This window comes from Scatophagus argus, chromosome 17 (genome assembly GCF_020382885.2).
Source record: "Scatophagus argus isolate fScaArg1 chromosome 17, fScaArg1.pri, whole genome shotgun sequence".
Classification (NCBI taxonomy): domain Eukaryota; kingdom Metazoa; phylum Chordata; class Actinopteri; family Scatophagidae; genus Scatophagus; species Scatophagus argus.
In genome coordinates this window covers 11,102,905-11,163,314 of record NC_058509.1, presented here as the reverse complement: position 1 = coordinate 11,163,314, position 60,410 = coordinate 11,102,905, and the positions used below count along the sequence as shown (strand labels likewise).

Genomic DNA, 60,410 nt, shown 5'->3' with positions numbered 1-60,410 from the left:
TTAACAATAGAGTCACGAGTTATTTGGCCGGAGACTGCTCAGCTCCTGTGAGATCAGACTGCATTCCTTATCCGACCTAAATCTTAAAAGGAAGAGAGGCAATTAGAGAAAATTAAGCAGGCAGAGAGAGATGCAGGGCACTCATGATGTCCCACTTTACACCAAGTAAGAAGTCTCATGTTCAACATGTGTCAGTATTAAACAGCTCAGAAGTATGACATTAAAGTGCTTCCCAACGTAGATGTGCAGAAAATAATTTTCTCCCCACATGCACCTAATGTGACTGCTAACGGCACAGTTGTGTGGTTAAGCTGCGGTAGTCAGAGCTACAAGTAAACATTAGTCAAACTGGAGCGCCCTTTCTTAATCGACTTAATCACCAAACAATAACTGCATTAATGAGTGCAGACTCATGCTCGGCTCTTTCTAATAAGAGCATCCAGGATTGTGAGAATGTTTGAGCTTAAGTCAAGCATGAAAAGGATTGTCTGGTGGTATTTTTCTTGGCCGGCTCGTCTGGTCAGATCAAGGCAACCTTGGCTAGATGAATTGGGGCTGACTGCCCTGGCTGCAGTCTGGACCTTGTGATTGGGCCACAACACCAGTTGGTCTCACCAAGTTAGGGACAATCCCATAACAGGAGTGGACGTTCACTAAGATGGGTTTGGGTTTGATCCTCTTTTCTCTCTTGCCGAGGTGTTGGGAGAGCTTCTTTTAATCACCATCAAACCCATAATGCAAGCTTTTCCCAGGTCCTGGCATTTCACTGTTGTATAAGAATAATGTGACAGTTCAATGATCCATGTAGTGAAAATCTCTTATCTTCCCTCATCAGGAGCTCAGAACGCAGGATTAGCAACAGTGAATTAAAAAGTCTAAAAAATATTACATTAATTTTGAAAACAGAAAACCTTAAATTTTATTAAAAACTCTAAAGCTTGTTTATAAAGTTTGATTCCAGTAAAAAAAAAAAAAAAAGAAAAAAGACTATTTGTTGAGAATGAGGATAGTGTCAGTTCTTATGATGAAGGGCACAAAGTGTGTATGTTTTAATTAATCTTAAAAACAAAACTAACTATTCTTTGCACAATGATTAACATATGCTCCCTTCTCCAAAACATAGTTTTAATTTATGAAGAAAAGTTTTTTTATATGTAAAGTTCCAATGTGTATGCTGTGGTGGCATCTAGTGGTGTGATTACACATTGCAAACAACTGAACACACCTCGTCTCTACGTTGGGCCCTAAAAATACAAAAGACATGACATGTTGGTCCTGTCAGTTTACTTTTTACTGGACTAAAGTGAGTCACCTGAAATTGTCTTACTGCACTCCTACTCATTCTTTTTATAGCTCAGAGTTGTATGGGTTAGGTTGTTTTTGCCTGACCTATGTGAGGTAGTGTTGACTCAGCAGTCCCCCCCAACCACCACCTCTCTAAATGGCTGTCAGTAACACACTCACTCACTGATGTAAAAGCACTAAGAGTGGTAGTAAGTCACAAAGCATCTTTTGACTGGTCATGAATGGGCCACTGACTGAAGTCTCAAACCAAACTGCTGTGATTTCCTGACTCAGTCGCTGGTTGCAGTGGTTGACGCTTATATATTCATGCTGCAGACTGTCAGGTTGGTTAGCACAGGAAAAGTGCCTCACGTCAGTTGACATTTGTACATTTGTTTGGCTACGTGGTGGTTGGAGTGTGTGCCTCAGCGGGGGGTTCTTACTCCAAACACAGCACCATTGTTGTTTCATCTTTCCAAAGACTGTAACCAGACTTAACACAACAATCTTAATCCAACACAACAGACAGTAAATCAACAATTCCTCTGACCCCCACCCCCCCTTCCCTCTGTTCCTTGTGATGTTTTCCATTGACAAAAATCTGGGTTAAAGAGGAGGAAACAGATAAATAGGAGCTGAGAAAAGAGATTAAATAAAGGCAAACAAGACTGCGGTCTGGGAAAGCCATTAAGTGGCGTAAGGAAACGTCCGAGTGTGCAGCGGAAATAGAAGGTTGGTGGGGGTCGGACGGGGCCAGTTTGCGCTGTACTATGTGTAGTGCGCAATTGCTGATGTGAGTATTTTTAAGTTCTCATAGATTCCCTGAGTGGCTGTCGACTCCCAGAGCTCAGCGGGCTCTGTGGGGCGTGAGTGAATGCGTGGAGTGAGGAGTGCAGTGGAAAAACAACACAGACAGAGCACAACAGACGCCTCCCAACACTGGGCCCCTGTAGTTTGCTCTGGGTCATTCCCAACTGTAATTCCACCCCGAGTGCCACCAAATCTGTGTATATTACCATGTAGGAGTCCTCTACTTATGGCCCCATTGGGCACATTTCAACCACCCGCCCGGCATTCGGATTTTACAGTCTTTGACCTTGCTCAGCTGTTGTGTGTTGTCACGGGGGCAGCCTTTATCCCAGAGGCCACGGTGGATACTCTGCCCAGTTCTAAGTGTTGATTGCTGGATGAGAACAACTCTAAAGCAGGGCCGGTACTCTTAGCCTATAGAAAGAAGGGGTGAAACTTTCATGTAAATCCCTAAGGGTACAAGCAGGCCTGGTGCATCTGTCATCACCTTCTTCCTTGGTCGCCTTGTTTGGACTGCTGAGAGACGAAGAGGAGGAGAGGAAACCAGGCTAACACAGAGAGGGGTTGTAGTGGGAGATTCCCTGTACAGGATGCCGCTGTGTTGATGTTTAGATAACACCTCCTCCTTTCATCATGGCTTGGTTAGACTCCACAAGACTGTACTGTTAGATGACCTTCTTCTCAAATTAGATCCCCTGTCCTTTATCTTTCTGTCATTTACGTCTACATTACTATTCTCAGAAGGCAGAAATATACACGCTTGCATGAAGGCCACGTATATCAGACCTAAATTCATGTACAAGTCAAGAATTTCATTTGTAAGCAATTTAGATTTTCCCAATGATTGAAGTCCAAAATATAAGCCTGTTTTACTCCTATATTTCCAAACACTATGGAAATAAACCTCTTAACAGCATCAGAAATTGAGTGAGGTGGATTTAGTTGTCTGGAACCAGAATCAACAATCAGCATGGGTGATAGCTGATTTGAATTTAGTTGAAAAATAATCAGAGATATGGGGAGCGATTCAGAGGTCTGGAACCATGATGAGGTCACCCTTTAGTTGACCTCTACGTCGATCACAGATTGTCCACTTCATACTCTGGACTCAGTGACCTTCCTGCAATAGCAGTCAAGTCTGGTAAGCTGAAATGTTTATTTGATTTATTGGCTAATTATCATAAAAAATACTGTAAGCAGCAACAACTTAGGCGATCAGTTAATCGTTTCAGTTGGTTTGAATTAATTTGATGAGTAGGTCCAACTTCTCAAATGTGACTCGCAGCTTCTCTGTTTTGTGTCCAAGTAAACTGAACATTTTATGTACTAAACGATTAGTCAGTTTAAGATGTCTTATGTAACATTTTTGCACTAAAAATGGCCAGATTTTGTTATGTTTTTGCTTGATTGTACACTCATCATGACACAAAATGTTTCCAGCAATGTTCAATCCCAGACAAATCTGTAGTTTATTTAACGGTAACAGTGCATTTCATGGCCTCACCCACTGCTGTCACTTTGAGGAGAGAGTCAGAGGGTGAGGAAGGAATTCTGTGAACATGGCAAAACATAGTTTGAATGAAAAACATTACCTTGTGCGTGAATATTTCTGCATGAGTCACATCATAGTCACATAGTGGTTGTTTAACAAGACAACAACTCCCATGATCCCTTCTTAACTACACCATCAAACTGTGTGGTGTTTGAAATGTTTTGATTGAGAGATATGAAATATTTTGTGTTTAATAGAAAATGTCATAGCCAAAATAATCAGTAATGAAAGTGAATGAAAAGAATGTCTTTTGTTGTTGCTTCTTAAAAAAAACCAAACAAACAGGTGACACGAAAACTTCCTGTGACATTTCAGACTGATTTGTCATGTTAACCAGCTTTCAGCCTCTATTAACACGTTGCTGTAAGAAGCACAGCTGTCAACAGTCGACTCCATTTCATAGCCAAGAGTAATTCTGTCCGTCTATATGTATGATGCTAAGTAAAGAGCTAAGGATTAGTTATGCTAAGTTACGTAATGGCAGTGGGCTCTGGGACTAACGTCTCGATTTGTGACTTGTGAGAGAGTCCAGCTGACTTCCCTCCCATCATTCCTCAGGTTTATAAGTGGAGTTCTGCATGTTCCATAAACTGCAGCGGCCACAATAGACAGGAACGCACATGAGTAACCTGCCCCTGCTGTTGTTATGGAACAATTAAACCTTGCATAATGCTGAATGCACGCCTATGGTAGATGGTCATTTTCTCTGTTTGACACAGTCGATAAGGTATATTTTTTTGGAGGAGTAACTTAAATGCATTATACTTAAATTTCTACAGTAGTCTTGTTGTTGAATGAGCCATGAAGGTGGGGGACCAGGGATGTGAGCGATGAGGTTCTGGAGAAAGAGAGCAGATTTCTTCCTCTTTGTTTCTCTTTTCCACTTGAGCATTTTTACATTTGCCCTATTAGCTAAACAGAGAAACTTGATCATTGTGAGTTAGCTTGGCATTTGTCACTTTTGGTGGCACAGTGTGTTCCAGCAGGAGTTTGGGGACCACCTCACAATGCATTCCCGCAGAGGCCCTTATGACAGGTGATCTCTCTGCAGGGTACTGTGCTCCATAACCCTAGCATTTGTGTCATAACCACAAGCCTCTGTGTGTGTCACAGTCATAGATTTAGAAAGCTCTGTCCACTGCCGAGGAGGCTGTACTCTGTGCCGCTCAGCACCTGTCTCTACTGTCCCAAACCCATCGGTTCAATCTCTCTCCCACGAGTGACATTTTCATGTCAGGGGAAAGCCAAATGAAACTTTTGTTCCTTCAGTCCCTGGCCGTGGTTTTGTCTTAGAGAATGGAACCTCTGCTCCATTTTATAACAGTGATGCAGCATTTAGGTCCATATGCACAAGCAGTAGTTCTTATCAAAGTTTTCAGCTCTTGTAGAAACTTCTCAGCCTTCGGGGAAAGCATCCTACCCAAGAAAATCATTGTCTCCTTCTCCTCGTCGCTGCACGCATCCCACGCTTGTACCCATCCCGCGGACGGAGTCCTCTCTCTGCTCTCACCAGAGTGTATGTGTGTGTGTGTGTGTGTGTGTGTGTGTGTGTGTGTGCGCGCGTGGGGGGTCTCCGAACTTTGTAAGCATTTACATATCAGATGCCAACATCGACAGGCGATTATTTGTCCTTTCTACTGAGTTTTACTATTGCTTGTAAGGGATTCTTGACATCACACTGATGGTCCTGCGCGCTCCACCCCGCCTGCCGGAACGGAGGAGCGCTGGACCAGAGAGGGAGACGCACAAGGAGGGGAGAGCAGGCGGATGATAGCGGCTGTGGCGAGTTACACTCTGCCTATCCAAACTGTAGAAACAGCTAAGATACGAACTTAGTGAAAGAATTCTGTTTGCTGTAGTTGGATCTAGTTGGTTTCACTGCGTTACAGTTGCGCTCGCATGATTCGTAGTTTAGTGATTTATAACTGCATGTTTTAAGTGTATTTATGCTCAAAGATCAGGTGATGGCAGGTCGTTAGCAGCTCAACTTGGTTTCTTTTATTACTTGTTTGCACCCCGCTGATTACTTGGCACATCAGACTTTTAACAATGATCGCTGAAGGTCACGTTTCAGCGCGACGCACTTGTCCCAGTGTTGTGCATCTTTTCTTCTGCGACCGTGACTTGATTTACAGATAACTTCTAAATCTTAATTAACCAATCCGAGGCTGAAAAACAGCAGCGATGGTGTTTTCCTGCGTGTTTTGATTTGTCTTTTAGACTTTAGCCCACTTTAAAGGCGAGACAAACCGGACTATGACTCGTTCAAAACTTTCCTGTGTGCCCCTGTGGATGACCCAGTGAAAAGAAGTGTCAGATCATATGTAGTTTAATTGTGCCAGTCTGAACATGTTAGGAAGTCCGTCAAACAACGGCGGCATCAGAATGCTGGCGCCTACGGCTCCGAACGACGACAGGCGGGTAGAGTTCGTGGCTCTTACCGCTGTCCACACGGAGAGAAGCGAGCCGTCCACCCCGGAGCGCGGACATCCGTCTCACCGCACAGGTCTGCTGGGCACCCCGCTGCCCGGGCCGCCGGGACCCCGGGCCTCCACGTCCGCTTCAAGCAAACGCTTCAGAAAGTTGCAAAACTGTCTGTACAACGTGCTGGAAAGACCAAGAGGATGCGCGTTCATCTACCACGCGTTCATGTAAGTGTATCACATTTGTTCTGAATGGGTCAGTGACCAAGACGAGCACAGTGGCTATTTTCTGTGTTTTTTATTTCCAACGACAACTTTATAAAGTCCCGTCAAGTCAGTTGATGAAACCACGCAGGCCACATTAGATTTGTTTCCAATCATGTGGTTTGATCAGCCATCAGTCATTTGATGAATTTTCCAATTAACCCAAGCAGAGTCGCTTCTGCGGCAATTAGCACGGTCATATGCCGTACATCATCCCAGCAGGCGGTCTTCCCTTCATTTTTCCCTTGTCTCTGTGTGATTCAATCATCAGGAGGACCTTGGATATTAAATTGAATTTGTCCGAATCCACAGGGGGTAATTGGCGTTTAGTCCAAAAAAATCTAAAGTCCCCTTGCAAACATTTTGATGCCTGCTGTTATGCATGCTTTTAAATTAAATAGTTTACAGTATGTTTCTCCTTTTTGCTTAACTAATGAGTTTAAGGTGAAGAGGTGTGAATGATGTATAGGAAAGGTTGGTAGTGACAGTAAGTAAAAATGACATCAGTGTGTTATGTGAGGAAGGTGTAAGCATGGTTAAATACTTTACTCTGACTGGAAGTTTCTGACGGGTGAAGTAATAATGCACCAGTAGAAATACTTGAACCCATTCTGAACCCATTATGTGATTGCTTTTTTAACTAGTTGAAGGAAAATCTCACCAATTAAATACATACAGTAAACATAGAGTTCAAACTAAAGCAACTCCCACGCTGTACTGTGGAAACTATCCTGTCAGGGCTTTTAAGTGCCCGTGTACCGTATGTTCTATAAAATATACAACATGTAAACACTGGAAAGGTATGAGCTCATAGCAGTCGCCGTGGCCTTCTGTCACAGCAACATCTCAGGACTATTAAGTGAAACATACTTCACTCATTGGTCCAAACCAAACTACTTAATAGTCTTTTGGTCGATTGTGCCCCTGTTTCAGATTTAATAGGTAAAGAAATAATCAGAAAGCTTGGTGTGAATGGTAGACCTATAATAGTGATGAACTAAAAGTCAAAGTTCACTCAGTTTCACTCACAGTTTTTCAGTAGATTTTAGTCTCTTCTTCTTAAGTGAAGTTCAGGACAGCTGTGTACCAACAGCTGTCACCCAGCTGTGTCTGCGCCTGTCACATACAGGACAGAGCATTATGTGTGGGAGCTCCTTGGACCGGGCCATGCTTTCTCGGTCTTTGTTTAGACAAGTACAGCAGTCTCCCTGCCAATGCCATCGTGTGTTTATAACAGAGGGAAATCCCACTGCAGAGCCACAGCTCTCACATGTGCTCTCATCATATGCTGACAGCACATTAGTGAGCGCACTTCGGCTAGTCTCACACTGTCCTTTATCTGTTTCACTTCTCGGTTTGGTTCTTCCTTCCTCGAGGGGATTGCGAACATGGATTTGCAGCACATGCAGAACTACATGTCACGTACCGCCACCACCCCTGTGAGTTTCTTATTAAGAGCGATGGCCTTTGCAGGATAGCTGCTGGTGACATTCTCCCTGACATGACAGGGCGTTGGAGCGGATGGCAGCTCTGCTGTTGTTGTTATTTCTCTGTTAGAGAAGGCCGGACGGGCACCGTGAGGTGCCCAGATCATGTTTCAGATGCCATGGCTTCAAAGATGGAGCTGGACTGACTTTAGAAGAGGGCCGCCTCTGTGATGGACTGTTTTATGTTGCTGTCATAACAGATTTCAAAATGTACACGAGATTTATATGTTAGTGGGCTTTTCAAAAATCCATGCACTTTGACATATGTTGGGTGCACATATGTCTACCCAAGTGCATCATTCCCATGATGCTGCAACACCCTGAGCGGAACATTTGTTTTGATTAATTACAACGCATTCACCGTGCTGAGGGCTGTACCACATGTGAGGAAAATTCACTGTGAGATGAAGCTCAATTAAGGCACTGTTGATCTATTGTAATTAAATTGAGCCATACACTGCTGTGTGGGTCGTTGTGCTAACTTCCCTTGATCCTTTAATTAGTTCTGCGTTGTAATGGGGGATGCTGAAACAGATGCACTGCTTCTGGAGAGTCTCTATTCGCAGACGTACATTGGAGCGTGTATGGGAAAGGGGTGAAGTAGTTCTCCACTGTAATGTATTTCCACTGACACCCACTTAAGTCCCGCCACACTCCTTAGCTGTCACAGCTGCACGTAAGATACATCCTCAAAGAGACAGATTTCTCTCCCAGATAAAGGTCTTGGGTAATTTTAACATCCCGCCATCCAAATGGTTCAGGTTATATTATTGTAAACTGTTTCACATCTGTACGTCCACTGTCTCCTGTATGCGAGACATTTCTTCAAACATTCTCTGTAACAATTATATGCTAATTCAGAGCTGGCTCTGAGTTCTTCCTCGCCTCTCCTCTTCTCTCCTCTCTTCTCATCTCCTCTCCTCTCCTAGAAAAGGGAGGGAGAGCATGCAAACTTGTTAAAAGAAACAATGGTGTTCCCAGGAAACATCTGTGGAGCACTTTGGCTGTGAAGAATTCCTCTGCTCACCAACCTGATCGGTTGCTTAGACGACACTGTAGGTTCTTGCGTTCTTCTGATTCAAACAGTGTACGGACTTTCTGAAATGTTTAGTGACACTTGTCCTGTCGTGCTCCTTTCGTCACTCACAGTAAAAGCTCAAGACTTTTTTGTCACCTTTGAATCCCCTCCCTTTGTTTCCCCTGCAGTGAAACTACAATGTCAGCAGGAGGGATGGTCTGCTTGTCTGACCCGGTGATGTCCATCAAAGTTTGTACAAACACCAGCTAGAAAGTTTGGGCTGTGAGATTGCGTGGAGGTTTCCAAGAGCCTGCGTAGCACAGACACATATCATCATTGTCATTGCATACTATTTGATGTATAAACAATATGCGTAAACAGTATCAGTGTGTATTCTTGAGGAGCTTTTTAGGACTGCAACTAAAGATTATTTTCTTTATTGATTAATCTATCAGACTATTTTTGATAAAAGCTTTAGTGTGTAAAGAGTTTGAAAATAGTGATGCCGACCAACAGTTTAAAACCAAAAGATATTAAGTTTACAATTATATACAACAGAGAATAGAAATAGAGAATTATGGACATTTTTGCTTACTAATGGACATAAATGAATAATCAAAACTGTCGCAGTGGTACTAGTTGTTGGTGTTTGCATGTCAACCTCCCCTCAGAGCTTGGCATTTGACCGACAACATTCAGAAGGATCGGTTTCAGTGTTTCCCCTCACCTTTGACCTCTTACTCATTTCTAACATAGGCAGTGCCACATATAGACCATCACATGAGGCCGCCTGTTTCGCCCATAGTAATACATCCAGCAGGAGGTCCTTTGGGGCCATGGAACTCCACTTTATAATCAGACTGGCAGTTCTCGATCGCTTCATACTACATGTTGGCAACTAATACCAAGACTGTGTAAACTTGAGAAGCGATGTCATGTACAGATCTTGACTTTGGCTGCCCGTACCACATTCTAGTCTCCAGTCTGGTGGACTGCTCCCCTGGAGCCCAGCCTGAAGATACAGTAATAGTGCATGTGAGTGGACAGCAAAAGCAGTCCAGACCGAGCACTGACCAGCCAGAGTGATTGATTGGTTCTAAGGAGGGTGAAAATATACCGGTCATGTATTATTGATGTCTTACAAAGGAGAAGCAGAGATGTGGAGCAAATTATAACATGGAGTTTTTAGACTGGTGCTCAAGCAGTATCATCTGTATGAGTGTGTTCAAGAGAAATACATTCACAAGTAGTTGTTCTTTGAGGAGCTCTGTGCCAACTCTGCTCACAGCCTAATTGAGAGTTTAGTAAATTTGTTCTTGAAAATATTATAGAGGTGTCTCTTGATTGGCTCTGCTCAAGTTAAAGATGAACTCGAATGAAACTATGAATTTAGCTTATGAAAATCATTTTAATAGTCAGGGTTAATCTTACCAGACTGTAAAACCAGTTACATACAAACTTTGTCAAGCCTTGGAAAATAAGTGATGTCAACACATTGCTGACAGGATGTCCGTGTTTTCTCTGATGCTGTTACAAATCACTATTGGGAAATAAATCACTTTTGTGATGTCACAACCCTATGGTATAAGGTTTGGTCAGATTTTGGGCTCATCTCCTCCATGACAACACCACCTTACGTCCTCCTTTACTCCCATCATAATGACCATGGCTTTTTCAAGGCTTTATGACTTGCACATAAGCAGAACTTTGTACTGGGGCTTAATTTTTTTTCTTAAGTTCTGAAAGATCTGACAAAAAGGTGTTAAGTGGTCATGGAGCTTTAGACATTAGGACTAAAACTGAGGATATCTTCACCTTTGCTGCTTCAGTTCTGGCTGTTCTGTTTTACATTTGTCCCTTGTCTCCCTTCAAACACCTCACTCCACTTTAGTGCAAGCAGATCAGACAGGGAGAGCCCTGCCTTTGATCTGAAACAGTAGCTTCTCCAAAGTAAACGTCTCATGTCAGACAACTCTTTGCCAGATAAACCTTTCAGTGTTCATGCTGTATGGGAATGCCTTCACTTTAACCTTTTATGGCACAAGCATCAGTGATGGTGTCTGTTTATGAAAGGTTGAGTCTAAAGCCACATTATTTATAGATGAAGAGGGAGATACCCACAGCAGGACTTGCATGGGCTACATAACATCTGCGCTGATAGTTTGGTCAAAGAACCTTTAAAATTTTTCTGTGGCTATGGTTGATTCTTCTCACATCTTTTGTGCTAACAGTGGTGTACACAGAATGGAGCCTGCAAGCTTTACAGTAAAGGTGAATTGCCTTTCTGACATTATTAAACTCATTTAGCCCAGACAGCTTGTTGATTGAATGTGTTCCCTCTATCTGTCTATCCTTGCAGTTTTCCCTCCCTCTGAACCCCGTCCGAGCCAGCTAATCTACTTTCTCACCTGGGTCATGGAAACAGTCTGGTCTGCTTTTCCAGGTTTTCAACCATGCGACACAAAATGCGCTAAAGTTGCCGCCACCCCTGCCTCTGGCATCCTCCAAAAACCACTGACGCGCTTGGTGTTGGCCCTTTTTTTTTATTATTAATGGTCTAAGTAATGAAAATCAGAAAATAGCTTTTTGTTTTGTTGTTTGCTTTTTTTGGTCAGCACATGGATGTGTTTTTATTGATGACTAAGTAAGAGAGAAAGAAGAGTGGAGCGGAGAGAGAAGTGGCACCAGAAAGGAGTGAAGGGAGAAAGCCACTCGGCACTTTGTGTGAGGTTTTTAACCTGCTCACGGCTGCAGATTGGATGCTTGTTGTTCATTTAGCACTGCTGTGTTTTTTTTAATCTGTTCTTCTCAGCAGGTTGTGTAAATTCTGCTCCATTAAGAATCCTTTATGGCTCAAATGCCTTTGTTCTCCCGTCACTTTCTCTCTCCCCTCCATCATTCCCTCGTTCCCTTTCGACCTTAGTAGGAATATCGTCTCTCATTTGCTGTGCTGCCCTGTCTAATTGACATCCTTTTGCTCACTGCTTCTTTATCTCTCCCCGTTACTTCCTCTCAGACCTGATTGGTTGGTTTGTTTGTGTGTTAGACTGTGCAAGAGCAGATAACTGATGGATTTCACTAAGAAAAACATGTCAAACATTTTCATGTTTCAGCTTCTCAATTGTGACAGTTTGATGCTTTTCTTTGTCACATATGATTGAATATAAACTGAAGATTTTTTTGGTTTTGGAAATTTTAATAGACATTTTCACTATTTCTTCACATTTTATGGACTAGTGAATGTTTTATTGATTCATCATTTGCAGCCCACTTTGTAAAATAAGCAAAATGTTGAATCAACCTATGCCATCTAATTTGGGCTACCTTAAACACACTGAACTTATTTTAAACAGTCTCTCAAATGTTATGAACCTTTGCTTCAAAAGCTCTAAAATTTACACAGAAAGTTCCATATTTATCTGTTGTAGGGTGGGTCAGACCAGTAGCGCAGCACCCGTAATGCCTCTTTGCTGGAGCATCTTTGGCATTTCCTTTGATTTGAGGGAAGGAGGAACTAACATCCAGTCAAGCTGCTAACAAGATTAAGGTCAGACTAAGTGGATTGGTCAGGAACGCGGAGAGGATGATTTTGGCTGATTTATGTTCTTGAGACTTTAAAGGCTACCGTTTTAGAGACAGACACAAGGTCTTTCTTGAGTCAAGATGTCTTGATCGAGTGCTGAGGAGCTTCCTGTGGGCAGTTCATCAGGGATATAATACAGTCTGTCAGTGCTGTTTATAGGAGCAAGACCATACGAGTGGCATTTCAAATATCATTGTCTTGTGCTTGAAAACAGACTTCATTGCTGTTCTGTTTTCTTATTAAATTTTAAAAGTTCACATAAAGGCAGGAGAAGACTCATTGGAAAAGTAATACTATTATAATAAAAACTGAGAGTTTGAGGGAGATTTAATTTTTATTTTTATTATTCCAAAACAAAAACAGATAGATATATAACTTTACTAACATACACTCACCACAGTAGATGCAGTTGTGTCTTTGTTATCCTGATGTTTTCTCACCCTTCTAAAAGTCTTGAATTTTTTTCTTTCACTTTCACATGTGGCCTCTGTGTAACCTTCTTGCCAGCACCCCCTCTGTGGCTTTATTTTTCCATTGAGCTGCTTGCTACCCGCTAACACCAAAGTGTGACACAGAAGACAAGCAGAAGAAGGAGGAGGGCAGAGTGGGAGGGAGCTTGATTTCACTTGCCTGGGATGAATGATAATAATGTGAAACTCTATTGATCACTGTAGGAAAATTCTCTTTTCACTTGTTCCCTACAACAACAGTAGCCCTGGAGCTGGTAGGGATCCAGTGTCTTGCTCAAGGGCGCTTCAGCAATGCACATGCTTGCTGATGGTGACTTAGATTGAAAAAAATCCAACAGCGAAAGAACAAGATGGAAGCATGTGTCAGGAGCATACAGTCGGTCCAGAAATAGCTGATTGAAATGTAAATTAAACCCTGTTTTGGAGGCGTTGCTCTATAGTCTTATCATCCTTCAAAGGAGGGAAGGGACAGGTGATTTGTTTGTGCACAGAGGGAAACATACAGACAGGAGTGAGTCAGAAAGAAAGGAGAGTCGAGGTTAGTTGCTGTATTAATTTCTCCTTTCAGGGCAAAATGTGTTTCCCTTGGGAGAGGACTGTCTGTCCTGGGAAGACCAGGAATCAGGTTTCCCTCCCAGTATTCTGTCCTGATCTCTCTGCTCACTTTCACCCAGGAACAGGACATGCACACACACACACGCACACACACACACACACATACACAACTATCATGAGTAGGGCAAAGCAAACTACTGATGTTTATTTACTTGACAGTGCAGAACACATAAAAAGGCTGAAGGTGAAATGCAGCCTACATGCAAAAAAACACAAACACACTCAGCAGAGCTGTACACAATGGTCCTGTTTGATTCCTCTGCAGATAGGTGATCAGTAGGGGTTTTAACACCCCCTAATCCACAGTAATCTGTATTTATGTAATGTCATTGTCGCTGAAGCGGGCCAGGAATACTGTGGTCATGAGGGTCAAAGGGAAATGCCAAGAGTTTATTTTGACTAGTCAAGACCCTCTAAACACTCCAGATCTGCTTTCACAGCCAGGAAAATCTTATTATTGGACCTCTCCATCCCCCTGCAGTATATAGTATCGCCTATTTGTGCAGAGCTTGCGAGTCTGCAGACATACTACCAGAGCGGCAAATAATTGACAAATTGTTGTGTCGTTTTCCTGTAGCAGTCGTTCTTTTAAGCAAAAATGCTGTAGGTGGGGGATTTTGTTAATTTTCTAGGATTTTTGGCAGTGTATCCTGTGAGTTCTCAGGAGACTGCATTGTTCAAACTACATGTTCCCCTTATCTGCTGACACATTTCTAAAAGTGTGTAAAGTGATGCTAATGAGGTGTTGCACATTGACAACTAACGCAAACATTCATTCTACAATGCATTTTACATGCTTGATTTGTTTCTGTTATATATTGTTGTTTGAAATATTAAAAGGTCTCAGCTTATCAAAATGTTTGATTTTTTCTAATAAATGGCTCTAATTCATACAAGCTTTCTTAAAATAAAAAAAGCAACAAATAAAAAATAAAAAGTATTAAAAAAAGAATAGATGCACATAGAAATTTGGTTTCATATCGTCATTTTTAAAACCTGTATACACTCTTCTTAACACACTGGTTGCAAAAATGGTAGATTCACCTGTGGCTTCCAGTATCAGTAGGACCACTAAATTAAGAGAGCAAACGTGTTTTCAGAGGCGTAATTTTGAAACAGTTTCAGTCCAAAAGGAACTGGTTTTAATTGCCACTTTGCATGACACTACTTCTCACTTGAAAAATATTTTCCTTGATGTGTGCATTTGCACCATGTGGCAAAAATGAGAGACATTGCCAGAAAAGATCAACATAGCCTTCCCCTTCTTTCTCATTGCAAGATTTCACCCAACACCTCCTCTCCCTAGCTGCTGCGGGAGCTTTCTCTTGAAACACATTACTGTGCTGCCACCACTTTGCTTCACACACTGCCCTGCTTTAAATCAATGTTTCACTGGACTGTCACAACCCTGCAACCCAGCAGTTAGGTAAAACAGGACAATTAAGGCATTGGTGATTGTAGATGGCACTGCCAGTAAAGTCTGACTCTCCTTTGACTGGAAATATTTTGTCTGACAGGCCATGGGAAAGCTGCTCTGTAACGTCACCCTCTGTAAATGCTACACATTTAAACAGATCTGTTAAATCTTGTTTGTATACAAATGCCGAGAACCGTCCCCAGCTTGGGCAAACTGTCACCTCCTGTATGGCAACCGCTCCTGGCAGCTTTGCCTTTTCACTCAAAGTTCGCATGATTTTCCTCCAGTGTCAGTAATCAGCTGCTTACTGAGCCTTGATGATCCACACCCACCTTTTGACTTTTCTGTTGATGACAAAAAGTATTATTCATCACTCTGCTCAGACAGAACACCTTGATGAACGCTTATCAAGAGTGCTTAGAAAGCTGGGTCTGTTTGTCGCCAGCGTCTGCGAAGACCGTAAGGCGGGCGGCACATAAATCAATAGCTTTAGCTTGCTATTATCTCTCAGCAGCACACTTAAGGCCTGACCCCAGTGAGAGGCTGCAGCTGCACCCCACCGATTATTAGCAGATGCTGAATAATGTGGAAACTAACTCTGTGACTAACTGTTGATAAGGAATTAACATTGTAGTTTATACTAATGTGGGAAAGGCTGCTTCTTCTCATCTCCTCCACTGGTATACATCAACAACGACTCTGTTGCATTAAAGAATAAGCAGGGACGAATTGAAAGGTGACGGGTTTAGCTGATAATGCAGGACTGAGAACACAAAATCAAAAGCAACAGGAAATGCTGTTTTTAAAAGAGGCTCTAAAGACAGCTTGAGTTTGAGTAATTAGCAATGTAACTTAAAATCTTTGTCGGTGGGAGTGATATGGCCGACATGAAATCCTCTACCGGGATGTTATTTCATATTGTCATCTTGATACTTATTGTATATTATATAGAAATCAATTGAGAAATTTCCTGTCTGTTTTTGACTAATCCGAGAAATAAAATACTCACCAAATCAATACACTTTACCATTATATTGCAAAAAATCATATATATATAAAAATCATATATAACTCCCCTCTATATTATCATATTGCAAAACCCTGTTTGCTAAGGATTTTTTAAACGCAGCTCAGGTCACTGAACTTTTTAGAGGTGAAAACAAAGTAGACGTTTACATTTAAATTGCCATTTTGAGATAAGTCTAAAAGCTATTTTAAAGGTGAATGAAAATGAATTAACTGAATTTGATGTGAGTAAAGACAGATCATTCTTGGTGCTTGTCCCTGCAGAGGTGGGCCAGTCTCATTGATGTGTTTAGGTCCAGCCTCAAACAGCTTCTGTATATCAGACTCACCGGCTGGTTATTGTTCTGTATTAGATTTTATTCACTGTCCATGTGCTTGTAACTTTACCCCATCGGGCATGTGAGTGTGGTGGATGTAGTTTTCACGCTGCATGACTGTGCAGGCACACCTGATGTGTATGCATGGTTGTAGAAGCACACAAACTGTTAAAGCATCCTCAGTTTGTCAGAAAACCTTTGTGAAGAGCTGTTTTACTTCTTACTGGTCTTACTTTCTTTCTCTCTCCTAGTCTTCCTTGTGCTCTCTGCTTGTTGTCTGTCTCTTGTCTCTTCTGATCCTGGGGTAGCCCAGGTCTTTGTGTCTTACTCCTGTTGTTCCTGCCTGTCTGCGCCCGCATGCAAGGTCCATCTTAAGTGTTGTTAAGATCATTTTAATTTATAATGGCAGTCACTATAAACATGTGAGGAAACAGCACCATGGAGACGGAGCTCAAACAAAATCACAACGTAGGACAATATTTATATGGTCTGCCTTGCCTGCAGAGAGCGCTTTGCAGTATGTGTATGTGTGTATGTCTGTGTATGTATATATAAATATATATATATATATATGTAGGTGCATATGTGTCGTTGGCCATGTGGCTGAGTGTGGTGCTGTCAGAAAAGGTCTTGATTGGCGTGTGCACATTTGCAAAATGTGTGCGCATTCATGCATGTGTAGGTTTATGGAGATTGCATGCGCGCGTGTGTATGTGGGTGTAAATGCCTGGCCGTGCAGTGGCATTGTGGGCAGAGCATAAACAATAATCAAATGTTAACGATGGAGCCATAATTATGCAAGCTGCCTGCCACTCGTGTGGCAGGGTCTTTTTTTTTCCTGTGTTCTGTGCCCTCCTGCTCTAAGTGCCTTATTTGCACAATTCCTTCACTTGAGTACAATCTTACTTTCCCTTCCTCTTGTACTTTCCTCTGTTCCTCTGTGAGAGTTTTTCAGTTTCTGTTCCGCTGTAATGTCCTTCTGTGCTCTCTCTCAGTCTGTTTCCATCACAACTTTATACCTACTTTTTCGCTGAGCTGGACCCGTTTGTCTGTTTTTCTACCCTCTCATTCCTTCTGTTCCTCTTCATGCCTTTATTCATTCTCTTTTGTTTATTTTTCTCTCTCTATCCTGGTTGCTCCCTACATGAGGTGATTATCAACAGGCTTCACTGTAAGTAGAGGAGAAGGGAAGAAACTTTGTCTTAAAGTCATCTCGCCCCTGTCTTCCAAGTCTTCTACATCTGCTGCTGCTCTGGCCTCACATCACAGTAATTCACTCCCTTTTACAACATAGAGTGAATGTGATGAAGTGTAATTGATGATGAAAAGTTGATGTCAAAGCAAATTTCTTGTGGAAAGTGCAGAAATGTATTATCGCCAAGTGTGAAGTACAAGCATAAGCATAAACCTGCCACATCAAACTGTCCTTGTTTTTGTGTCTTATGATGCCATGCATGAGTCCCACCTAACTTTTGGATGTTTTTTACTCCCTTTGTGAAAAACTGTCGCTAGCACTGTTGCACACACACACACACACACACAGTAATTCTGTCCCCACATGCTGATCACCATGTTTGCTCTTTAACAGTGTGTGTGTGTGTGTGTGTGTGTGTGTGTGTGTGTGTGTGCGTGTGTGTGTGTTTGGACATGTATTCCTGTAGTTGAGGGGACCTGTGTACACAATTACATTGTGAAGACCTGCCTTACTTATAGAGACAAAACACAAGTCCCCACAACGTAAATCATTAAATATTTGGGTGAAGAGTTGCTTTAAGGTTTGGTTAAGGTAAGGGTTATGATTAGGCAAGTAATGTTTATCGTTATGGTTAAGCCTCCAACAAATGAATGGAGGTCTATGTAATGTCCCCAAAAGCGATGGAAACATGACTGTCTGTGTGTGTGTGTGTATGTGTGTGTGTGTGAGTGGGCCCTCTGGCCTTCTCTTGGCCCTGAGATTAAAGCAGTGTCAGCAAGTGTGTGATGAGACCTCACAGACGATACCTCATCTCCCTCTCTTTTCCATTCTGGTTCTCCTTGTCTCACTGTCCCCTCGTCTGTCCAATACATTATTCAGCCACCACTTTCTGTCTTCTGTCCAAAGTTTTTTTCCTCATTATCCATAAGTCTGGCTCATGCTCACTCCATGTGGTCTCCCTATCTATTCTCTCTCTCTTCTGTCTCTTCTTAGCACTCTCTCTCACTCTTTACTACTTATCACCACTCAATCCATCATTTTGGCCCTCAGGTAACATATTTTGTGGTTTTTCAGTGACTTCAGAGCAGTGTTCTGTTTCCCATAGCATTTTAAACAATTTCAGTAAAACTGAGGACAGTAATAAGGAAAGTAGTAAGGGTGTTTTGATTGTTGGAAAAAGACTAAAAATGAAACACAACCAACATGTGGTCTGAGGTAGGAAAGACAAATGTTTTTAAGATTTATTCACTCAGTGTTTTCAAAAATCTCTTCCTGGACAGTCGATGTGTGTTAAAACCCACTCAAGCACACCTTTCTGACTGTAACTCTCTGAAACTTTCAATACGAAGCACATCCACTTAACTCTTAACCTAAAACAGGTGTGCAGAGTAGGATTTGAACTTCTCTCGCAAGCTCATAGTTGCACAGGTATTTCTGTCTCTTCTATGTGTATAAATGAGTGCAACACAATGGATTCCTTCCAGGAGAGACTGTCTGTGAATGTGCAATGTTTTGTGTGCATTTAAACAAATATTGCATCTTAGTTTTGTTTGCAATGGCTGGCACAGTCTGCTTAGAACTGCTATAAACACTTTTGCCCTCCAGCATAGTGTTTGTTGGTTTCTTCACACTCCATTTTTCTTGTCCATGTGGGAGGCCACATGATATTTCAAATTTTATCATTTGGGTTATTGAATGATTACACAGTATCTAAAAACCCTTTCCGACCCCAGGCTGCATCTGACAATCTTTTGACAATATGTCACAACACACCTAATACCGTGTTTGTGGACATGAGAAAGAAAGCAGCGTCGACCTTCCTAAGCTCTCTTTTACATTCTTCAGGTAAAGACTTTTCATGTGTCAAACCCAGTGCAACACCTTTGTTTTTTTATGGCCTTTCAGAAGAACACTGGTCGGACAATTTGCACACTGTACTTTGCGTGGGGCAGACCCTAACCTTCAGTGGGGACTTAGACAAGGAGTGAAGTGAGAGACTGGATGGACAGTTGAGAGAGAAAAGCAGCAAGAAGAGGATCTGAGAGGTCTGGGCAATGAGAGAGAGCAGGAGCAGGGTGGAGGTAGGGTGGATGAATAATTCAGAAGAGTATTATCTCTCACCCCCCTCTCCCTTGGCCTGTCACCTAATTGGTTGTAATGAGTTAAAGAGGGGAAAGGGTGAGGCTGAGAGGCCCACAAGTGGTCCACTCTGATCCTGGCTCTGCTTCAGCTGCACTAGAGAAGAAGGAGAATGAAGAGAGGTTCGGGTGAGAATGAGAAGGTTGGTGTAGCAGAAGGAGAATGTAAAGATGGGGGGGCAATGGGACCCTTAAAGGGTGATTTTTGTGTAATTCAGTCTTAAGCTTTATACAATCAGTTTGTTGTGATACTACTACGCAAACACTGACATCAGAGCATCCCTTCCATGTTACATAATTGAAGGACTTTGTATGAGGACAGAAAGTGTAAACTTTAGAAGTGCTCTTATATCCTGCTTCATGTTTTTGTTAGCCCACGTGGGGATGTGTGTCAGAGGGAAAAACACTACGCTGTGCACAAATATGACCCAAAAATTTCTGCCAAGTCCAAGTGTTGAAAACATACTTCCTGTACTGCATAAATAAACAACAGTCATCAGTTTTTTTTACAGAATGATACAGTTCAGTGTGCTTCATTTGATGAAAACACTGAGTGTGCTCTGAGTACATGAGGAGCAGTACCCTCTATCCTACAAAATATACATCCTCTGTTAGTTGTGCTCTTTCGCCCACTTCCTTGGAGTGTTCAAGCCTGGCTGTTCAATGAATAAGGAGTAAAAAAAAAACCCAACAAAACAGCTCCAGTCCTGTTCAGGAAGTGGTTGTCAAAAATGGCAAAGTCACCTCGATGGTGTGGCATGTTTGTGTGAGCTGTAGCGGCATTCGCAGGGCTTCGTTGGAGGGTGATGTGAGTCTTTTTCACACAGCTCTGGACTGTGTCTTAAATTTACATATAACATGAAGACACTGACAGTTACACAAAGACACACAGAGACGCAAACATTTATTCTGACAGGGAGGGACTGACACTGGACTGAGGAGTAACACAGTGCAGCTCATCCATGTGATGTCATCTGGGTGCCAGTGTCTGACTTTAAACACAGCTGAGATAACGTTAATAGGCTGATAGCTTGGCTGTGTCCCATACCAACTGAGGCATAACCATCAAAGAAGGAACTCCAGCCTTCAGTTCACAGGGTTGCTGCCTTGCTCTGCAGCTGACAGTCGTAGGGCCGCGGAGATAGTTTGTTCTTTTCTAAAGACGCGTGTTCTTCTTCTTCATCTTGTGGTTTGAGCAGCACAATAACTCTGTGACAACTGAAGGTGACACACTGGACTCCAAAAAATATTTTAGGGACCCAGCAATTGATTGATTAATTAGTAGAGCCTCAGTGTTTCTTATATAAGAAGCAGAAAACGAGTGAACAAATGATGTCCCCAGTTTATTTCTGGCTGGGTTTCTGTGTTGCATGTAAGAAAAGAAAAACAGACCAAAATGTTGGCTGCCCTCCTCTGGAACAAATTAAGAGTTTTAGTGCTCATTTTGCCTTTCATTTAATTACTGTTGGGCCCCGCAAGTATTAAAATTCTACATTTTTCAGTGAGCTCAATGACAAAAGTCAGACTGTTTAGTTCTTATCATTTAATGTCTGTGTGTCAGCTAGATGAAGGCACAGATCACCAAGGAATTCCATGCTGTAAATGTTGAGAGCCAATAAACTGCCTGGTTGATGTATCGCCATATACACACTTTAATGCTTGAACACTTTTTCAGACATCACTTTGGCCTGGTGGCCTGGTATGTGGGCTATCTGTACACTGTGTTGCATCCACCTTTCTCTTTTTGTGACTTAACATTTCCTGTCTGATTCTCAGCTTTGCTCTATCACACTGGTTCCCATAGTGGGAGCAGCAGCACCCTGTGATCTCAGTATGGGTCAAGTGTGCCGCAAAAATGATATCATTGTTCACTAGTGGTGCATTTTTGACAGTGTTTCTTTACATTAAACACTGAACACTACTCTGGTTTTGGCTGTGTGTGGACCATTGTCTGAGAGCACATTCACTGTGGTTTTGTGTGTTTACTACATCATATGTGTGATCTGTCATCTGTCATATACAGGAAAGCAGCACATCAAACAGAATAAGAAATACTTTTAACATTTTAGCGAGTTAAGTTGCGTTCATTGTTTGTTGCACTTTAAATGTTTAACTTTAATTTGCAGATCTGCAAATACACAAGCTTTATAGGAGGCTGGGTGACTTGGACTGGCAACAAATTTCCTTTTGGGGGGGGCGTGGTCTAAAAATAACTTAGTGAACCAATCTAAGATAATTCAGCAATGTAAAAACCATGTCCCAGACAAATAACTCTTAAATTCTGAAACACTAATATTTGTTTGCACCTCAAAAAAACATTATCGTTCAGTCTTTATTGTTCATTGTCTAAATACTACTGACGTTTGAGAATGACCTCAAAATATGTGGCATTTCAACACATGTGTTGCACAAACAGCATCGGTACGCTATTCAGATGGGATCATAGATCATTTTCACACAGTGCTTTAAATGCCCTCAACCCTTGGTATTAGTAACGGTGGCCTTAACATTACTGCAACCATTGTGTCCCCTGTAAATCCTGTCACCTCCTCCTCGAGATCCGCTGACCACCGGGGTTGTGCGTGACCCTGGCTCACTTTCTCACATCCTGTGCCTCAAACTGCTGGGCCAATCCCATTACCCCGAGTTCAAATGTTACAGTCACTGCTTTCTTTTTGTTGTTTCTCAATCCTCGAGAGATGCCCCTGACCCTCTGTAATCCATCACTGGAGATCCCCGCTCTCATGGTAACACGATTAGACCTGTCACAGAGTAATGATGATTGGCCTGAAATTCAGTCGTAGCCCCGGTCAAGGAGGAGGGTAACGGTGTGTAGGGTGTATGTGTGTTTTGGGTCATGGGAGGGGATTTCACTTCCATTGAACCTCTGCCAAGTCACATGGTTGAGTCCTGACTTCTATTTTATGTTCTCTGGTTGAAGGTTTTTAAGTTTGTTATTTTTTTAGGGCAAAATCCTCTTTATACAGGAAAAGCATATTCATAAGTATCAAGAGTTCTCTCTGCCTCTCATCTGGTATCAGGACCCATCCTCAACCTCCAGTGCTGCTGATCCAAGCTGTGTGAAGGTTGAGCTCACTCAATGGCTCAGTGGTAAAATGTCAGCGTTACACAAGCGCACTGGTGCACCTACAGTTCTAAAGGGTTTGTAGACTGTGCTAATTGGCTAGCTGGTGCAAACAATACCACAGTTAAATGTCAGAGCTCTCTCAGCACTTCACCTCCACCCGATCGCATCTCTGCGAGCTTTGTGTAGTAGAATTCACTGACATCAAGTGTATAAGTATTAAGGAACAGAAATTTAAAAAAGCATCAGAAACAATGGAGCACATCCTCTGGATGAGTTTGTGTTGGACCGTAGGGGGAGGTTGTGTGTCTGTGCGTGGGTTGGTGCTGACGCCTGATTATACCCTCATTTAGGTCTTTACGATGGTCACCATTTGTTCCGGCTTAGCGGGCAACTGATGTCAATATTGTGCATATAATTCACACGGCTTCATTTTCTCAGCCTCTTTTTCCGTAATCACATCAATCTCTTATAATTTTCGTGGGCAATTTCACACTGAATTGTCCTGATGTCATAAACTGCACCCATCTGATATTCCCACCAGGTCAAAGCACCACAAATTACCTAGAAATTGTATATACGTACTATTAATCTAGTTCCCGTTGCACACAAACATTCAGGTTTGTCCAGCCCTCATGAAACCTTTTCTCACATCATGAATTTTTCCTTCCTCTGTGGTTATACTTTCATTTCGCTCCATTTGCTGGTTAGATATGTGACCACAGTGGACATATTTCTTCAGTCCATAAGCGTTCGTACCTCACATTTGCAGAGAGTCACATTTCTGAGGCACAGGAATCCACCATTGTCAAGTACAGTCCTCCTTAGAACAAATGTGCAATGTCAGTGCATGATTTACTCTTATTGCACCATATGTGTGCACGCAGTGCATGAATGTCATGTGTTTGCAGAGATACAAAACTGGAGGGTATGTATGTCAAGAAAGAATGCAGTGCTGCTTAATTATGATACATAAATCAATTTGTTTAATGAATCGAGGCTGATCATAATAAGAGGGCTTTTTATTACTCATGATTCATATATGAAAGATTAAGTATACAGAGGAGAGACTGAACAGAACCAGCTGCAAATACATATGAACAACTCCTGTTGTGTTGGGAGTGAAAGCTCATTTCTTTAGTTTGCACCCATGCCAGCTTTTATTGCAACATTTTCTTGATATAATTGTTACTTGTTTCGGGAAGTTAAACTTCTGTCAGAGCCACTGAGGACACCAAGGTCATGTCCTCCATATTTTCTGTGTGGATGTGCCCTACGTCCTACACAGAGACTGACACTGGCTGACACTACGCAGACTGACACTGGCTGATTTATCGGTATAGTTCTGTTCTACACTGTACATTAAAATTGTCCTAATCACTGTTAGTCGGCCATTGCTGTGAGCAAGCAGACAAAACAATGCTGGTTCAGTAAGCATGAAATGAACTACGTGCCATCCAACAACTTTTAAATTCACACATGTTCATTCTGAGCTGTTAATGTCTCTCTGATCTGACATAGTTAATCATACAAATAGGAATAAGGGCATATGGTCGCATCTTGAAAGCATTCATGATTTTGCGCTTCTCTGTACATCCAGGAAAATGAGGGAAATAATTGCGTGAAGAATGACAAAAGGAGAAACTGGTGTATTTGTGGTATTATCTGTTTCACAAAGTTGCAAAAGTTTTCGGATGCAGTCTTCATGATTCTGACTTTGGAACAACGTGGAGGCAAGCAGGTTAGAAGCTTTACTGTTAGAGTTCTGTGACTTGTTATTCCAAGATTTCTGATAGAGTCTGATTGGGTGGCCACTGGTCCAGGTTTACCCACCCCCCCTTTAATACAGTGAATGCTGCCTAGACTGACTCCAGCATGCCCCATGATCCTGATAAGCAGCTACAACATATGAAGTTTCTGATGGATATTTTTTTCTTAAGCCAAGTTTGTGGACTGGAGCTTGGAACAGCTGTCCCACATGATTATGTTTGCCATCAAAATCCACTGAAATACAGAGAAGGAAGTTTAACAAGGATATTTGTGCTCAACTTGTGGTCTAATTACTCCTAAATGATTGTATTTGGAATAATCCCTTGGAACTATAAAATGCTGAAAACAACCAGATCCTGAAGCAGCAATTAAAACATTGTCATTGGAAATGTCAGTTGGAATTCATGGATTTTTTTTTTTCCAGTTAGTCAAGCTTCATTCTTTGGAAGACAATCACTGAAATATTTCATAGTATTGAAGGCACTAATGAATCACTGAAATCCTCACAGTTGTTTGAGGGACTGCAGGAACTCCATTTTATAGCGATTAAGTCGTTGTGTGTGAACACTTAGTGAAAGGAAGAGGCCTTCTGTTTACCTGATGTTTTATGCAACTAAAGGAGTAGTTCCAATGAATCAAAAGCAGGGAACAAAGGACTCAGTTATGATGTGATGTAACACTGGCCAAGTGAGAGGGCAGGCACTGTGTGTGTGTGTGTATGTATCTCTGTAGTTGTGGGGACAAAAATCTGTTTACACAGTCACATTGTGGGGAGCTGCCTTACTTATGGGGACAAAATGCAGGTCCCCACAATGTAAATCATTAAATATTAGGGAGAAGAGTTGCTTTAAGGTTAGTTTGAGGTTAGAATTAGGTTAAGGTAAGGGTTAGAATGAGGCAAGTAATGTTTATTGTTATGGTGAGGTGGTGATTAAGCCTCCAGGAAATGAATGGCAGTCTATGTAATGTCCCCAAAAGTGATGGAAACACAACTGTGTGTGTGTGTGTTGACGGCAGATACTTTCATGGCGGGAGTGACATTCTCCAGCAAGGAAAATGTATCAGTCTAATTGGCAGTCTGTTTGAAATGCATCATCCGCGGACAGACACCGGAACAGCATGGCAGTCGGCGAGTGTGTGAATGTGCGACATCGCCTGGCTGAACAGCAGGTGTGTGTCTGCGATGGACAGTGTGGCACTTTTGCGTGTGAAGAGTCTGTGTACGTAATGAGGCAAACTGTTTGTGCGGATGTGTCTGGTTTAGGGCCACTCGTGGTGCAAACTGCCAAGAGTGCACCTTTGTGTGACCAGCACTCACTACACAACTCACTTATGTAAATAATTGATCTACACACATAATATTCCTAAAGATTGTGACATTCAGAGGAAAACAAACACATTCCTCTCGTTTTTACACAACACTCTCATGTCAGTGCCCCCCCGCCCTGCCCCCCTCTCTCTTTCTGGAGCAGTACCAGAGCCTCTCTGAATCGCTCAGTCAGCTTCTTTCTTTGTGAAAAAGCACTTTTCATTTCTTATTGGTTTGTGTGTTGGTTTTCTTGTTCCTACCTTGAAAAGTTTGCTGTCCCAGAAGAAGAAGGAGGAGGAGGAGGAGGAGGAGGAGGGGGAAACTAACAGAAGTGACCTGCTCTGAGCTGTGCTTCTCCGCACTCTGCAGCCTACCTGTGCACATTTTGCCTGCAGTCGCTATTTAAGGAGAGAAACTCTATTAATATCTTTCTACTGTTTCCACCTTTCTCCTCTCTTTCTCCGCTCCTTCTCTTCTCTTTCTCTGCTCACGACACGCTGTCTCCTCCTTCTCACTCTCCGTTATCGCACCTCTTTCCTCCCTTTACCCCTCGGCTGACAGGGCTCAATAGCTGTACTGTTTAATGGCGGCGCATGTTGCACTTTTGTCAATGCAGAAAAGGTGTGAAGTACTACATTTCCAAGGTGACATTTAGCACAAGTTCATATACATGTTTGTCAGCCTTGGCTATAAATAAATGTCGTGCTCTGTTTTAGCTTTTCTGCTACGATTGTTTGAGCAGGTTCCTGTGTTTACCTGTGTATGTCCTTGTGGAAGGTGTCACTGGAAGTGTGTGTTCAATAATCGGACTGTTGGACTGTGTTTGTTCACCTGCTGCGTGTGCACAGATCAGGTCAATTCCTGAAAGCCATTGTCAGAGCCTCATCGATCAGGACTGGCGCCACACATACACATGCACATGCACATGCACATACAGGTACAGGTACAGGTACAGGTACAGGTACAGGTACAGGTGTAGTGACATGACTCCAGGGCTCTTTCGTTTTGTATCGCTCACCTGCTCATCTTATTCTCATTTATCTTTCTTACTCGTCACAGCATCGTTCCAGGCCGCTCTTTTTTTCTTTTACCCTCATCAACCATCTGTCTTCACATCTTTCTACCTCAGTTTCCTTTCTGTTTCTCTGTATCATCCCTCTCAGTCCTCTTCATCACCCTCTCCTCTCCGTCCACCTCCTCTGTTGTGTGTAACTGATAGCTGCTTTATCATCCAGTGGTGATTAAATCAAAAGTGCATTCTCCCACAGTGCAGCTCCGCTTCTCTCTTGCCAGGCACGGTGACTGGCATACGGCGGAAAGTGCTAAACTCAGACACACACACACACACACACACACACACACACACACACACACACACACACACACACACACAGTCCAATACAGCAATACACAAAGTCATAAATGGCAATTAGCACTGGTTATAGTTATTTATTACACAAAAATATTTTGACGGTCCAATCAAAGTAATGTGAGATCTTGGTAAACAGATCTTGGTAAAACAGTAAATGCATCATGCCTAGCATCCATTAAAAGCAATTCAGTTGCCTTGTAGGCTGCTGTACATTTATTTGTTGTCTGCCCTACCAGCAATCCAATGGTCCTCTGGAGCTTTACAGGCTGTAAGCCAAACTGTACACACTTTAGACAGTCAGAGGCTTGTGATGTTTAAAAGTGAACAGTTAGAGTTTCAGGGGTTGAGCTATTGTACCTCAGATGTGAATGAATAACAATTGTATAGATGACTGTGCAAAGAGTTATGTGTACTTGTTTCTTTTTTTTCTTTCTTTGTATGGCTTTTGTGCTTGCATTTTTCCTTATTCTCCACAGTGTCCGCGAGACAAATTGCACTCGGTCGGCTTTTGGAGAAAGTCAGATATTCTGTGTATAGCAGAGGATGCATTATTTTTTCTAAAAGTTCTGGAGCAATTACTAATGCAGACAAGCCTTACAGTAAGCCTCCTGAGCTTCTGACTTTAATAAATTATTTTATTCATTGTATCATGATGGCCTCAATTCACTATATGACGTAGTGCATCCATGTCCATTTATAATGTGTATACTGAGTCAGGCTTTTACTCCACATTATCCTTGCTTCACCCCTGCTTGGGTCACATGACCAGAGGTAAAGGATAAGACACTATCCTGCCTTGAATATACAAAGCTGAGGAATTGTGATCTTTACCTCTAAACCAAATTTCATTGATTTAGAGCAATGGTTTTTTTTTTGGTTTTTTTTTTCTGATGACCCAGTTCAGATGTCTTTATTGAAATATTTCAATATGAAGTTTTTTTTTTTTTTTTAGGCATGTCAGTAAAACACTCTGTGCTGAAGGGATTTCTTCCCTGGTGTCCCCATGAGACCAACCCTGCTGATTTGGTGAATTTCAGCCGATGCTTAATTGACATTTCCCTGAAAGGATGGAGGGATGGTGGATGGTGGTGCTGGGGTGGATGGGCGGGCAGTGGTGGAGAAAGTGTGCCCTCAGCAGAAATGTGACTCTCTCTCCACATGGCCTAAAAGTCTCCCCATCTGTTTCATTTGTTTATGTATTTATTTATTAATGTATTTGTTTATTTATATATTTATTCATTCACTGTGGACAACAATGCAGAATTGAGCGGAGGCGTCGTCTCGGCGGGCGTTCCCAGGTCACTTAACTGCATCTGGTATGAAGAACTGTAGCTAAACGCCATTAAGATCAAAGGTGATCAAAGATGACATAAGTTGCAACCACAGTGAACTTTGAATTAATTCAGACAGCCTCATACTGTTTATTCCTCTGTGTCATAGACCACCATGAGACTCACAAGCTCTGTAAAGCTGTGATTTGGCACAGCAGTACTGATGGCAAAAAGGTTATGTTCAGCAGGTATAATGGGACTGTCAATATTTTGTTGAGGTATTTTGTTATAAACCAGTATTGGACAAATTAAATCTGCTCTGATGAAGCTGATGAAACTAGGTAAAAGTCAGGGATCACCAAAGTTTCACCAAGTTTATCCTGAGGGATACAACAATGTGTGAAGCAAATAACATGGCAGTTGACTGAGTTGTATCACAAACATTTTACTCAAAAAAAAGTCTTTACTTGTAGAATTTTATCAGAGATATATTTCAGTCTGGACCACAATGATAGACTGACAGACAAACTGATGTTGCCACCTGTTGTACAACATTGCTATTATGGTTAATAAATGTGCAACAATATATTTATGGCACATTTATGTCATTAGTAGCAACCAAGAGACTAGTCGGACTGAGAATCACAGAGAGGCCAGGGGATCTGCAAACTATAAAGAGATAATTTGTGACGTGTAACAATTATAAAAATATGGAACAGTTTTATCCCTTAAATGCTAGAAATAGCCTTCCATACAATAGATATATTGTACTCTTACTGTCATTTGTTCTTTATTTAAGACAGGACATTGACATTTACTTGGAAATCTTTAGCAAAGATGGTGCAACTGGTATTTTGCAGCCGTTTGTGAGTTTGGCAAATATTGTGTGTTGAGGTTGGCTTGTGGCTTGTGGTCTGAATGAGGTGAGGTTTGAGGGGTTTGTTACACGACACCCAGCAGGATTCTACATTGTGATTGTTCAAACTGGCTGCGTTGGCAGTAACTCATTGCAGTTTTTTTGGAGTTTCTGTATGTAAGGGATAGCATTATATTCAGGTAAATGCAGAGCTGCTTTCATAACTTATAATGTTGCGTCTGCATTTTGTAAAAATGGCGAGCTGTCGATCCAGCTATCTGTGCTGTAGCTTGTTTCCTGTCATAAAGCACAAGTCAATGAAAGAAACCGCCTGAGATGCTGCCCAAACTAATCTCCTCCTTATGGAAATACACACAGTGCTTTGAGTTAATTGAGGGGAAAAAGACAGACAGTTTAGTCAGCACATTACTCATTTGATGAATGACCAAAATGCATTGTTTGCAGAGAGTCATCTGGGTGTGTTCTTTTCAAACTAGCCCCTCCGTAGCTGAAGCGCAAACTCTTCTCTGTGCATGCATCACTGGGCTGGGAAATATGCAGTAGTAATTTGGAGGTGTCTGTTTATTCATGCTTGATGTCCGGTGTCTTTCTAGCAGCCTAAGATCTACTTTGTCTGTCTATTTGTAGCATCTCACCATCAGGAAACTGTGGCCAGGCAGGCAGACTGAGCACAAACAGTCTGAGATGTTGCTCATTCATTGACTCCTCGCACACGTGACGACAAACCACTGTTTTTGTACAGAGTGTAAGATGGAGAGAAGAGATGATGGGATGAGATATGCATTAGGTCTGATTTGCATTACCAGAAGATCTGTTTTGATAATACACTTAATGCCGTTTTAAATGGTGTCACAGCTTTTTTGAAACCAGGTTTGTATGTTGGCTAGTTATCCCTGACGGGCATCCTGTTGTTCTTAACTTCTAATCAGTTACAGCTGAAACACATAAGAGCTCATATAATAAAACCTACCTGAAATAGTACAAATTACAATTGCTCATCCAATACTCGTGTCTCTCATTAAATATTTTAACTATTTCTCCCTGTTATCCAACATACCAACATTTTAATGCCCTGTTGGGTGCCAGGCCTTTTAAAGTCTATGAGAGATGCATGGAGACTCACACTAAAACCCAACACATCTATGCTGTATTTCAGGGAACAGGCTAATGACAGATTTCTTTCCAAAAATGCATTTGTTCATTTGCTGTTGATATCCAAATAATATCCAGACATGAGTCAAATTAAAATTCTCAGCATGGTAAATTAATAATAATTAATCCAGTATGCCTAGCAAACTATTGTAGCTGTTAATCCATTATTTTTAGCTAACTATTACACCTATTTACCCATTCATTGTGGGTAATTTTTCAAATATGAATCAGTTCTCTCTAATTAGACTTCACTTCCTCATTTCAATTTTTATTTTATTTTATTTTTTTTTTATTACTCTGCTAGCTGCTAACTGTCTAGTTTGTTGCACTGGTGGCGGAAACATGTGGCCTTACAGTGTTAACACTAACTCGGTTGCCAGTTTGGCTGCTTCCATTTGAAGGTTATTTACCCCCTTGTAAATGCAGACATAATGCCCCCCTTGCATTCACATGCCGCTGGTTGGGAATCACTGCTCTACAACATGTTGAGCCAACTGGTATGCAACAGTCTTCCCTGTATATGTAACGGCTCCTGCAGACAAATCAGTAAGTCAAGAGGGTTCCCCTCCTGCTTAATGAATGTATTATTTTATTTGTGAGTTAGTTTATCTTCCTATTTTCCGTTTCAGTTGCAGCTGCCCAAGACTGCTTTGTTGTTTGACTTGTACCCTTTTTTTAAGCAGCTTTTTAGCGTGAGTGCTTAAAATGCATCTCATTTCACACAGACTTGTTGAGCGCATTACTAATTGAAGAGAAAGGGCACCATTGTGCGAGACCATGAGAACTGGTTTAAGTGTCCAGCAAGTGTTCTCTAACTTTGGGCTCTGACATCTAGGCCAGCTGGACCAGCAGCTGCCACCTGGCTAATCCTGGCTTGCTTTTCGCTATTCACATGGCACAGAGGGCAGGGAGTGCTGGCGTTTGTTCTCACTTCTCAGCTCTCTCTCTCTCTTTTTTTTTCCACCTAGCATGTTGTCATACAATATATTTTTATAGGTATTCTGGTTCTGGTCACTGAGCTGCAGTGAAGGTGATTTACATGGGGAATTTGATGGTTGAAGCCAGCAAACATTTTGGGGACACCACACCAACAGCACAGTATATGGTGTATTTTCAGGGGTCCACTGGGGTTCTGGCTGCCTTATCAGCCACTCACAGTATCACAGATTTTGATTAAACTAAAAGCTTATCTGAAATCAAACATCAATATGCTGAGGTCATATCTGAAGGCAGTTTGAACTTGACTTATGGAAACAGTATATTTTCACCCTTAAGATAATGAAACAACATTTGGGTAGTAAAATTGTTTTTTTTTTTTTTTATAAATATTTTTAATGAATTCATTCATTCATTTGAACTTATTTTTGTCACTTCCTTGCTTGTTGTCCAGCTCTGTGTTGTTTCTATAATGGTGGTTATTTTTTGCTCGCAGGTGTCTCTTGATTGTAATGAGACTTCTTGCTTGAATAAAGTTACTGAAGCTAAACTGTGATGTTTACAGTAATAATATATTTCTTTCTCTCTCTCTCTCTCTCTCTTTTTTTTTTTTTACCAATTACTCTCTATTATTCTTCAGCTTGCCCTCAGCGATCTTTTCTTTTGAGTAAATATTAAAGTTTGAGTTCAAGTTAAGACTACAAAAAAGAAAACTGTCATGTCCTGATTCTGTTTGCTGATTTTGAAGTGTGTCATGTGCCATGTTTCATGTTTTAAGTTCAGGTTTCTGTCACATCCTGATTCTCTGTCTTTTGGTTTTTAAGTCCTTGTGTCATGTTCCACGTGTGTCTTGTGTTTCCGTGTGATATGTTTTTTGTCATGTCCTGTTTTATTTTGAAGGTGTCACTTCCCCTGTGTGTCCTGTTTTCATGTAGCTTTGCTTTTGATTCTCCATCCATCCATCCATTTTCTATACCGCTTATCCGTCAGGGTCATGGGGGAGCTGGAGCCTATCCCAGCTGACTACGGGCGAGAGGCGGGGTTCACCCTGGACTGGTCGCCAGTCAATCGCAGGGCCAACACACCAAGACAGACAACCATACACTCTCACACTCACACCTAGGGTCAATGTAGAGTAGCCAATTAACCTAATGTGCATGTTTTTGGTATTGTGGGAGGAAGCCGGAGTACCCGGAGAAAACCCACGCAGGCACAGGGAGAACATGCAAACTCCACATAGAAGGGCCCAGACCTGAAACCCTCTTGCTATGAGGCGACAGTGCTAACCACTGCACCACCGTGCTGCCCGCTTTTGGTTCTCCTGATTGCTTTCTCCCTCCTAATGTGTGTCACCTGTGTCTCGTTGTCTTGTCTATTTAGTCCTCGTGTTCCCAGTCACCTTGATCAGAGTGTTTTTGAATGTCTTCAGTTCATGCCAGGAGATCTTAGTCTTGCCTTGCCATGCCATGCCAGGAGTTTTTGTCTCAGTTTTTCTATGATCCCTTGCCACAGTAAGTGTATGCTTTTTTGAGTTTAGATTTTGTTAAATAAAGACTTTTGCTTGGACCTCTTCCTCGCCTGCCCGCCTGCCCTGTTTTGACTCTGCATCGGGGTTCAGCCTTTGCTGCGTCAGCGATGCCAACGAACCTGACAAAAACGTAAAAAAAAGAGAGAATTATGAAAGATAACAAAGAATAATTCTGGTGATAGATGATGAATGACAGATAATGAAAGTTAAAATCATCCCACCTCTCTGCTGCCTGGTCACACTGTAGATCCTTTTGATCTTGCTGTCGGCTGTTCCAGTAAAACAACATGTAACTTTTTTCCACTAGTTAAGTGGTGACGCAGGCAGGCCATTGCCACATAAGTGCAAACATTTCTCTTTCCGGCAGCACTATTGAAAAGATAAATAATTTAACTTTGAAGTTACGTTTAGTCTATTATCCTGTGGGACATCTTTTGGCAGGAACAAATGCTTGGTATTTGACAGGTAGTTTGTGGACTGTTCCCAAGAAGATTTGATAAAGGACATTCTCACGTCTTTCATTTTTCCCCTAAAAGATGAATTGACAAAGTGGAAACAGTGCTTTTTCATGTGTGTTCCTCACGAGGCTCTCATCTCTCTGTCTCTTGTTAATTATGACTGTCTAGTGGAAACTCCTCAGTTCTAAAGTGTTGTGGCGGAGACGAAGTGTTTATACTAACATGAGAGTAGCTCGAACATAAGTCACAATTTACCGCAATTTATGCTGTGGAGCAGTTCTCAAACTGAAGTGGCCATTACGTCTGTGGGACAGTAAATTTTTGTCCCAGTGAGAGCTTGCAGATTCTCAATCTACCATTGAAAGAAGCCACCTTATAGTACAGTACACTCATCTACTGTGCGTTTTAACAAACATGTTGCCTATCAGTTTCTATGACAAGGCTAATTTACTTAAGCACATCTGTAGATGCTGCCTACTATCTGGGGTAGAAACAGTATCATCTGAGTAAGTTTAACAGCACTTAAATGCAGTTGACGTGAAAGCAAATACAGTAAATCTGCCTAAGGAGGCTCTAAGGACAGAGTGTTGTATGCAGAGCAGATTGTAAAGCCTCTTGTGAGGTCTTGTGATTTGTGATACGGGGCTATATCAGTGAAACTGACCTGACTTGACTTAAATGTTGAAGCTGAGTGTATTGAAAATAATGATTACTGTATATCACTGTTATTTCTGTCATATGTACTGTACATTTATAAACATAAAACAACTAGACCTGGTCCCATTGCTCCGATTCTTGTGCTGCTGATCATATGTGACTTGGTCTGCTGTACTTGAGCTGTGTCATGGATCAACAAATCTTTTCCTGCTTATTTGCAGATTTCTCTGTTGGTTAATCCCTCGGAGAGTGAACAAAGCATATTTTAATGAGTTTTATTCAGTCCATTAATGATTAACAAAATCCAAGAGTGTTCTTATTTCTGATGTGTATTTTGAATTATGATCACTGACCTGTATGTGATTATGTGTTTCAGTTTTCTGCTGGTGTTCAGCTGCTTGGTGTTATCTGTGTTCTCCACCATCCCTGAACACCAAAAGTTCGCCAATCAAGGCCTCTTCATCCTGGTGAGACCCTTTCACACACATATGACTACTTCAGCATCCATTTTCATTGTCTGTCTCACTTACTGCAGTGTATTCGAATCTGCTTGCACTTGTGTTGATTTGTTTGCTCGGTGGAGGCACAGATAGCCATGTAAGCAGGTGAAAGGATTCAGGTGTTGTTGACTATGCAGGAAATCACAGACATGATCCACTAATCCTAATAGCTACCCCATAATCTTCCCTCTTCCTCTGTGCTCCAGCTGCTTTAGTGAGAGGTAATGGACACTCGTTATCTCCTTCTGAACCTGACCCACCCCCTCTCCCCTCGCTCTTCCCACCTTGCTCATCTCTACGTGTTGTTTAATGGTCGAACTCCTGACTTTCACATTCCCTCTGTTCACTCTTTCAATCAATCACTTGGCCATTAGCAGGCAATCAGCCATTAGTGGATTTTACTTACATAAACATTCGCTCTAATGACAGATTGGTTCAGTGCGCCTTAAACTGCTTGTATGATCTAGCAACCTGAAAACAAGATGGACAAAGACAGCGAGATAAGACTGACAGAGTTAATAGGGTGTGACTGTTGTGGCAAAACTTTTGTGATGTTTCATGTTTACCCGAATATTTCATAGAATAAAAAGTGCTTTGGAACAGAGTACAAATCACGTAAAGCGTGTGATGAATATACATATCAGTTGTTCAGATGGTGGTTGTCTGCAGAGTGTGGGGTAGAAAACTGCCTTCCCAGTCTGCATGGATGTGTGTTTGTTTGTTTTTTGTTTGTTTGTTTCACATGCCTTGTTGTTTAGCATATTATCTCCCCTGCAGCGCTGACAGGACGCACACAAATGATAAGCTGACACAGAATGATACAATTCAAAGTTTTGAATAGATTAAGATACTCTTAAAATATGATATATTTCTTGGTAATATGCTAACTTTTCTAATATACATGCTGAACAACTCTGTGTGCATGTGTGTGGTTTGCAGGAGTTTGTGATGATCGTGGTTTTTGGGTTGGAGTACTTCATCAGGATCTGGGCAGCTGGCTGCTGCTGCAGATACCGTGGGTGGCAGGGACGACTGAGATTTGCCAGGAAGCCCTTCTGTGTCATAGGTTAGCGCAGATCTGCATCCTGTGTGTGTTCACTGTGAAAACTTATCACCTCGTAGTGACTCCTCTGACCGCGTTTCCCTTCTGAACGTCTTCTAGACTTCATAGTGTTTGTGGCATCGTTGGCAGTGATAGCAGCAGGGACGCAGGGCAACATCTTCGCCACGTCGGCCCTGCGCAGCATGCGCTTCCTGCAGATCTTGCGTATGGTTCGTATGGACCGACGGGGAGGCACCTGGAAACTACTGGGTTCAGTGGTTTACGCTCACAGCAAGGTGAGAATGCTAAATATAATCCCCCTTTTTACACATGTCCTACTACAATAACACACTTTCTCTGGTTTATATTTGAAAATGTTTTACCATTGTTTCATAGTTCATTTAGTGCATTGAAATATAGTAGCCACATGTGGTATTATGGATTATGATGATGAAGATGAGGAATAGGAAGCAGGTTAAGGGCTGAAGAGCAGTGCTGAAAGCCTGTTGATGATGGTTACTAATGAGATAAATAACTTAATAACTCTCACTGTTGAGAATTATGTGGTGAGTCTGCTGATGACCAGCTATTACCTGATTAAATTCACTGCCCTCAAACACCAAACGCCCCTTGTAGCTGCTCATTTTTGGCAATTAGTAGTGAGTTTTTGTGCTGAGCCAAACACCTCATACCCACCGGCCGGCTGCACAACACAGTTAGATGCTAGTGATGATGATGAATTGATGCATTAGCCATCAGAGTAAGCAGAACTGTGCACCCAAGTAAGAGTGGAGGCCAAATGTGATGATGATGGGAATTTAGCCAATAATGATGACAGTGATACAGTGATGACAGCAGTAAAAATGCTGTTGCTGCTGCTGACATGTGTGATTGATAAGCATCGTCTCTCTCTCTCGTCAGGAGTTGATTACAGCCTGGTACATAGGCTTCCTGGTTCTGATCTTTGCCTCCTTCCTCGTCTACCTGGCAGAAAAAGACATCAACACAGACTTCAACACCTATGCAGACTCCCTCTGGTGGGGGACTGTGAGTACTACATAATGGACACAATGTGGCTGAGGAATTAAGATTTTACTTTTGTCATTATTAACAAAAAGACAGACAGATAAGAAACACGGTGGCAGCGGACAATACCAAAACAAGGAGGCATATAATAAGCAAAAGACCTCATAAGAGAGCAGTACAATCAAACAGTGATGCCCATTTACATGGACTGCCAGGCAGTGTTGTTGAATCTGGTTGTCAAATGTATTAAGGGAATTGTTGCATCCAAATTCACTTCAGATCATCAAGGTGTCACAGTGACACAGTAGGATTACAGACAGTTTTCATCAGAACAGATGACATTTGTGACGCTAACGTGATTTATAAAATTGTTGACCCCAGAACATGTGATAAGGCATACCTGTAGACTTAAAATGACACAGATGACAGGTGTAAAGCAGTTGCAGTTTCATCCAAAATATTTTATAGGGTGTGGTGTTTGTTCTAGGAATAACTTAACATCATGTGCCCTGTTTTAAGATGCACATAACATGCACATAAATTGCTGTGGTTGCGGGGAAACACTAGACGATGAGATATACACTGATCATCTGTATTTTTTCACCCATCTAGATTACGCTAACCACTATTGGCTATGGAGATAAGACCCCTCGTACCTGGCAGGGACGGCTCCTAGCTGCAGGCTTTGCTCTTCTAGGAGTCTCCTTCTTTGCTCTGCCTGCCGTAAGTCTCCTGGATATATTTAAATCCATATATACTTGATCACAGCTCTGTTAGTGGCTGCTCTCATGACTTTTATTTCACCTGTGACACTCAGGGCATTCTGGGGTCAGGCTTTGCCTTGAAGGTGCAAGAGCAGCATCGGCAGAAACACTTTGAGAAGAGGAGGATGCCTGCTGCCAACCTGATACAGGTAAAGGTCACAGTGTTTTAACATGGTGTTTAATAAACTCACGCTCACAGTACAGCACGGTTAACTCTCACCTTGTTTTTCTGTATTGTGCATTTGTGTCTTTATGCAGGCTGCATGGCGTCTCTACTCAACAGATGCCAAACACTCCTACCTAACGGCTACATGGTACTTCTACGACAGCATGTTGCCTTCGTTCAGGTAGGTTCTCCCACCAGACTCTTAGTGGATCCAGCCAACAGGAACCTGTGACTGTTTTTGGTTTTTTGTTTGAAGTGTTGTAATAAATGCAGACAGAGATACGAGAGTTGCATCACAAAGTACTGAATTGTCTACAATAACTACTGATACTTTGTTTTGTTCCTGCTCATACATTCATATCATAATGAACAAAACATGCACGTGTAGCAACGGCAACCTTTTGTCAGTCAAGAGCCCTTTTTAGTTATGTGTGCAGTGGTGGTTTTAAATGAAAACATCCAATGTTTCAAATGCTTCTGCCACCACTATACAATTGCATTTTCATTACTTTTGTTCTACGCAGTGGTTTCTTATATTTTGCATTTATGTATTAATTTTACTAATTTTTATTTGCTTAAAAGGAGAGGATGATGAGAAACACAAATTCTTTTTCTTTCTAACATCAACTCAAAACTGTGTAATATCTTCAATTAAAATTTCCACTCATCATCGCAAGTATCCCTCTTCTTTTGAGCGTTTTTGGACCATTGATTTGGCCTTTTTGTGTTTTTTTTTTTTTATGTTATGTTGTTTTTTGTTCATTTGTCATATGTTTTTTTTTGTGTGTGTGTGTGTTTGTGCACGTGGGGTGTCAGAGAACTGACGCTACTGTTCAGTCACCTCCAGCGACAGCGTAACACCAAGAAGGTTCTCCACAACTCCTACCACACGCTGCTGTCTGGGCTGCGGCCCTACAGCTCCCCCTACCTGTCGGGGGACAGGTACGCACCCCTACTACCTTACACAGCCTCACAATACATCCAGACAGGTGGCCGAAAGTCTTAACTACACTCAGGCTCACTCACAGACACCAAATACAAGCAGTAACAACACTCAACAGGTGCTCAAAGAGAATCAAGGTTATCATGTTGTTTCCAAAGCTTTCTGCATGGACTTGTTGTGTATCTAACAATGTTTCACGAACACTCATCTGAGACCACTGTGTTGCAGGCGCCCCCCCCCCCCCTCGCTTCTCTGCATTTTTGTCTGCTTATCTCATACTCTTACCATCTCTGTCGTCTCCTGCTGTTCACTCACTGGTTGCCTCTTCCTGTCTTCCTCTTTCTTTATTTGCCCTTATTTCCATCATATCTTTTCCATGCCGTCCATCCTCCATCCCTCATCTGTTCTCAGGAAGACAGAAGTTCCATGCAGGTTTGTTCTTCAAGTCAAGAGCTGTGCTTGTTGAGTAAAGGGTGTCCACTGGTAGGGAGGATTTGCTGCATTAGGTTCATAACATCTTTAGCATAACCCTTAAATAAAAGCCAGGAGGAATAGGGGACTGATGGACTTACGCATGCATTAGATAAGAGAAGCACATTGCTATATGTGAATAATACTATTGGTGGCAGAATTTCTTCGATTTGCAGAGCTGCTGTCAAACCATGATGTTTTAATGGGCTGCCTTGGTGAATATGCTCATGTGAAACCTTTTACCTTTGCATGATCCTTTAACCCCACCTGCCCACTCCTCATTGTGTGTCTCCATAATCCAAAACTGCCTCTCAGAAGTATATTTTCCAGCCTGAGGCGAGGTAACAAGGTGAGGAGAGGAAAGGGCAGTTTGGAGTATTGAGATGTCACAACTCACCCCGCCACCTCACCTTCTTAACCCGTTTTTTAAAATCTCTGCTACGTCTTATCCTCTCGGGTTCACCGTTTACCCAGGTTGTGTCCCAGGGCTTCTTGTCCTCCTTCACCCCACCCCACCCGGTTCTTCCACTCCTCTCTTCCCCTCACCCACTCTCCCTCTGCCTTGTGTGTCTCCCCAGTCAGCTCCTTTCTAAAAAACGGGGTCTCTTCCGGATTCACGCTGGCCGCAAGCAGAGGTATCCACGGCTACAAGCCTGTGCACGGGGAACGTTAAAACATCACCGACTCAGTAACACCACCCTTACCCTTCAACGTCCACGACCTGCTCTGCTTGCCTGAAATACTCAAAAATTTGTGGATGGGTGCAGTGGCTTGCAAAATGTTTTGTATCTGTGAAAGTATCAACTTATTTGCAGTCTGCGAGCAAATCAACTCATGAACTTATTTGAAATTTCCTGCGGTAGCAGATGCCATAATTTGTGTCTTATTTGCAGTATTTACTATATAATACTCTGAACAAACACTGCTCTGGTCCACAAACGCTTGAGTGATTCCTTTACTGTGAAGAAATGCTGTGCTCCTCTTTTCTGAAAGGATGTTTCTCCAGCTTGGTGTTATGTGCTGGTGAAACCAGGGCTGATTTTGCTTGTTTTGGCTTCAAAGTCATCATAAACCATGTGCTGAAAACGCAACAGAAGTCTCCACTGGTTTATGACTTTAACAACGTGACATAAAGGCACATTTTCTTTTTTTTTAGCATTCAATGTTTCATCAGACATTTCTGATGAAATGAGGAAATTAAACATTCACTCAAAAATGTGCAGCAGTTTTTCCCAAACTTGAGCTGAAGTCAAAAGAGTTGCCCCACTCATGACTTGCTTTATGTTTTCATTTGAGTTATTTGCCTCATTTTTAGTGTCTTCTTGAAGAGAAGGTTTAAATAATTCAGCATGCTTTTCCTATTGCAGATGAACCTTTGCACAAAATCCGTGTGTTTGTGCTACATTTTTTAAAAGGTTTTTAAGTGCTAAAATGTCTCTGTTTGCATGCGATAGTTTGCCAGTGGTTTGGAGAGATTCAGTGAAGTTCACGGTCCTGAATGCAGCCAAATCATTTACTTCCTATCCCAACGGCATGCAAACGTCTTTCACTCTATCCTCCCTATCTTTTCCAGTCTATCTGAAGCGTTTCAGCTTGTTTGTGTGAAACGCTGTTTCCACTAGCATCCCTTTACTATTTAAATTTTAATTTAAGTGGCCAGCTATAACACACACACATCAAAGAGTATATCATCGTAAAAATGCGAGAGTGAATGACTGGGCGGGAATTGTTCTGTGGTGCATGATGTTTACGTTGCCTTATGGATCCGTGGCAGTGTGTAACATGCAAATGGATACAGAGGAGTGGTCTCCAGAGCATGCTATATGTTGGAGAGAAAGGATGGCTGCCAAATAGCTTTCTTGTAAATAGATGACCTCACATACTGGCCTGCCTTGAGTTGTGGTGAGTGGTATGAAGAGTACTTAATGAGACACCTTTTGTACGCCTGCACTTTGAAGTCGATATCTTCATGCTTATTCATCCTGCTGAAGGGATTATGGAAGCGTGTCTTTATTCTGATGGTGGGTGGAACATTTTCCGCCGTCCCAGCACTACTGCAAGTCTTGAATCAGGTTTCAGTCTGATTTTGCTGAATCGGGTGCTATGATAGGCGCATTAAATGAGCAAATCCTCGGGGCAGCATCAGTTTTTAGCAGTATAGAGTGGTCCCTGTGGTAAAACTGCCTTCATGGTACGTCAGCTAGTCTATCTTGTGCTGAGACACACTGTAAATGTCTGTTTGTGTCTGTGTTTTGTCTGTTTGTTGATGATTGTTATGAAAGTCAGAGGTCATATCTTTTTGCGTTCATTCGCTATTACTAACAGACTCTCCCCAACAAGCTCAGAGTGCCCTTCTGCTGCTTCCAGGATAAACACAGCTTAGGTTCCTGTAAAGGTCAAAGGCATGGACACTGTTATAAAAAAAAAAAAAACAGCTACCTATCATGGCCCAAAATGAATACTGTGCTTGAGATTTTTGACTATTTTATCTTCACTGTCAGCAGTAAAATTGGCTTCCGCGATCGGATCAGGATGAACAATTCCCGATCATCCCAGACCATTCGGAATAAGGCATCGCCACTGCCGCCAGGCTCCAGTGTCCGCTGCTCTCCCAGCCAGGAGAACGTCCCTGAGGCCACCAGCCCGGGGAAGGTTCAGAAGAGCTGGAGCTTTAATGACCGCACACGCTTCCGCACCTCCCTTCGCCTCAAGCCACGTCCACCTGCTGATGGTAGGCGACACACACATGTCCAAACACTCAGTCACAATCACAACGTTTACTTCTGCATTATAATGTCTCTCCCTCTGTCTCGGCACAGTGGAGGGACTCGGGGAGGACAGTGTGGAAGACAAACCATATTGTGATGTTGCTATGGAGGAGGTAATCCCAGCAGTGAAGACACTCATCCGGGCTGTCAGGTGAGTCCTGCCATCAGCTGTAAGCACAGGCTGCTTCTTCTTCAACCCTGTTAAAAGCATTTTTAGTTCTTTGTCTTTTTATGGACAAGAACATTGTCTGAAACCCAGTTAATAACATATTTTATTCAGTGCTAGAAATGGTTCAATCAGATTGAGTCAAATAAATCACATTTTTCGACTAAAAATGTCAAACAATACAAATGATAGAGAGCACTGTTAAATTGATTCTGTTCTGCCAGAATCAGGTTGCTCAGGTAAGATCTGCTGTGTGCATATTCAGATCATGGGCTGTTATCACGGTATTGACAGTCTGCATTAGCGGGTGAACAACATGCTGCTCCTCCATTTAGGCTCTGAGGTGAGCAGATTCAGCTGACTGAGCAGAAATGTCCACTTAGGAGAAGTAACTGAGCCCTCCTGCAGGCAGGGTTAGTTTCCTTGTGTGACCTTGTCGCTCAGCTCATTCAGGCTTGTCATGTGTAAGGTGCCGTGATAAGGTGGCCTCATAGTACCAACGCACACACACACACACAAATGCAGTATAGCTGGAGGATCTTAGTACTTTATGACTATACAGAGACCAACAATATTGTTCGGTTTAGACAAGGACAACCATAATAGCCATTGATTAAAAGCATTGCTGGTACTGATATTTATTCCTGTCATTATGTCATCTCTTACTGTTTGAATGTAAACTTTGATGTATTGATACTGTTGTAAACGAGTGGTGGATGTCCTAATGCGTCCCACAGTACGTTTTAGACAGTGTAAATGAATGAACACAGTCTTCTTCACAACCCACATGTAAACTACTTATACTCACAATTCATGGTGTGAGTGTGTGTGTGTGTGTGTGAGGAACTGCTCTGTTGGCAAGTCTTACAATGATTCTGCTAATTCGAAATCACAACACAAAAATATGAAACCGGTGCTTAAATGTGTGGATGTTCTATAGCACATATGTCAAACCGGTCCACAGGAAGGCCGGTGTGGCTGCAGGTTTTTGTGCCAACTAACCAAGAGCACACCGTTTGACCAATCAACTGTCTGAAGACGTTGATCAGTTGATTAAATGAGTCAAGTCTGGTGTGCTGCTACTTGGTTGGAAAGAAAACCTGCAGCCACACCGGCCCTCCTGTGGACCGGTTTGACATGCCTGTTCTATAGGGTTCCTATCTTGGATGTACACGCACACGCATATACACACATATATGGACACACAATTTTTTCACTGATGGTGGCAGAAAAACTACAACTGCTAGCAAACATCTGTGTTGGGGCCTTGCTGTTCTCCAGAGAGGTTTGATGAGAACGGATTACAGCAACTTTCATTGTGGTCCCCGGTGTCAGCGCTGTTTCCCTCACGGCATTTCTCATGGCAGCATGATGCTGTCAGTGTGGTTCCACAGGCACTCAGTGAAGCTCTTGAATGAAGTGGGTATGTGCCTGGAAATAAACAGTGTGTGGACATCCTGGTGGCCCAGCTGTTAAGGTGCTTATAATCACATCACCGTCTCTCTTTGTTGCGTGTTGTACTGCTTTCTTACTCCTCATGTTCCCTGCCTGTATCTGCACTCTCAGTATCCCATAAAGACAGCGTACCAACATGAAAATCTTGAAAGGGTGTAGGAGGGCTCCTAAAATCTAAATGGACAGTTGAAACAGTCCATAATTGCATTAGGAGCAGAAATTATACAATGGAGTCCCACATTTCTTAGACTGCTTTCCATTTATTTATTATTTGCTGTAGTTGTCGTAGGTTAAGTTTTCTACTCATCCTTGCTTACATACGGTGTGAACCCAAAGTGCATAAATTTGTGTTAAATTCTCGATTGAAAGGCGTATCTTTCATTCTGTTGTTTGTTGCCTGTAGATATTGTGTCATAATCTTCACAATGACTATCAGACTAATGTAAAAAATAAGTATATTTTCACTATGAGTAAAACAACTCAGCTGTCTGAACCTGGTGCTCAATCAGCTGTCTCTTTGTCGATGCACCACAGGTATAGGCTTTCCGGTCTTAGGATGCAGCATGATATATTGTTGTTTGATATCATTATGCCAAAGATTGGGTATTATATGACCCATCCTCAGGTTTACATTTGACTCAGCAGATGGTTCTGACCTCAGCTGCTCTGTGCTGCACACAATAGAAGAGAGGGAGTTCCTGTAGATAGTGCAGGTGTGTAAACAGCAGGTGCTCCACACATACACATGTGGCGTCTTTGCGAGGTTCATGATTGATGTCTGATGAAGAATTTTGCAGCGGGGTTTTGTGCTGAGACTTCACTTTAGAGAGATGCATGTGGTTTATCAGTGCCTTGCTGCCTACTGTAAATAAATGCGTACAGTGTTCTGTTTATCCCCTACTCTCCCTACTGTGACTCTCCTCATGTACAAGTCCGATACTGCACAAAACACAACATTTTTGCACAGTTGCAGTCTTAAATGAAGTTCCTATATTATTAAATAAATAGTCTGGATATGCTTACTATTTATAACAATTTCATCTTTAGTCATCGTCATCAGTTTTTGTAGCATATCAGCTGTGCTATTTTTAAACTCATAGAATGTTGACCACGGTGTTTTTCTCTGTAAGAATGCCTGAAAACACACACAGTGACTTGTGTGTTAAATTTGGTTCATTTAGCAGGTCGGTAGTCTAATCTGGCAGAGAATCAGACCTCCCCCCTGCAGTGGCTCACCCTAGTTGGCCTACCCAGAATTTGTGTCAGCATAACAGTCATTTTTTAAGTTGTAGATAAATCCCTGCCATTGGAGAAGGATTCACCTTTGCTGAATTGCAAAAAATATTTGGACTAGCTTTGCAAGCGTTTTGGAGCAGAGATGACACTTCCTGTCCCTCCAGTCACTGCTGTTTTTACGTCTCAGCTTTCAAATAGGAAGATTTAATATCTGCCAGTGAGCTGTGCCAGCTGGGGGTGGGGGGCTGTGAGCCACAGTCAAACCTGGACATATTTTATGAAAGCCATTTGATCAGCTGAGAAAGGGAGTCAGCAGGTTAGAAGAAACCCTTGGAGGATCCAAATCAAAAGCCCCCACCCCTGTTTCCTCAACCTTTTCTTTTACCCACACCTGAGACCCACCCTGGCAAAAAAATCTGCATCTACCTGCAAAATAAGAAAAGACCGCCTGCAAAAAGCACCCAAATGCAGGAGTCATCAAGAAACAGAGTGCTGCATGAAGGGGAAGAGTGCGCTGACAGCTGCTAGGCCGCCAGCTGTAGACCACCACTCCTCCACCTCCTCCTCCTCGCTCCTCTTCTCCTTCCATCACACCTTCTCTCCTCTGTTGCAGAACCGATCACTTCACAAAAGCACGCATGTGTGTGGCTGCTGCAAATGCAAGCACTGCAGACCTCGACAAAGGTTACGCTGGTTATTTCAGAAACTGACCCTTCTCTCAAGTTCAGATTTCACTTAGCTTAGCTCATGTGAGTGTTCTTGTGTTGGTGTGTACGTACTTCTCTGTGTGTAGGTGTTTACATTTGTGGCATTATCTTTTTGTTTGTGTGCATGTTTGCGTACACTGATGTGTGTGTGTGTGTGAGACGTTTTCTCAGAACAGCTGAGTGTTTCTGATCTCCCTTTTCCCAGACCTTTGATGTGATTTCTTTTCTTTATCCTGTGAAGGCGAGTGGGAGTGTTAAAGTGGACTCAGTGTGTGGTTGGGTGAGATAGGATTCCCTCTTGCACGGCAACTGTGAGATGACAGCTTGGGTGTATACACTTTGTCTTGCTTACATTTGGTGTTTCCAGACCTTCTGCATCTCTGAGCAGCCTATCACATAAGTGATAAGAAGGGAATCGAAGACCCACCCAACACAAAAAACCAGGTGCGCACACACACTCCCTTAAACTTTCCCCCTCTCCCTTCCCATTATCTCTGGCACTTCCTCTTCTCCCTCCAGCATGATGTCGTCCCAGTTGGGCTCAGGCAGAAGATGTTGTCAGTGATGTGCTTGTGTTGGGACAGCATTCCCCAGTGTGAGTCTCAGACATCAGGATGTGGGTGGTGAATGAAGTGTGTGTGCAATACAAGCGAGAGCAGCTGTGATTCCCTAGTGACACCAAAATGGCTGTCATACTATAAAGGGCAGAAAGAGGGGAAAGCTGTGTGTGTGTGTGTGTTACACCATACTACCTTTGGATTTGCTGAAACAGCAAGTACTGATAAGCAAATGTCTCCGGCGGGGCAGATGTTGTCATCATCACAGTATATCCACATGGTTTAGTGGGGGGTGACTCTGCTCTCTTTATGGGGCTGTTTGTGGACGATAAGGTCACTCTGACTGTAATTAATCTTGTTATTCCCAGGGTCTCCCGCATCATTTGATAGCTGTCCTGCTCCTGCATTTTTCCAAAGGTTTACTGTGTGTTAATATATGTAAATGTGCTGTGTGAAGCTGTTTAAAGGTTTTCATCAGACTGATAACAGTGGCTCTGGTGTGTTTTTGTTATTTGCGTAGGATCTTAAAGTTCCTTGTGGCCAAGAGGAAGTTTAAGGAGACTCTGCGTCCATATGATGTGAAGGACGTCATAGAGCAGTACTCTGCTGGACATTTGGATATGCTGGGCCGTATCAAGAGCCTGCAGATGCGGTAGGTTTCAGTAATATAACCACTTCATTGTTTAAAAAAAAAAAGGTATAATTATTTATTTGGGCAGGAGGTCTCTAGTTCCTTTGTGGAATGTGATTAAGTTTTGCTCCTTGTGCAAAGACATTCTGTGCTCCTTGTTCAAAATGTTGTTTCAGTTCATTTTCTCGTGTGCCTTTAAACCTAAACTGTTAAAGGAAGGCTTGATATTTTGGAAAACACACTTACATAAAATAAAATACATGCTAGTTTGGCTCTATTTCAGGGTAACAACAGCCACCTGGCAGCATCTTTAAAAGTCACTTATGAACATGTTAAATCTCATTTGTTTAATCCATACAAAAGCAATGAGAAAAAAAAGATATGTTAAGGGTCGAAATGTATTGGACTTTTTCTTGGCCAGACTATGCTCCCAGCCAAGAAATAGACCAGTCCATTACCCTCTGTAAACATACAGACATACACAAAGAGAAGAGAGTGGAATCGCTCTTCTTATCTAACTCTTGGAATGAAAAGGAATATTCCCCAAAATGTCAAACTGTTCCTTTAAACTTGAATGAAATTAGTTTTAAAAAAAACATAGATCCTCCAAGTCTTCATCATGTATGTTTTCATGTGAAAGTGTGGACCAGATAATTGGACGAGGAACCGTCCAGCCCGATAAGAAAGCGCGCCCTGAAAAGGGAGAGAAAACACCACCAGAACTGGACTCACTGGATGAACTAAGCATGATGGGACGTGTAGTCAAGGTGGAGAAACAGGTAACAGATTAAGAGTTTGATTTACGTAGCATTTGTGGAACTGTGTTTTCTGTACAAACATACGAATCGGGACAAGATATCTGACCTAAAAAAGGTGCTATAAAAGGTACAGAAAGTAGGATAAAGTGAAAACAGGAAATGACGTCATTTGGCAATTAAGAGCTGCAGATCCATATTCAAACAACAAGCGGGTTTCATTTCATCAGTTTTTCTTTTCTACAACTCCCAGAAGAATTATGAGCTTTGTTTTGTTGAATGTTCACAAATTAAGAAACTCCAGAAATGTGTGTGTATGTGTTGGTTTAGGTACAGTCTATAGAGAACAAGCTGGACCTCCTGCTCAACTTCTACTCCCAGTGCCTAAAGAAAGGCTCATCCAACTTCACCCTGTCCACCCTCCTGGACCCCGACCTGACATCCGACTACCACAGCCCCACGGACCAAAGAGACCTCTTCCCCTCCGCCAACACTCTCAACATCTCCATGTCTGAGAGCGGCAATTTGGAATGACAGCGAGCTGAGCAGTCCTGGGGCTTTTCGGACACAGACGCAAACCCTTTACAGTATGTCTTCCTGCGACCAAGTCCTCACTTGGAGCTGCTTCATTACGTTTCACATCTGTCTGGGATGATTTCTATTCCTCTATCTCAAATGTGCACCCTCGCCTCTTTTTCCTGAAGTGAATGTGTTTCCAGAGGCCACCACCACATGGCTCCACCTGACAAGGAGCCTCAGCCAAAGCTGCTCACCACACATGCCTCTCAAGCCACTAAATGAGCATGGAGATGAAGAGAGGACACGAGAACAACTATGACTTGACTACTGAACCACTTTCGCCCACTCACCTCTTGCAATGCATCTATGCCTACCTTGAAGCATCCACTGTAGATAATCAGATAATGAGACATTAAAGTTTTGATTTTTAAAAATTATGTAAATCCTGCTTTAATATTACCCAAACGGAGCTGGGAGAATGTGTTGGAGTAGCTGATGTGTGTTGTACACTACTGTTTATTGTTTATCTCCATTCTCTCTCCCAGAAATTTCATGTGTCCAACAAGCCCACTTGCAAAAAAAAAGAAAAGAAAAAGAAAAAGCAAGACATTATTCCTTGTTTGGCTGGCATTCAGGATTTTATAGAGCCAAAATGTCTCAAAGGCTACAGTTGCGCCTTGAGTATTTCAATTATCCAAGTTTTTTTAACAAGTCCTTTACACCTCTCTGTCATGCAGCCCACCACTCCTAACATGCATGATCCTCGCTGATTCTCAGTCACAATTTAGACGTGTATGTCACAATTTCTGCACTGCTCCCCATCACTCCCATCTAGCCTCAGGTCAGGCAGTCAGTGATACGCCACAGCATTTCTTACAGGATGGTAGTTCTCACTCTTACAGCCATCTCATGCTTTGTGGGTCACCAGCTGTGGAAACGGTGTCAAGACTTTTTGGCCAGTTTTAAACAATGAACAGCCAACGCACGAATTCCAGGCCATTATCCTCATGAGTGCAGATGTCTTAGGGAATGGTTCCAGCCTTACAGCTTCGCCACGAACAGACATTGTGCAGGGGTGGGGCTCTAGTCGCTACCCACAGGTGTTACTATCATCACCTTTACTCTCTGCTGTCTTTTTCTGGTTCTTTCTTGGGCATGGTTTATGCACAGTAGTTCCTCTGTGATTATGGACAAAACTGGAGAGTGCACAAATGCACACACACACACACACACACACACACACACAATGAAAGTAATTCCGATACTTAAATACTTTGGCACTTGATAATTGTTACACATTTTTGTCTTGAACAGTGTTATCTTTTTTTGTTTTGATTTCTTTACTGTAATGATGTTCCTCCATTCGATTTTGTGTAACCTTTAATGGCAAATGTTTTTTTTTGTTTTTTTTAATGATTTTGGTTGCTAAAGTAAATGTAGGATTTAAGTTAATATATTTAATTGAGTTAGATACGATCTTTTAATAAATGTAGCACTTTTTTATGTAGTTGAATCATGGGTGACACAACTCTAACTACACACAGCCGATCAGGTTCATAATCAAGACTGGCAGAGCTCGCATGTGTATTTTTTTAACGTCATCAGATAATCGCTGCCAGCTTGGAGAAAACATTCATTATACTGCATTGGGCCAGTGAGAACAGTACGTCTGTCCCTGCAAGTGATTTGCTAATTTGATCCAGTCAAGCCAGTTGACTCAGGTGCTCCACTTTTCCATTCAAGCCAAGCCTAAATTTCAAACACTGAATGTACTTCACTGCTCCATCTACTTAACATGGATCTATTTATGATCTGATGCTCCTGCTGCCATGGGGAATAAAATGGTACTTCAAAGCTTGCTCTTGATATCATGCGATTATTGCATTCATTTCATAGAGAAATGCTTGGTTGCTTTATCCTTTGGCCTGAATTATAGCAGAGATGCCTGCTTCTTAAAGGCATTAGTAGACTGAACACTTCATTGTCATCTGGAATGTTGAGCTTCATGAATATGTTTGTGAGACCTCTGTATTGCATGTTATTGTTAGTGGTGGCCCCAGTGTTAGATAAAAAAAAAACAACTTAAGGATGTCTCCTGTAAAAATGTTGAGTGAAGACATGAAAGGAAATAACCTGTGCCTTCTATGTCCTCGTTCTGTAGCTGATTTGGTTTCTTTTTTTTTGTGAAACTGTCATCTGACACCATCAATACAAACTGTTCTGAACGTGTAATTTTAGGGGTTCAGGGTGCTGCAATCTTTCTTTGATATTTTCAGAGAATATTACTGTACGTTTAGCATATCACTGTAACTCCTCCAGGACCTCCTCGCATCCACACCCTTTACTGTATTTTAACACCAGTCAGATCCGAAGGCTGGAGGCATGGACGTTTGTATCGTCACAGGAAACTCCGCAGGAATGTATCCTCTCATAAGCATGTCACATAGAGAAAAATATGGCTTCCACACAACTACCTCCGAGGCCACTAGGGGGCGCTAGTCTAGAAAACTGAATGAGAAACAGTAACTGATTGTCTAACTGACTGAATGCTATGCATGACTCGATCTGCACGTTCTCTTTTCTCCTTTTCACTCTGTTCCTCTTCTTTTTGACGCCCAACCATTCATCGTTCACTGACTTGCTGCCATTTGACATTCCAGCTCGTTGCCCTTTAACTGCTCTCTTAGCTATTGGAACTGTTGTTAGAATGAAACACAAACTGATCAAAGCAATAAGCATAAGGCTAAGCCAACAAAGTCTTCCGATTTCAATTGATGTAGTTACTGGTTGATGAAATATGATGCTTCTTTTCTTTTCTAATCTGATGCACACCTCTATTTGACCTTTTAAAGAGATACAAAAATGTGTATCTGTTGAGGATAAAATTAGCTCACTTGACTAACTTATTAATTTATTTGTTTCAATAAAGCTCTTTTAACTGTATTTTCACTTTGGCCTCTTTTTGTCTTAACCATTCACTGTGGTGTAATGTTTAACTTTTACAGTCTGAGAGGATTCTGTTGTAGGGGTTGAAAATATTTGGACTTATCCAATGACTTTAAGTTTGTAAAATAAGGCAATCCATTTATCAAGGATGTGATAGAATTAAAAGACTGATTCTTTTTCTTATGTTGAGTTCTAAAATCAAATATTATTTATACAACAAAATAAGGCTGCAAGTGCCAGATTATCATTATTTACTAATCTGCTGATTAATTTCAAGGTTAATCGTTTCAGCGATAAAATGGCCAGTTTTACTGAGTCCACAGTGATTGTCTTCAAAATGCTTTGACAAAACGACTCAGCAAATCTTAACATTCAAGAAGCTGGAACCATCAAATGTGTAACAGTTATGCTTGGAAAATGACTTTAACGATTAATTGCTAATCAAAATAGTTGGCAACCAATTTTCTTTTGATCGACTAATGAATTAATTGACTAATCGTTGCCGCTCTACAACAAAAGGATCAACATGGCCCATTAAAGCAATCACCGAATCACTCTTAAGGCTGTTTGAAAACATTTTATTGACATACTTAGACATGAATCACTTCATGAGTGATTTTAATTAAATTTAATTAAATTGTTCACAATGTTCACGTGTTTGTACATACATACACATGCCCATGACAAGGCTGTCATCTAAAAGACAATTTCCAGTCCCTTGCAGTCACAATGTGAAGTTTCCTACACCATAACAGTGGTAGAACAAAGTCACGTGTCGTTTGAAGGGGTCAACAATCAAATATGCAAACGTCTGCTCCTCCTCTCGTCTTCCAGGGTAACATCGCCCAGACTCATCCTATGAAGGACAAATAATAAGATGTGTGTAATGTGGAAATGATGAGTAAAATTCAAGTAAGACCTTTTGTGTGAAGTACAGCCGCCCTCTCTCCACAGTTTAATGTTTGCAGAGTCTGATGCTGCAGTCTAAAGCAGTACAATCGTGGTGATTCCTAATGGTGTGGTGGTGCCAAAATGTTAAAAACCTCAAGTGTTAAATTGAGTCAATTCACTTAATTAAATTAATTCAATTAAAGTTAAACATTATATGTTGACCAAGTAACACTGTTTGCGAACTGTATCAATATAAGTACAGATGTTAAGTTAATACGTGAATGTTTACATTCATCATATTTATTAAGTATCTTATAATGGCCTTAAATCATAAGTCATAATTCAGAATTATTTTGACTCCTCTCATTAAAACATACATATAGTAATACGCATTCAAACTTGGTACAAACAGGCATTAAACCAGTCACTTACATGGGCATAAACTTTGAGGACTGTGGAGACAACACTGATCTTCTTAGACTCTGGATCCTTCTGAACACTGAACAGTAAAGGACAGAATTACAGTGTTTCATATCTAATAATATAGTTGTGGGTAAACCTGATTAGTAACTGTTAAAGTGTCTATTTGGTTGTACACTATCAGGAAAGGTAGTCAGATTCTGCACACCTGATCAGGTCTTTGTAGATTTGCTTTGTGGTGCTAATGTAAGGATCAATGGTGTCTTCGTACTGACAGAGCTCTCCTCCTAAACACAGGTGCTTGAAGAGGACAAACAGAAACTCTCCACGCTCCTCCCTCCCGACCACGTAGTAGTGCTCAGAGTCCTCTTCCAACAACATCTGGAGGAACAGATGAAAACTTCTGAAGATTGATTCCATGTCACAAAAAAAGAGACAGACAGGTAGATGAGAAAACAGACTGACCCTTCTGAGTTCATCAAAGTCGGGGTAGACATCATGAAAGCATTTAACTACATGTCCAGAGGGCCTCAGGATCCCACAAGAGTAAAGTGGGTCAAACAGCTCCATGGAGACCTTAGTGCACGGCACCGGCTCAACATCCACAGACACAACTGTGTTGTCTACAGTGAACACACACACACACACACACACACTACATAAAGTGAAGTCTAAGTCTACATAGAGAAGTCAAAAACATTCCACTGAGATCTGACTGCCAATATTCTCCAGCAGATGAGATCAATTTCCTACTATCTGTGATGAAAGGCTTTCTGGGGGACATGGCATACCAAGAGGCACCCAGGCCCCAGTCTTCAGCCCTCTGGACAGACTGGATATCACATCAGGATCTCTGAAGAAACACTGCATGTACAGAGGGACACAATGTTTTCATGAAATTAACAAGCTTCATCGATTTCTGCATTCATATTTTCCCAAAAGGAAGACTAACTATACCTACTTATCAAGTGTAAGAAAAAAAAAGGTAAAACTCATCCATCACAATGAGATTGAGAATCAAAAAGAATGCAAAGGTTTTTTTTTTTTGTAGTCTGCTATATTAGACAGTTGTTATACTCTAATTTCATGCAAGCAGCACAATAACCTAAATTATTATGGTGAGTCTTACCAGTGCAAACTTTTCACTGTTGTAAGAGAAAAAGGTCTGGTCAAAGCTGTAAGACTGAGCTGAAATTCTCCCCAGCATGGACCTGAAATGAACACATGCAACCATTGACCGAGTAGCTTTATTACCACACAGCTAACGGAAGCTTATAAAAAAATTTAGTTTTTAGGGTAGCTACAATTCTTACGTCACCATTTCATTAACAGTGCTAAAGTGTCCTTGTCCTGTAGGAAGGAGACCTTTTTGGAAGGAAGAGGACTAAAAGAAAAAGTTTGCTCAAACTCGCATTTCTCTCCTGCCATTTTCCTTTTCCTCTCTGGTTGTTGTTAGACTACAAAACGGGTTTGCTCCTGAACAAGTAGCAGGTTCATAGGCGTTAACAGACCAATCAGCAGCGCGTATGCTCATTATTAACCAATCAGTGTCTGGTCCGGAGGGGTTTGACCGGTTTTGTTTCCCACCCATCTCAAGGATTTGTATACTTGTTTCCTTGACAACGGACGCTGCTAACTTCCGCTAGCGTTAATATCGCGCAAAGCCTTTGACTTCCATTTTAATTCAGCTTATTTAATATCTGTTTTATATTTTTCTGCTCAACAGTCTTTGTAGTTAACTCACTGTCAATTAATCTATCGAATTACCTCCATCCATGAATGAACGTTTACATGTAGTACGACAGGCGACAGGTTTATTCATAGCCACTAGAGGGCAATCTTGCCCTGCTGTAGAGACATGCTCTTTTTACTTGATCTGGGATCCACTGTTTTATAGCTGATTTTTTGTTATTTTTCTGATTCATCTTTCCACCTCAGTGAGTCAGTATCACCATTTCCGTGATGATCCTTACCAGCTCTTCCCCTTTATTCCCTCACCCTTTCTTCTCTTTGATACAACAGGATCTGTGCCACATCGTGAAAATACATTGGGTTTCATTATTCACCTTGGTAGCAGCAGTTTACAAAGCAGTCTCAACTCAGAGTCCCCTTACTAAGTTGATTTAATTGATGAAAAGGGTTGAAAGCACCAACATGGGACGAGAGGTCCCACTGTGGATGTGCTCGGAAAAGTGAGCTCCATCACAACTGACGCAGACGCAGTGATACAATCAAAAGCATAAAACCAAACAAGTGGGCAGACTTTGATCTGAGACTGTTTTGTCAAAAGAAAATCTGTGATACTCAGAACATCTTCATCCTCTCTCTGCCAAGTCTTCTCATAGTTCCAACTCAGGTTACTTTCTAAAATTTTAAACACCTTTAAACACCTTACATAAAATTCATTTACATTTTTTGTGTATCAATATAATCAGTATAATCAGTTTTGAATCTTATCTGTGCATCTCTTTGTGAAGCTCTGTGGCAAAGCACAGATTTATTTCTAAATGTTTTGACTAACCCTTTGCCCTACATTTACATCAGATGACGAAATCTCCTCTTGTAAATTTTTTTTCAATCTGGAAGGAACACCTGAGCATCACCATGAAAAAGGGCGACCCTCCCTTTACCATCAGCTTTAGCTTTATAGGGGTTTTTTTATATCACATCCAAAGGGCACTGCGTTTTCTGAAGCTTCTCACCAGATAAGAATGATGCATATGCCTCTGTGCTTGTACATGTTTACACTCAACCCAACTCCCTACAAATATTTTGTATTCACCCTCTACTCATTTCATTCCCAACATTCCAGGATGGTCAAGGATGTGGGATCCGTTTGATCCACATTCTAGTATAGGACGCCCAGACCCTGATGTTCCCCATGAGGAGAGCCAGGAGTCATGGTAATGTAAGCATATTGTATTTTGTCTTTAATTTCATTGCATGCAAAGCATGCAAAGCATTAATTGATCAGAAACTGATAAGCAAAGTCAGATTTATTGCTCTGTCAATCTTATGTCAAGATATTTGATCTCTAAAGCAGTTATGTAATTAGACATACGTTTGTATTGGCTGAGGGCATTAAAGATGCTGTTTTTTGTAATTTAATCATTTAAGTTGCAGGCTTCAGATGTTAAAATGTATATCTGTCTCTTCTCAGCTTGTAAACACTGTGATCACAAAATGATGTAAGACTGATAATCATTGTGTAAATGCATTAGCCATTAGTTTATTATAATACATTCTCAAAGTACTCATGACAACTGGAGCGATAAATTGAACTTAAACTTTACATACTCTCATAATGAAAACAGACGGGATAATTTTGTGTGTCTAGACGATGACAAACCTAACACAAAAGGATTCACGATGGGCCAAAGATAAGACCAAATCCAGCTGTTTTAGCCCCATAGGGGGGATTGAAGGAAAGAGAAAATTGTACCAAATTGATGTTTTGATACTGCACAGCCAGGGTTTGACTCAGCATAATTGAGCCAAGTCAATAAAACAAAAGTTTTGGTCTCTTTCTCTGCTGATTACTATGTAATGTATGTAATTGCAGTTCATCGCTGCACATTTGATCCATTGGGAGCAAACCTGGCCAGGCAGACAGGCGAAGCAGGTGAGAAGACGTAACAGCTGAGGAATGTTTGGAGGTGACTGCTGTCTATGATCACATTTTCCAGCCGGTTATAGGTTCACAGGCACTTTTTTCAAATGATGACAAGAGAGAGCATCCCTCATTAATTTCTGTCTCAATATCCTCAATTGAAATGGTAAAAAAAATAAGCATATGCAGGGTCTTAGCTTGATGAAGTCATGCCCTCTGTATTATTAAAGGAATCTGGGGACCTTGGGAAGCTGAACTTCTGCATGGTGAACCTCCTGTGGGGTTTGCATTAACAGAGAGATAATAGACAGAAAGAAAAACAACATTAATATGATTTATTTTGATAAAACAAACCTCAGGTTGAGAAGGCATGCAGCAGGCAGCAGAGCACTCAGTCAGTGCTGTGACTCCTGCTGGTGAGTGCTGCTAACTGGTCATGTATCTGACCTGACCCTGTCAGTGCGGGATGCGTTTCCTATTCCCAAATGCCATTCAAACAATTTAGGCGCTCCACTTTGCACCATCCCCACCCAGAGATACCTCCAGGATGACCATTACAAGCCATATCATCCTTCTTCATCCTGACTGTCATCTTCATGGGGTCAACCTTTAGTATTTGTTGTTGTTTCTTCCTCTTATCTTCTTGCCTCATCAGCATATGTCTCTTTAAATATAGCAAAAATAGGCCACAGGAAGTTAAGTTGCAGCCACTTTCTTAATTTTCTCAAAGCAAAGTCATCTGCCTCTTTTCTTTCTTCTATTAATAGATATAATAGGTGGCATTTGTAAAAGAAATGTTTGCGAATCAGTTAAAATGAAGACAATAGAACAAGTGGAAAACTGCATTTCGCAGACAGAAATGTATGAACATTTATTTAACTTAAGAATAGTCTGTACACACAAATGATGTGCCACTCCTATGGACAGAGAGGGGAAGTAAGAATTGTGCCCGGACTTGAAGAACAAAGGAAAAACCCTGCTGGTGTATTCAGATCAGGAATGAATCAGTATCTGAAACTTTTTCCTAATGATGTCATGGTGAGAGTGAACTTTGTTACTGAGCTCTTTTTATTCTTTTCAGGGTCAAGCAGTACAGACTGGTGAGTCCCATAGGAAATGTGGTTATTCTCATTCACTCTGCACTGCGCTGCTGTGTTTGTATGGTCATATTGTCATCATGTAGAATGTATCACGCCAAAATTAAACACAGCAACTAAACGCATTTGGCTTATCTCTGTTAATCCTGCACTTAGGTGTTTGTCAGCGTGTACAATCAAAAATATTTTGCTTTTTGGGATAAAAGAATGTACATCAAAAAAGATTGTATAGTGAAAACCGCGTATCAGGCTGGAGAGGTTGTCAGATAAACAGAAGGATTAAGTGCCTCATAGGCTGAGAAACTACTCCTACCTCTTAAGGTAAAAATACATTAAAAACCTGGAATTTTCTGAAAACAGGTTTGTTTTATCTTTTAGTCTTTTTCATGTTTTGGGAAAGTTTATCTTAAATATTCTCAATCGCCAGTGAGTTACTATAAAATTTACAGCAACATTTTTCCTGTTTTATCAGCTGTCCCTGAGTGGAGGCCACCAGTGACGTGGGTTGATATGGTTAAGCACTTTTTCTTTTTAGAAAAGAGCTACATAAATAAAGTTATTATTATTCTGTACCTATGATTATTCATTTGACAAGAATTCCAAATTACTTGACAATAAACATGGCTGTTCACAATCTTTTTTGGCCTTGTGACACTACAATGGTGTTATATATCAATAGTGTGGACATTCAAAAGAGTGATTTTCTCTTTACTGGTTTCACAAGAAAATAGCAAAAATGGAAGAAAAAGTCAGAAAAAAGTAGCAGAATTTTGTAGGACAGACATACCAACCCTGAAATCATCTCATGACCCCTCAGACAACCTCATCGAGGGACCCCAACCCCAGTTTGAGAACCACTGCCAGAGTTTGTGCATGTATTCAAATACAGGAAGCAGATGAGATGAGAAATGGGAACATCACAAACCAGAGCTACCTTGTTATGTCTTCCTCTCGGCACATTCCCTTCTTCTCTTTATTTCCCCCATGCTTTGTGATAGTGTATCTAAGATATTCTGGGAATCCAAGAGGAGCCATGCAGGGACACGCCAAGGGGAGACAAGAGGGATGGGGTCTGAGGTATGGGAAGAGCGTCACTCATGTGGCTGTCCTTTAATGATAATATCTGGGGGACTGTCTGCTCTGCGTCTCCTCACCATACTGTGACTCTTCAGCCTAATGCTTATGGCAGCTTAGAGTAAAATGTATTGATGGATAACAAGTGCTGTCATCAGATGGTGACGGTCTAAGGGGCTCAGTGTTGATGGTCATACAGGATTGTTGTTGTGGCTTTACAGACTAAGAGGTTTCAGCTCTACAGGGGTCAGAAGTCGAGACCATTATGTGCTGTGGCTGATGCGTGGGTTTGGACTACATATGAATACATTTTAAACTGTCTTGTGTTATATTATACATTTGTTTGACATCAGTGCTATAATAAAGTTTTTTATGTATAGTCGAGTAAAACTGTCAGCCCAGCAGCCAGTGAGATCACAACAAGGTCAAACGAATGCTGTAAGTTTGCTCTCACTTTCCAGACATCACAAGAGGAGGTGTTTTTGTTCATGAGCTCCATGGTTTCTGCTCGAAGGAGATATAAAGGTTTTCTTCTATCTGAATGAATACAGTATGTAACAAACCAAATCATTTTAAATGGGACATTACCTTCATTTATCTGCTCAAGTGAACTGGGGAATAAACGCAAATACTAAAAAACTTTATCTAAGTGTTCACATTCTTTTGTATATATGTTGGATGACATAAAAAAATGAATATCTACAGCACTACATTGCAACTAGTATCCTGAAAGCATCCATTGCAGGTGAGTAAAGTAACATTTTTATGTTTGGTGACCAATGGGGAGGACTGAGGATTAAACAAAGTCCATGTCTCAGATTGTCCTTGAGCAAAACCACTGAACAACAAATTGTTCCAGATGACAAGCAAACCGTGAATGTGACAAAAACGCGCTGAGTGAATAAGAGGCAGAAATTGTTAATAGATTCCATTTAAAAAACCTGATGCAATTTTGCATTAAGTGCATTTCGTATTAGTAACGCTTTCCATGTTGCTATTTTGGCTTCGATTACGCTCTTTCGCCCTCTTGACATTTGTGAGACAACCCGCACGCTGCTTCTTAACTCCTCTGTTTAGCCCATCACTGTCCTGGTCGCCATGGTAATGTTGTGATGTTCTGCAGGCGTACAGGAATCTCAAGTGTTTGCCAGCTTGTTGTAGCCTCTGATGGAGACAGTCTTGCCCCTGTGGCACTGACTGGCAAACAACAAGGGCTAAAGCTCTCACAGTCAGTCCCTGCTGCCTTCTGCACTGGAGCCAGCACAGGGATCTGCAGCAGCACATGCACACACATGCACCCTTGGTCCTGCATGTGTTTGTATGCTTATTTAATGCCCTCACCACACCCACTTCATGCAGCCAATGAGACCCTCAACTGTCCTATTGTGTGGGAACGCAATCCTAAACCTGCTGTACTGAGAGAGGGGTGGGAGAAAGAGGAGGAAGAAGGAAGCAGAGGTCAAATTACCAGAGAATGTTTAATATTGACCTAAAATAACACTGAACGGGTCCTTTACATAATCTTAGCAAGCCCAGCAAAAACCGGGAAACCAAATTGTTCCAAACATGATTCTACAATCTCAAATACCTAAGGAGATCAGTGGATTGCATGTGTAATAATTGTGTGCATTGGACAGATGATAAACTTTTGATAAACAAAGGAGAGGTGAGGAGAGGTGAGGAGTGCTGCTGAGGCTGCTCCCTCCTGAGCCTCATTGCTGGCCTCTTGAACTCAGTCTGCTATAAAATAAAACAACACATTTTGGCTTACTGAAAAGCTTGGCTACAATAAGTTCACACTTTTCATGCAAAAGTCATGTTGTCAGTCATTGTTCACTGTCTCATTACTCTCTGAAAACTATTCCTCCTTCTTCCCCCTACATAAGGGTTAAACAGACGGATGTGTCGTGGGTGCAGTAGCACTGCTATAAAGCTACATTAACACTGTCTAGATGGTTTGCTGTTTGGCACTGATGTGAATTTGCAAGCCAAAATTGTATGGATTTACCCGACTTTGCCTCAACAAACAGATCCACAGAGTAAAGTGATTCCACTGAAGTTAATTTATTTTGCTGCCAAAAATGTTGTAGTTTTCAAAGCTGGTGCAGCAAGGCTTTAAAGGGGTCCACAGAACAAGCCCAGTGGATGTGTGGTGCTCCATTAAGAGAGATAAGTGAGCTACCTTCAGTGAATGGTTGAATGGATGGATGAGTGCAGGGACGGGTGACAGGTATTGAGTGAGCGTGTTAGGACCACAAGGGTCAGTCCCTGTGGGGATGTAGGAAGAGAGAGGGGGGATGAAGCACCACCTGCTGCCTCCTCTTGTCTTTTTGTTTAAAGTGGAGACATGACATCATGGGCGAGGGAAAGAGTGTGTGGAGAATCCATGAGGTGCTTTTCCTGTCTTGTCCCAGCAGACACACATATCTTAAACCTAATTGTGCCCTCACTCCAATATTCCTGCAATACTTAAACCCCTCTCACACACCACAGATATGTGCAGATGAAAAACGCAAAGGCATCAAAGCAACATGTCTCCGCATGCCGCGCACAGTAACTTCTTCTCTGAACATGGTTGTGGCAACAAAATGTTGGAGGTCTTTTAGACAAAGAAACACCTCAAGGCACTGACTTTGTTTCATAATGTGTAGA

The 60,410-nt window shown here is 41.7% G+C and overlaps 2 protein-coding genes across 9 annotated transcripts; one reads left to right on the top strand and one right to left on the bottom strand.

The window, feature by feature from the left end:
• Positions 1-5,439: 5,439 nt before the first annotated feature.
• On the top strand, positions 5,440-49,801 carry LOC124074730 (potassium voltage-gated channel subfamily KQT member 4). Of its 7 annotated transcripts, none has more exons than XM_046417930.1 (15): positions 5,440-6,297; positions 34,391-34,481; positions 35,454-35,580; positions 35,677-35,852; positions 36,478-36,603; positions 37,195-37,305; positions 37,400-37,495; positions 37,605-37,693; positions 38,329-38,454; positions 39,505-39,561; positions 41,428-41,657; positions 41,746-41,845; positions 46,336-46,467; positions 47,087-47,225; positions 47,532-49,801. In XM_046417930.1, exons 1-15 carry the CDS (start codon positions 5,996-5,998, stop codon positions 47,733-47,735), a joined length of 2,106 nt encoding a protein of 701 aa, XP_046273886.1. In that variant the 5' UTR covers positions 5,440-5,995; the 3' UTR covers positions 47,736-49,801. The 7 variants fall into 7 exon arrangements, with proteins under 7 accessions (XP_046273886.1, XP_046273881.1, XP_046273880.1 ...); XM_046417925.1 differs by lacking the exon at positions 39,505-39,561 and adding an exon at positions 38,867-38,887 and having other exon boundaries at positions 5,443-6,297; positions 41,431-41,657; XM_046417924.1 differs by lacking the exon at positions 39,505-39,561 and adding an exon at positions 38,867-38,887 and having other exon boundaries at positions 5,443-6,297.
• Positions 49,802-51,208: 1,407 nt separating this feature from the next.
• On the bottom strand, positions 51,209-53,533 carry cfap300 (cilia and flagella associated protein 300). Of its 2 annotated transcripts, none has more exons than XM_046417734.1 (7): positions 53,296-53,533; positions 53,107-53,188; positions 52,769-52,841; positions 52,443-52,600; positions 52,186-52,358; positions 51,990-52,056; positions 51,209-51,522 (listed from the first exon to the last, which is right to left on the bottom strand). In XM_046417734.1, the coding sequence occupies exons 1-7, from the start codon at positions 53,403-53,405 to the stop codon at positions 51,391-51,393; spliced, it is 795 nt and encodes a 264-aa protein (XP_046273690.1). In that variant the 5' UTR covers positions 53,406-53,533; the 3' UTR covers positions 51,209-51,390. The 2 variants fall into 2 exon arrangements, with proteins under 2 accessions (XP_046273690.1, XP_046273692.1); XM_046417736.1 differs by having other exon boundaries at positions 53,291-53,530.
• Between the last annotated feature and the right edge of the window lie 6,877 nt (positions 53,534-60,410).

Bases quoted from the DNA above. Each gene is read 5' to 3' on its own strand.
- LOC124074730 (XM_046417930.1), top strand. From the start codon at position 5,996: ATGTTAGGAAGTCCGTCAAACAACGGCGGCATCAGAATGCTGGCGCCT. The intron at 36,604-37,194 runs GTGAGTACTACA...TCACCCATCTAG, and splicing joins ACTCCCTCTGGTGGGGGACT to ATTACGCTAACCACTATTGG. The intron at 37,694-38,328 runs GTAGGTTCTCCC...GTGGGGTGTCAG, and splicing joins AGCATGTTGCCTTCGTTCAG to AGAACTGACGCTACTGTTCA.
- cfap300 (XM_046417734.1), bottom strand. From the start codon at position 53,405: ATGGCAGGAGAGAAATGCGAGTTTGAGCAAACTTTTTCTTTTAGTCCT. The intron at 53,189-53,295 runs GTGACGTAAGAA...TGTTCATTTCAG, and splicing joins TTAGCACTGTTAATGAAATG to GTCCATGCTGGGGAGAATTT. The intron at 52,842-53,106 runs GTAAGACTCACC...CTGTACATGCAG, and splicing joins ACAGTGAAAAGTTTGCACTG to TGTTTCTTCAGAGATCCTGA.